Below are 72,089 nucleotides of genomic sequence, written 5' to 3' on the forward strand. Positions count from 1 at the left end.
TGGTAACTACAATCGAACATACGGAAAGTATACGCTATGAACTTTACCTCTGCAAACTCTTCAAAATTTCGTGCAATGGTTTACTACATTTAATGCTGCAATATAACTGCGTTGAAAATCGAAACAAAATTAAGTCATTTATGGGGGGAAGGTATCAGTCAAGAAGATGTGTCAAAATTAAATTTTTGGGCCAAATAGTTTTTGTGAAATCGAATGATAAGTGTGTCAAAGCAGTCGGAACACTATGTGTCTGCACAGGCGAGCAGTGCAGTGGTTACAAAATCGCGCACGGCGTGGAATGCGGGGAGCACGTCTCTGTAGCAGCGAAAGGTTTAATGCGGCCGTGGTGGCTTTACTTCATAAACTGCGCGCTCCCCCTAAACGTAAGTTTGAGAACTACACTGCTACGGCGCTGCTTCTCTTGGCGCGTACAACTGGCAACGCTGCAATCTCCCACGTCTGGGCGGGCATGCGCGAGCCGCAAAGATAAATGAATTGAACTATAACCTCACATACTTCTCTGGCATGTACTGCTCTCTCATGCCAAGAAGGACTGATTATTCCAAACCAATTTGCATTCAGTGGATGCAGAACATTGGCAGCATCATTAATGCATTCTTTTATCAACTCAGAAGTTATAAAGTTGCACTTGACACAGCAAGAGCTGAAAAATCATTTTCTAATGCCAAGTACCAATGGGCTGTCACTGCTGTCATTCAGAAAAGTTGAGATCTGTGCTCCTAAAGTACTACACCAATTAGATGAGACATATACTAAAAGAAAAGTGTAAACCTCTTATGATCCTAGCAATACACCAGATTCATTAGGTGTCATCTGACTGCTCCTTTGACTCAATTAATTTTGCAGCCCATTTAGAGTTCAAAAGTAAGCAGTACTCATCCACGAGAAATGTGTTCCAATTTCATTCTGTATCAAATTTTGTTACTGTGCACAAACAAAAACTGGCACTCCTGTCACTTTTTAAATGTTGTCACATTTCCAGTTGTCTATCACTTTGATTGGCAAAAGTAAGAAACTGAAATTGTGCCTAGCCTCTGAACAGAGAGAGAGAGAGAGAGAGAGAGAGAGAGAGCAAGCACAGGTGCATGCTCGGGTGGGGGGGACTGGACTGAGAGGTTCTATTGATTAAGGGTCATGAGAATTGAGTAGATTGAAGTCCAGGCAGGGGCAAGCTAGAAGGTCTGTGTCTACTACTGAGAACATAAGTAGCTATTTTGTTCAGAATATCAGGAGACAGTTTTGCAAACAGCTCACGGTGCATGTGTTCAGGCATCAGTCTACTTGGAACATTTCCCAGAAGTGGTCTTCACTGGATAGCCTGAAGATATTGTTTTTCTGATGTACTGTAGGCCTTCTAGCATATATCCATTCCAGTTCTTTCTTTAGATAGGTAAATTTCAGAGATCAGTGTTGAAAACAATGAAGATAGTGCGTAGCCTTAAACCAAACAAATTTCTTTATTGCTTTAAACAATGTAGTAAGCAGCCACTTTGTATGACCTTTTATTTGTACCAACATACATTTCAGAATTTAACCCATCTTCAACTGGTGTAATACATACTTAAATCATCAGTTGGCACATCATTACAGAAATTAACTTCAATTTGGGTGCTGCAGCTGCCCCATTCAAAATAACAAATTTGTTTGTCTATTATATTTCAAGAGCTGTATGTCTACAGTACATTACTCTTTAGATGCACTTTCTTTCTGTTCTGCATACTGTTGCTCCTAATTTCTCCATTAAAACTATGGCACAACACATTTTATTTGTATGATGCATAAACACAGGAGCAATGCCATGTTGCCAACTGATAAAAGTGACAATAGATATAATTTTTTGATATAAACAAAGTACACCTTCCTAACAAATACTGAAATTACTGCTGCTGTCTTTTGGCTTATATATTAAATATTTTTAATTTTAAAATTAAACTTAAAAATTGTAGGTAAAATATATGACCACCTGAATTGATGATTTTTAATGAATAAAGACAAGAAAACTGATTGGATGAGATATATGGTATTTTATTCATTATCAGTATTTGGGCTGTGGTTGTATAAGTAAATGATGGAATTTTCATGGAAACATTCTAAATGAGCAGAGTTATCCAACAAAATGTCATTTGAGGATGCACATTTGTGAGATAAGATTCAAATTTCGTAGAGTAGGTTCATTCTTTCACCTAAATTGGCCAGGTGAAGTATTAGTAGGTTGTGTGGTATGTCTGTAACCTGCTGTCACTCTTCAGTTGCACATAAGGAAAGTGTGGATTTGCTTAACCTTTTCTGAAAAACATTATAGTGACATCCACACAGTTACCTTGAACTGTTCATTGGTAACACCTGTCATGAGCAAGATGGTGTAACAGCTGATTTGTACAGGAAATGACAACAGTGTTTTAGTTTTGATGGTGGGAGAGGTAAAAGTTTTGTTTTAACATAGCATACTGTACCATAGTAGATATCATTGTTTGAATCTGTGTTTTTCTGCAAAAACTCAGTTTCTCCACATTAACCCACACTAAATGATTGAACACAACGTTTTATCATTAATATATTACTGCAGATGTGGTCTGCGTATTATCAAAATTTTTTGAATGCTATGTATCGCCATGCAGCGAACTTCTTATTGACGACCAGATGCCTTTGAAATGGGTGCACATAGAAATATATGTCAGAGTCTGCGAATATCACATTGTTCCAGGTCACATAAGTGAACAATGAATGATTTAAAAGTATGACTGTAAATTACAGTGAGGAATCACAGTAGTTTGTAGTGCCTGGAAGGATATTTTCCTTTTATGACTCTTGTTAGCAACATCTTTGTACTCCTCAGAATAGCTTAAGTTTTTTTTGGAAATAACGCCATCACAGTCAGGGTTTTCACTTTGTTTCAAACAAATTTCCATATAAATATCTCTTCAGAAATTCTTCTAGTCCACTGCTGTCTCCTCTGTTTGATAAAGTTTATCTGTGATAAAGTTCCCACATCTTTTTACCTGCTTATAGGTTACCAAAAATTTTTGACATAACTCAATTTACTTTTCAGAAACCAAGAACTTCAATAAATAAGGCAAATCATTTGCTGGCCATTCTTTTTGCAGCTCCACTGCACACAGTCTGTACTTCTCTACTATGAGCAATAAGGGCTGTAACTACACCACACTTGCAACCCCTTGTAGTGCTGGCTACAAATTAGTTTGCCAAGCACCACTTGGCAACATTGGCCTCATGGTCCATAAGGACAAGGTTACAGGCATGAATTCATTCACATGCTGAAGTTGACAAAGCTTAGCTCAGAAAACTTTAAGATATTATAAAAGCTTTTACAAAAATATTGTTTTGGTTGATGGTACGTGACCCCCTTGACACCTCTTTGGATCTGCTCCATTCAGAACCATCTCTACAGGAAATTTATTAATGGGGTTTACATAACTACATCCTTGTCACAGCCTGTGCCTAACAGGTGGGGAGACATCAGTTACATAGACATCAGTCTGTGATAAGAGTCAAAAATTGAAATGGCAGTATGCTGCAATAGTAGAAACTGAAGAAAGGGTCATCTACTCAACACAGTAATTTGTGAGTGTGTGTCATCAGTACCATAATTCCACATTTTGTACATAAATGTTTCTCCTTTAAACTAATTTTTCATGCACCATTCCAAAGCAGTCTAAAGTTCACAAGCTCGCTTACTTTTTCTCATATAACAGGTAACGTATTATTCTAACTCTAATTTACATAATTATTACTTTTACTGATAAACCAGTCAGCAAGTATGTTACATACCGGCAGTTTGAAGGGTGTACAGGTCTTGTATTTTGTGCAGACTGCACCTGCCATAAGCCAAGCAAACTAATACAGCACTCTAAGTCTGTACACTTATAGTCATGATGCCGTGGAGTCCTCTTTTGTAATGTTGTTCTATCTGCTGAAGGATTTTTTTGTGTTTTGAATTAATTTAACGAATGTAGGTCTGGGTTTAGGGTCTTGTTTTGGAAGGTTAGGTAATGGGTTGGTAACAAATGTATGGCCTTTTCTGGCCAATACAACATAGATTGTGTCACATTATGTGAGCTGCTCCATGATGGTAGCTGGGAGACAGAATGCCTTGCCCACAATGTCACTGTTTCTACCATTAATTAGCAATCTGATATCTTGTAAATCCATTCTGGTCATGATCCTTGGCTTTCATTGCTTGTAACAATTTACTTCATATTTTCTAAGGAAACAGTGATACTAAACTAAATGAATGCCCATGTTCTGAAAAAAAAGTGTGGCAACAACACTTCTCTAAATTATTCAGCTGCTTCTGCCTTGCCCAGGTACAGTTACACATAACATAATTGTGTCTTAGTCTGAATCATCCACATGAGGCAAACGTCTAACAATGGAAAATCCAGGATGGAATGTAACAATACCAGAGAAGGAAAGCAGCTACTCACCATATAGCAGAGATGCTAAGTTGCGATATTCACAACAAAACGATTTACACAATTATAGCTTTCAGACACTAAGGCCTTTGTCAGCAGTAGACACACATACACACACACACTCACACACTCATGCAAACACAACTTGCATACACGTCTGCAGTCTCAGAGAAGTGAAACCACACTGCGAGGAGCAGCACTGGTTCATGATGGGAGTGGTGACTGGGTGGTGGTAAGGGGAGAATGTGGTGGGGAGGGGGAGGGATAGTATGGTGGGAGTGGCAGACAGTGATGCGTTTCAGTTTAGACAGAGGGCAGGAGAGAAGGTGCGGAGAGGGTGAGGGGCTAAGTAACATAAAGGAGAGAAATAAAAAGAAATTAAAAGATTGAGTGTGGCAGTGAAATGACGGCTGTGTAGTGCTGGAATGGGAACAGGGAGGAGGCTGAATGGGTGAGGACAGTGACTAATGAAGGTTGAGGCCAGGAGGGTAACGGGAACATAGGATGTATTGCAGGGAAAGTTCCCACCTGCACAGTTAAGAAAAGCTGGTGTTGGTGGGAAGGATCCATATGACACAGGCTGTGAAGCAGTCTTTGAGATGAGGGATATCATGTTTGGCAGCGTGTTCAGCTACAGGGTGGTCCACTTGTTTTTTGGCCACAGTTTGTCGGTGGCCATTCATGTGGGCAGACAGCTTGTTGGTTGACATCCCTACATAGAATGCAGCACAGTGGTTGCAGCTTAGCTTGTAAATCACATGACTGGTTTCACAGGTAGCCCTGCCTATGAAGGGATAGGTGATGTTAGTGACCGGACTGGAGTAGGTGGTGGTAGGAGGATGTATGGGACAGGTCTTGCATCTAGGTCTATTAGAGGGGTATGAGCAGCTGAATTATATTCTGCACCAGGGTTTCGATTACCTCTCGTTGTTCCCTGAAATGAGAAATACCCTACCCACTATCCTTCCCACCCCTCCTACCATGATATTCCACCACCCACAGACAAAATATATTCGTCCATCTGTACACAGACCCTGCTCCCAATCCCTTACCTCATGGTTCATACCCCTGTAATAGACCTACATGCAAGACCTGTCCCATACATCCTCCTATCACCACCTACTCCAGTCCGGTCACTGACATCACCTATCCCATCAAAGGCAGGGCTACCTGTGAAGCCAGTCGTGATTTACAAACTAAGCTGCAACCCCTGTGCTGCATTATATGTAGGCATGACAACCAACATGCTGTCTGTCAACTTGAATGGCCACCGAAAAACTGTGGCCATAAAACAAGTAGACCACCCTGTCGCTGAACACTCTTCCAAACAAGATTTCTCTCATCTCAATGACTGCTTCACAGCCTGTGTTATATGGTTCCTTGCCACCAACACCAGCTTTTCTGAATTGTGTGGTTGGTAACTTTCTCTGCAGTACATCCTATGTTCCTGTAACCCTCCTGGCCTCAATCTTCATTAGTTACTGTCCTCACCCAACCAGTCCCCTCCCTGTTCCCATTCCAGCACTACACAGCTGTCATTTTACCTCCACACACATTCTTTTAATTTCTTTTTATTTCTCTCCTTTGTGCTACTTTGCTTCTCACCCTATCTGCCCCTTCTCTCCTGTCCTCCATCTAAACTGCAACACATCAGTGTCCGCCACCCCCATGATAATATCCCTCGCCCTCCCTGCCCCAGCCTCCTCTTACTCCCACCCAGTCCCCACTCCCATCATGCACTGGTGCTGCTCCTCGCTGTGTGTGTGTGTGTGTGTGTGTGTGTGTGTGTGTGTGTGTGTACTGCTGACAAAAGCCTTAATGGCTGAAAGCTACAGTTGTGTGAATCTTTTTGTTGTGTCTATCGCAACTCAGCATCTCTGCTATATGGTGAGCGGCAACTTTACTTCTCTGGATTTGTTACATAAGGCAAACTGTGGGACTCCCTCACACTGTGGTAACTCTTCTGCTGACATCATCACATAGGTCTCCTTTCCTTCCTATATTAGCAGCACTTCTTGTGTCTTTACCCATACCAATTTTCACATAGCTTTTTACTTCTCTGCAAAGGATGTACCATGAAGTATTGGAGGTGTGCATCTACACTCACTTTTGTGAATCACTCCAAGTATGGAATGAACACAGATGAAGCAAGATTACATCAGTCCACAAGTGGTGGAATAACGAAAATCTTCATTCTGTAAACTCACCTATGTGCTGCAAATCAACTGTTCAGCCACGCTGTAGTTTTTGTGGCTAGGAACTGTTATGGCAGTAACAGCTCAGGACCTAATCATCAGTTATTTGCATGGTGAACTGCTTTTTGTAACATTGCTACTTCACTCAAAGTGTCCCCAACAAGTGTAGTAACCTAGTTATAATCATTCTTTCATCCAAGAAATTTAGTAAAGTCTGCACCCAATCCAATTTGTTATTCACTATGCCACAATCATCCGCAAGGGTGAAGTGAAGGGCTGGATGGAACGGGGGTGGGAGGCAACACTGCTGCCCTCAAGGTATTTGAGGGTACAGATCTTTGCAATACAGCTGAGCTGTGTAACATACAGTAAAAAGAATTCAAAAGATCTCAGTAAAGAGAAACACAGCAAAAAAATTGCATTCCTTGTTATAGGAAATTCTTTGCTACAAAACACTGTTGTGCCAAATTCCACAATAGATATTTGTCCAGAAATCAAGACCCACCAGTTGAAGAAATGCTTTAGCAAAATATATGGCCCACAGGATTGCTCAGCAGAAGCATCTCGAAAGAACTACAAAGTTTTCATACACATAGGTATAAATTCCCGTAGAACTATCTACTTCCATTTATTTGAAAGAGAAACTACTTCTGAAAGCAGAACCCAGAATCTCACTACTCAATGGTGCAAGTCAATGAATCTGCAACCTACATGGCCACAGAACCATTTTAATATCTGGTACAGAGATGAGTGGAGGCTCTGAATCATAGGACCTCAGTCAGTTCTGTCAATAATGTTGCAGATTGTGAGCTCCATCTTCATCTCGCAAGCAAGACTGCAGTCTTTAAGGCTTCAGTTAGCCATCTGAAACCAGAAAGAATCTCTTCTGGTCCAAAGTAACACACATCCTTAGTTGCAACATGATCCAGCCCCCTCAATTGGCTGCACCCTGTGCACTTCATGCCATCTGGGAACAACCTTCCCACATCTGGATTGACTTCTCCTGGTATGCACACAATGAGTACACTGGATTGCTTCCCCTCTTTGGTATCCATATCCAGAAAGGGCCCTAATGTGTGCCTAACACTGGTGCTTGCAACTCCATGTTATCCCACCCCCTGTGAAAGCCAAGAAGCTACCTATGGAGTATGGTGACTGCATCTGACTCTGGGTCTCTGACAAACAAGTTTTGAGTGATGTCTGCAGTTGACAGACTTACTGTACAGGCACTGTGATCGACCCCTGGGACAGTCTTTTGCTACTCGCATCAACTCAGAACCACGTCCTACCCAACCACATGTGAGAGGTCAACCTCAGTGTGGGCAGCACCCAGGGCAGCCACAGTTGTGAACCAATTGGGGGGACAGAGGTCACGTGCTGGACATCCACAGATCCCCATGTATGAACCCCCCTCCCCCCCCCCCACCCCCCCCCCCCATAGCAAGCCCATTTGCAACAGCCTCAAGCTGTGTCACTGAAGCCAAGACTCCTGCAGCTGTGAGTAAAGAGTCATCAACTCACCTGGAACCTGAACACACAGCAGTCAAAGTTCCTATCCACACTATGGATGGTGGTGATACAATCTAGTTAAATATCTTTTGTGTGTGTTTGTGTATATGTTACATGCAGTTCCATGTTTCATTAACTGTCTAAAGAGCGTAGGGGAAATTCAGAATAAGTCACATCTAGAGAGAAGCTGGGTAAACTCGCAGGACAAAACAGTGTACTTTGGTGCACTGCTGCAGTTATGAAATGGGCCACTCAACATGATCCATGTTTATTAAATATCTAGGCATAATGTTGCAAAGCAATATGAAATGGAATTAACACAGGTATGTTAGTAAAGAAGGCAACATTTTGATTTGGATTTATTTGAAGAATTGTAGGAAACTAGTTCATCTGCAAAAGAGACTGAATATACAGTACTTCACATCATGAATGGTTTTCTGTGGAAATCCTAGACTGTTGCCATGTTTTTTGAGATGGAGAAAGCCGATGACACCTGCTGTAGAACTGGTATCCTCTGTACACTCTACACATGTGGTTTCCATGGCCACTTGCCCCATTTCCTTCAGGAATTTTTAAAAGCCCGAGTTTTCAAGGTACTTGTGGATTCTGACTTGACGGACACCTTTATCCTTGAAAATGGTATGTCTCATGGCTCCATCCTGGGCATCGTCCTCTTTGATATCAGCATTAACCCTGTAATGGTCTGTCTCCTGCCAGTCTTCACTGGCATCCTTTTCATTATCGATTTTGCCATCTACTGCAGTTCTGCATGGACTTGTCTCATTGAGTGGTTTTAGTGTTGTTTCAATTGTCTTTACTCATAGAGCATTGACAGTGGCTTTCGTGTTTCCACTGACAAAACCATTTGTATGAATTTCTGGTGTTGCAGTTGGTTTCTTCCACTGTCCTTAAGTCTTGGATCTGTTACTCTTCTGTATGTTAAAACTATGGAATTTCTTGGGCTCATGCTTGATAATAATCTCTCTTGGTCCTCCTACATGTCTTAAGTGGCAGCCCACTGTATTTGATCCCCCAGCGTCCTATGTGTCGTCAATGACAATTTATGGGATGCATATCCAACCACCCTCCTCAATTTGTACCGGTCCCTTGTCCATTCAAAACTAGACTACGGGTGTTTCATTTATGCATCTGTACATCTGTCTCTCTTATGCTATCTCAATGTTATCCATCATCATGGCATGCATTTGGCCACCCCTCAGGGGCTCAGCATTTGTGTGCTGAGTACAGGCTTGGTGATCTGAAGTTCCTTAGCTGGAGACTAGTAAGTACCACCAGCCTTCTATCACCACAGCTCTGGGCATGCTTCTGCGACCACCATGTGGTGCAGTGGAATGTTATGTGTTTTGGAGAATGGGGGTCATGGCTTCACCACCTGGACCATGAGGAAAGTTCATACTTCTATTAAAAAAAAAAAAAACCTTACCCTCAAGATGTGTTACATCCTGATGAGGTGAGTGGCTGTTGAGGTAAAACTAGCAGGCAACCTCTGGGACACCTGCTGCAGCCCAGTTGTATAAGGATTGCTCTAGCATGCAGGCCACTGCCTGTGTCAACAGCTGTTTCCCTAGCATCCCTATGGAATGGTCCCATCAAACTATTACTACTCACAGGGTACGTGTACTGTCAGGTAATACATATACCCACTCATCAAAATAGCTCAGTTGGTCAGTCCTTCAAAAAGAAGTCTCATTATGACGTTAAGAGAGCATTAGTGTGCCATAACACTTCCACTGTAATCAAGCGAACAGGAGGAACCTTTGTGAAGGTCTCCCATTTCTAGATTCATAAGGCATTGGAAGGTATTGCTGGGTTCCAAAAAATGTCAAACAACTTTGTAATGAAACAACTTCTAGTTGAAACTGCTATTTGGAACCAAGTATCTAAGCTTCTGGGATGTAAGGCCTTACCTGACTACCCAGTCAAGTCTGAGTTACAAAACACCCCTAACTTTAGTAGGGGTGTGGTAACCTCCTCTAATATTTTGGAAGTGGAACCCACAGAGTTACATGATGAATGGAAAAATATGGGCATCACGGAAGTGCAGAACTGTAAGAAGAGAGTCAATGGAAAACTGGAAAAATCAGCAACGTCTGTTCTAATGTTTAATACTCCAGAATTAGCAGAACATTCCTTGCAGGCTATATCTGTCTTAAGGTTCACCCATTTGTTCCTGACGCAATGTAATTCTACAAATGTCAACAATTTGGCCATACCTCTATGGGATGTTATGAGCAATTGTGGAGGCTCAGCTCATGAATCAGGCCATTCTTGTACACTTCCTCTGAAATGTCTAAACTTCCCCAGGGGTCACCCAGTGTGGAGCAGAATGTATGAGGTTTACAACGAGGAAAGGAAAATTCAGGAATTGAAAGTCAAGAGATGCATACTCTATGGTGAAGCTAAAAGAGCTTTCAAAGCTACACAACCTCTGGGTCTTTGCTACATCTGTTAATTCAGCCCTTAAGATGCCAGTCACTAAGTGTGATGCCTTCACACTTACTCAGACCAAAGGTTCAGGTATGAGTACATGCATTTGTGGGTGTACCTGTGGGGGAAATTCTCCACATGAAACTGAAGTTGTTCGGAAGCATCAGCAATGGGCTTGCCACCTAAGCCACATACTACTACCCACCATAAGAAGCCAACTAAGCCATCCCTGCAACCCAGGCAACCACCTTCTACCATCAGTAAATAAAAATGTCCTTTGAAAAGTTGTTCCAAATCCAAGAAAGTGTAGTTACACCTTCGGATCAGCAAGCTCCCCTCCTCTCTGATGGGGACAATGCTGTGGAGGATATGGACCTCCAGTCAGAGGAATCAGAGAGCCGTGAACCTGCTAAAGTTCCCCCTGACCTCCAAAATAAATCAATACCTCTGATGGAGAAAGAAAAGGACAACCATCCCTAAACAATGGCTTCCACAGGCACTTCTGTGTTGCAGTGGAATTTAATGGATATCATTCTTGAGTACAATATTATAGAAATGCAGACAATGTAGATGACAATGAAATAGGAGATATGATACTGCGTGAAGAGTTTGACAGGGCACTGAAAGACCTAAGTCAAAACAAGGCCCCGGGAGTAAACAACATCCCATTAGAACTACTGATAGCCTTGGGAGAGCCAGTCATGACAAAACTCTACCATCTGGTGAGCATGATGTCCGAGACAGGCGAAATACCCTCAGACTTCAAGAAGAATATAATAATTCCAATCCCAAAGAAAGCAGGTGTTGACAGATGTGAAAATTACTGAACTATCAGTTTAGTAAGTCACAGCTGCAAAATACTAACATGAATTCTTTACAGATGAATGAAAAAACTGGTAGAAGCTGACCTCAGGGAAGATCTGTTTGGATTCTGTAAAAATATTGTAACACGTGAGGCAATACTGACTCTACGACTTATCTTAGAAGATAGACTAAGGAAAGTCAAACCTACATTTCTAGCATTTGTAGACTTAGAGAAAGCTTTAGACAATGTTGACTGGAATACCCTTTTTCAAAGTCTGAAGGTGGCAGGGGTTAAATACAGGGAGCGAAGGCTATTTACACTTTGTACAGAAACCAGATGGCAGTTATAAGAGTCGAGGGACATGAAAGGGAAGCAGTGGTTGGGAAGGGAGTGAGACAGGGTTGTAGCCTATCCCCGATGTTATTCAACCTGTATATTGAGCAAGCAGTAAAGGAAACAAAAGAAAATTTGGAGTAGGAATTAAAATCCATGGAGAAGAAATAAAAACTTTGCTGTCTCAGACAGAATTACAATGTCATCAGCAAACCTCACAGGACTTGGAAGAGCAGTTGAATGGAATGGACAGTGTCTTGAAAGGAGGATATAAGATTAACATCAACAAAAGCAAAATGAGGATAATGGAATGTAGTCAAATTAAGTCAGGTGATGCTGAGGGAATTAGATTAGGAAATGAGGCACTTAAAGTGGTAAAGGAGTTTTGCTATTTGGGGAGCAAAATAACTGATGGTGGTCGCAGTAGAGAGGATATAAAATGTAGACTGGCAATGGCAAGGAAATCGTTTCTGAAAAGAAATCTGTTAACATCAAGTATAGATTTCAGTGTCAGGAAGGCATTTCTGAAAGTATTTGTATGGAGTGCAGTCATGTATGGAAGTAAAAAATGGACAATAAATAGTTTGGACAAGAAGAGAGTAGAAGCTTTCGAAATGTGGTGCTACAGAAGAATGCTGAAGATTAGATGGGTAGATCACATAACTAATGAGGAGGTGTTGAATAGAATTGGGGAGAAGAGGAGTTTGTGACACAAATTGTCTAGAAGAAGGTATCTATTGGTAGGACATGTTCTGAGGCATCAAGGGATCACCAATTTAGTATTGGAGGGCAGCGTGGAGGGTAAAAATCGTAGAGGGAGAAAATTGTCGAGGGAGACCAAGAGATGAATACACTAAGCAGATTCAGATGGATGTTGGTTGCAATAGGTACTGGGAGATGAAGAAGCTTGCACAGGATAGAGTAGCATGGAGAGCTGCATCAAACCAGGCTCAGGACTGAAGACCACAACAACAACAACAACAACAACAGCGTCGCTCAGATTTGTCAGAATTACAGCCCCTGCTTCAGGATAAACCGTTCTGCATCTGCTTATAAGAAACGCATCTTAAAGTCACCGACACACCTGTATTACAGGGTTACCACTCATACATGAAGGATAATACTACTGGAGAGAGGGCTAAAGGTGGAGTCGCTTTTTCATTGAAAACAGATGCTGCTCCTCTCCTGTCCCCCTTACCATGATCATTCAAGCAATTGCCATGAAAGTTGTTGCACCCTTTAATATCACAGTGTGTTCTCTATACCTTCCACCTAATGATGCATTGGATGTAAAGGCAGCAGTAGAACTCTTCCAGGCACTCCCAATCTCTTTCCTCCTTGTGGGAGACCTCAATGCACACAATGTGCTATGGCCCTTGGCTCCTAATTGCTCCATGGCATGGATGATAGAGCAACCCGTCCATTCTGAGAACTACTGCCTTCTGAATGCAAGTCAGGTGACACACTTTCCCACAGGTATAGGGTCTCTTTCAGCGATTGATCTTGGTTTTTGTTCCCCAGCTATTGCAGACTCAGTTCAGTGGGAAGTGGCTACAGATTTACATTCTAGTGACCACTTACCAGTGTGGATCTGCCTGCCAACTAGGGTGTTGGCTGACAGGAGACCACGTAGATGGATGCTACAAAGGGAAATTGGTTGCTGTGCAGTCAACATGTTATTTCTGAGCAAAAGTATTGTGTACAGGAGATGGTGACCGATATCACTTCTGAGATATTATGTGCTGCCGCAGAGTCCATTCCTGGGTCTAGTAACCATCTCAGACAGTGGCCTCTAACCTGGTGTAATGACGACTGTCGATTGGCAGTTGGGCCAGACAAATAGCTCTGTGGAACTTCAAACACTGTCCAACTACAGAAAACCTTCATGTCTTCAGATCTGCATGAGTACATGCCTCGTGAATGACAAAAGAACAGAAGAGATTCCTGGAGGGAATTCACGACTCCCATTAATCAGTCCACTTCCACTGCACAAATTTGGGAATCAGTATTGCGGATTTCATCAAGGGTAGTACACGTCCCCTTATGACCTTGTTAAGAAATGGCGTCTTTGTGGACACACCAGAAGACATAGTAAACAATTGTTCAGCTGAAACCTAAACTGTTATTATGTTATCCAGACAAGCTTCTGCTTTTCAAGTATTCTGGAGGGCTGCAGAGATGAGGAAGTTCAGTTTCTTCTTGCATAATGAAGAAATCTACAACATACAGTTCTCCATGTTGGAAGTGAATCAGCTTTGTCTGCAGACAGAGACACTCCTCCAGGACCTGATGAGATCCATTATGCCATGTTTCGTCATCTGTGCCCTGAAGTGAAAGGAGAGCTTCTCTCTTGTTTCAATCAGATCAGCTTTGATGGACAGTATAACACAACTTGGAAGGAGGCAATATTAATTCCTTTCTGGAAACCAGGCAAGGACTGTAGCGTCCTAATGAGTCACCAGAGTGTACCCCTTATCACTCCGGATTCGGCGACATATCCTTGTGGCTCGCCAGGTGCTGAAAAAATTCAGTGTCACCTCGGTCATCATATTTAGTTCAGTGGTCCGATGAAACATTGAATGGCTGTTCATGAATTGCCTCCATGCAACCAAGCAAAGGATGGAATGCATTGCCGCTTTGGCATCTACAGAGGCCCAAAATGATTTTTGGCTTTACGCAGTACAAGAAAACTTGGACTCCAGATTATGTTTTTATAACTTTGTTTTTGTCCATTTTAAGTATGTACTACAGTTTAATCATAGTTTATACAAATGGATCCCAGCAAGGGAATGTCCTCGGTTGTTCTGCTGTTTTCCCTGATAGGGTTTTTAAAGTGTGTCTTTCGGAAGAATTTATAAATTATGAATTGGAATTATATGGCATATTGATATCACTGGAGAGGGTTCACAGCCATCATCATACAAGTTTTCTTGTGTGTCCTGACTCATTTAGTGCACTGCAAGCATTTTACTAAATGTATCCAGTCGACCAGCTCTTCAGCTCATCCACAACTCCTTGCGGTGGCTCCAACACTGTGATAAGGAGGTAGCCCTTTGCTGGATACCTGGCCACATCGTGATACAGGACAACAACATGGCTAACAAAGTCACCAAGGAAGCATGTTGGGATTGTGCTGTCCATCAATGTCCCACCTGTTGCATGCCACCATCCCATTTTCTCACAGATGCAGCATGCATCAGTGGGAGACTGAATTGTTGAATGTGACAGAAAACCAACTGCGGTCTCTCAAATCAACCTCAATGGCATGGCAGACTTCATGTCAGCCTCACTGCTGGAAGGTTGGTTGGTTGGTTGGTTGTTTGAGGTGTAAGGGACCAAACAGCAAGGTCATCAGTCCCTTGTTTCAAATATACTCCAGTCTGCTAACGGGACATCTCAGAAAAGTCAGGACAATAAAACGGAAAGAGGGAAAAACGTAAAAGGGCAGTCACGTTGTCATTGATAAAAAATAAATGAGGGAAGTTGGCAAGAGAAACGAACCCAACACTATGCTGAAGCAGCATAGGCAAGACGACCTGCGACTTAAAAGATACAACTGCTATAATGCACAAAGTACATATGGGAATAGAAAGACTAACCAAGCCTTAAAAAAAAGGGCGTAAAAACAGAGTAAAAGGGGAAGAAAAAGAATTCTGGTCAGTGAAGTGAATCGGGAATCTCTGAACACTACCTACAGTGGGAGACACCCAAACACTCACCGCCCTGCCCCAACACCAGAGAGAGATTAAAAACCTTAAAACTGAGAATAAAAACCACTCTCCCAGAGGAAACCGAGAACCAGGGAGACCATCTGGGAATCGTCAGCCAACATCAAAGGTAAAGTGTGAGGGAGTCTGTACTTAACACGCAGAGCCAAAAGAAGGGGGCATTCAACCAAAATGTGGGCTACTGACTGGAAGGCGCCACAACCACATAGCGGGGGTGGCTCATCACGCAAAAGAAAACCATGGGTCAGCCTGGTATGGCCAATGCGGAGACGACACAGTGTGGTTGAGTCCTTTCGGGAGAGGTGAAAGGAAGAATGCCATGGGCCTGGTTTCACCTTAATTGCACGAAGTTTATTAGACAGTGGAGTAGCCTCCCAAGAATTGGCCCATGACTGTGCGAAGTGGGATTTGATGTGAAGCCGTAAATCCGCTGCAGGAGGGGTTACAGAAAATGGGGGGTAAGTAACTGCTCCCCCAGCCAAACGATCAGCAAGCTCATTACCCGGGATACCCACATGGCCAGGGACTCAAAGGAAGTCAATAGAACAAGCAGCACGGTGAGTATCAGCGAGATGGTCATGGATGGCAGAGACCAAGGGATGGCGCGAAAAACACCGGTCAATAGCAAGAAGGCCACTCATCGAGTCTGTACATAACAAAACGCGGTTGTGTTGGGATTGTTTAATAAAGGTAAGGGCCCGGGAAATTGCCATCAATTCCGCAGTAAACACCCCACATGTAGGTGGCAGCAGATGATTTTCCGTTCCAACAGAGGACGTGAAGGCATACCCAACATGATTAGCAGATTTAGAGCCATCAGTGTAAAAAACAACAGTATCCCAAAACTTCCATAAAATTTGGCGGAAAAAGGCACGGAACACCACCGGGGGGATGGAATCTTTCAGACCACGGCTGAGATCCATCCGAATTCGAGGCCGAGGAACTAACCAAGGAGGGTTGGAGGGGAGGGAGCGAGGAAGACAGGACAAAGAAGGAAGCTGAAAATCACGGTAAAGAGATGCAAGGTGCAGCCCAACCGGTAAACCCGCCCGAGGGTGGGAGTTGGGTGGGCGACGTCCTTGGTCTGGGAACAGGATAGAATGGGAAGGATGAGTGGGAGGAGAACGGATAGTAAGGGCATAAGACACCAGAAGCTGGGACCGCCGAACAGAAAGGGGGGGGGGGGGGGGGGGGGATCCCAGCTTCAACCTGGAGACTATCAACAGGGCTAGTAGGGAAGGCACCGGCGGCCAAACGGATACCACGATGGTGGACTGGATCCAGCACGTGCAGTGTGGAAGGAGCAGCTGAACCATAGTCCAAACGAGACAGAACTAGAGCACGATAAAGACGGAGGAGGAGGGTACGGTCCGCACCCCAAGAGGAGTGGGCAAGGAAGCGAAGGACATTGAGTTTACGGAAACATCCTACCTTCAGGAGTCTGATATGGGGCAGCCAAGTGAGCTTGTTGTCGAAAAGAAGACCCAGGAAACGAAACTGTGGAACCACAGGCAATTGTTGTGCAGCAAGATAGAGCTCTGGATCAGGGTGGACCGTAGTACGGCGGCAGAAGTGGACCACCCGCGATTTTAAAGGAGAGAATTGAAACCCGTGTGAGTGGGTCCATGCAGAGGCACGCCATATAGCCACCTGGAGCTGCCGTTCTGCAGATGCCATCGAGGAGGAACTAACCCAAATGCAGAAATCATCCACATACAGGGCAGGAGCGACCAAGGGACCGACAGAGGCCACAAGTCCATCGATAGCAATGAGGAAAAGAAGGACACTCAAGACAGAACCCTGTGGGATGCCCGTCTCCTGCGTCTGTGGAGAACTAAAAGCAGTACCAACTCGAACTCTGAATGACCGATGGATCAGGAACAGGCGGATAAAAATCGGGAGTGGGCCCCGAAGACCCCACTGATGAAGGGTTAGTAAGATGTGATGGCGGCAGGCCATGTCATAGGCCTTGCGAAGGTCAAAAAACACTGCAACCAAATGACGGCGGTGGGAAAAAGCCTGCTGAACTGCGGATTCCAAGCGAAGGAAATGATCGATTGGAGATCTTCCCTCTCGAAAGCCACACTTGTAAGGGGACAATAGATCCCGAGATTCGAGGACCCAAGTGAGCCGACGGGCTACCATACGTTCAAGTAACTTACAAACAACATTGGTCAAACTAATTGGCCGATAGGTGTCAACAGATAGGGGGTTCTTACCAGGCTTAAGGACAGGAACCACAATGCTATCCCTCCACTGAGAAGGGAAGTCACCCTGGAGCCAGATATGGTTAAACACCCGAAGAAGATGTTGCCGTTGTGGAGCACTGAGATGTTGAAGCAGTTGGTTATGAATGGAATCTGGGCCAGAGGCCGTATCATGAGAAGAAGATAGAGTAGAAAGAAATTCCCATTCAGTAAAAGGTTCGTTGTAAGATTCTGGCTCACAAGTGGTGAAACATAAGCTGAGAGCTTCAGCCTGCTGTTTTTGATGAAAGAAAGCAGCTGGATAGGAGGCTGACGCTGATGCCACTGCAAAATGGGTCGCAAGATGTTCTGTGAGAACTAATGGGTCCGTACAAATGCCATCTGGGAGGTGAAGGCCTGGGAGGGTGGACTGCCGATGGCAACCTTGGAGAGAGCGAAGTGTAGCCCATACCCGTGACAGAGGGACAGTGGTACCAAGGGAAGAAACGAATCGTTCCCAACATATCCGCTTGCTCTGTTTGATTAAATAACGGGCTTTAGTGTGAAGGCGTCTAAAGGTAGTAAGGCTGGCTATGGATGGGTGCCTCTTAAAGTGTTGCAAAGCTCAACGGCGATCATGGATGGCAATGGCAATGGCCGTACTCCACCACGGGACTTGCCGGCAACGAAATGGTCCAGATGAGCGCGGGACAGCACTGCTGGAAGGAGGGTCTACTTACCAGCACATTGGACAATGCCCTCTAGCACATGGCTGCCCCCTCCAGTGGGAGGATCCACCACTCTGTGAGGTTTGTGGGATGCCACTTTCAGTTCAGCATATTGTGGCACTTGTGTCCTATATACTGATATTAGGGTAGTCCGCAGTCTCAATGGAGAACTGCCCACCATCCTCGCACATACTGGCTCCAGTGTTATATGGGTGGGCAAGGGGGGAGGGGGAGGGGGAAGACTTTAATGCATTATAAACTTCTCAGCATGTCGAAATAGTCTTTTCTGGTTTTTATCATGTTGAGCTTCTCCGTGTATTTGTTTATATTCAGATTTTCACTTGGCACTCAGCGTCAGAGTGTTGGTGTACGAATGATTTGGGTGTTAATAAAAGACACTGACACATGTAACTGCTATTTATTGGTAGTTTCTTCCTACAATGTGTATTATCTGGGTGTGTACAGGATGCCTACAGCAGCAGCTGGAGTAGCTCACAAGGCACAGTGTGCTGGAAGGAGAATGCTTCATCCACTATATATTTTTTTTTTTGCTCCCAGGGCAGTTTAGTTCCTTCACTTTATCTTTGTGGTTTCTGTAGCCTCACTTCTGCTTTATTCAGAACTTCAGTCTTCATTCAGTTTACTCTGTCCGTATTATGTTATCAGTAGATTGTACATTTCATTCAGTATGTTGTGTAACTCTTTCTCACTTCTTCTGAGAATAGCGATGCCAGCAGCGTATCTCACCATTGATATCCTTCCATCCTGAATCTTAGGCCCACTCACAAACCTCTCTAAGCTCCATCACAGATTTTTCAGTGCACAGATTGAACAGCATGGAAGAAAGCTCACATCCTTGTCTTTAGAGGAGGCCACATGACACTTGAACTTAGTGTGTTTTTATATTTGTTACATGAAGTTTGAATCTCAAATTCAGTTGGCAAAAGCAGTTCAATGCAACTCTCAAAACGTCTGGAGACAATAAAGTTTGAAGTTCTCTGAGCTCCTTTAATAAGTTGAAGTGAGGTCACTTCTTTTTGACAGGTCATGTGACTGTGTAGTAGAATGCTTGCCAACTCTGTGTTTGGCACAAGTTCAATCCCTAGCTCTGCTCAAATTTTAGACAAATTTGCATATTTATTGGATATCCCATGGAGCATAAAATACGTGAAGATGAAAACGAATTTAATTTTTAATGCTTTTCTTTAATTTAAGGAATCTTTTACAACATATCAGTAATTCTTTTATAAAAGATCAGTAATTTCAAAAGTATATTTGGAATGAAATATTTTGTGTGTGATATGTAATTATAATTTGGAGGTGTGCATTTTTGATAAAAATAGCAACTCGATATGATACCTTGCAGATACCTGCTGATTTTTATATTTAAATGGCTTAGTGATTCAAAGTGAATGGAAAAAAGGGAAATAATGAAAAAAATAATGCCTGAAATGAGATGCAAACCAATAATTACCAGCCTTGCACACTGAATTTTTTTCTATTTTTGTGTATTTTAAGTTTACGGAACTGCTAGTAGCACAGGAACCTTTATTTAAAAATTTGCAATAGGTGGGATTTGAACCTGCAACAACTACATGGTAAATGAGCATCCTACTGCATGACCTATTGACAGAAAGGGACCTCACTATACATATTAAAAGCAGTTGGAAAACTTAAAAGTAGATTTTCTTGAGAATTATTGAGAAGTGCATTGAATTATTTTGGGAAATTAATAATGGATTTCAGGACAATACTTATATTAAACATAAAAAATTGCAAAAACTCATTCACCACACTGTTCCCTTGTTAGACCATTTTAATTGGAGCACTTCATTCTTGGTGTTCCATTCTTACTGTTTCTTCTAGGTTGTTGTACATGTTGCCTCCATATGCTAATTGTATGTCATTTTATGACCAATGAGGGGCTTCATCTGCATATCACATATCTGGGGAACTTGCGTGCATGTGTGCCCATAGTGGTGAAGCATGATGTGTCATTCTGAGAATGAGAGGTCCACTTCTCTCCTCTCTGCTGGCCAAAGGAAGATGTTCATGAGTTAAGGTAGTTGGCAAGCAGCAAGCACCGCACTTTCAGGAGGTGTTTCACACTCTGTGTAGATCGGAGTGGTACTGATCCTGTGCTGCCGGTGAGGCAATTCACGAATGGGCACTTCTACATGCTGTGTCGAGTACTTCTGCTCTGTGGTGCTATGGATGAAGTTCATGGAGAAAATGTGACTGCAGTGACATCCACGAAATGCTTGCCATGATACAATAGATGTATATTCTCTTGTCTGACTGGAATAGATGCAGATATTGTCCATCGGTCATCTAAAATTGTATGTTACAAGCAATACACAGAGTTCAAACTATCTTGGTGTCTTACTACAGTGGACACACTGAGCAGCAGAAATCTATTTCAGCATGTTTTGACACAAAAGGGAAAGTAGTGAGCTCAGAAGAGCTGATCCACACAGATAAGCAGAACCTTTTCAGCACATGAAATTTGGCGACTAATATACATACTGCAATTACTTTGAAGAATTAACCTATGAAAATTCTACTGATTGACTAACTGATTTTTACCTATCAGCACCTATCACCAAGAAACTTCTTCTTCTTCTTTTCCTTCAGCTTTTGTCCCGCATTCCTGTGGGATCCGCTACATGGGCCCATTGTCTGCATTTTGCTCTATCACAGGCTGTAATCTGGGTGTCTGGGTGGATGTTCATGTATTTAAGGTCTTTATGAATCGTATCAGCTCAATGTTGCTTAGGTCATCCTTTGAGTCTTCTGCCGATGACTTCAAGTGTCTAACTCACTCTGGCAAGAGAGTCATCACCGGCCTGTGAAAGCTACCCACACCATTGAAGATGACTCTAACGCATCTTGTCTTGGATCAGTGCAACACCAAACTGTTTCCTAATGCTGTTATTGGAAACATGATCTAACTTAGTGTGGCCCACTGTCCACCTTAGCATCTTTGTTTCCATTACACTGAGGTGGCGTTCTGTCTCAAATGTAGTTGGCCAGCACTCACAACCATACAAGGCAACTGGTCAAATGACAGATAATTTAAAATCAAAAATCTATTGCACTTTCATCCTGTGGTTGAAAATGACTCTGGTTGTTGTTTGCCATTTCATCCAGAGTTGTGGTGTTGACCTCTTCGGTGAGGTGGTCATCAACAGGGATCGTGAAACCAAGGTACTTAAACTTACTCACACGAGTCAGATATTCACCATTAATCAAGATCGTTCCCATTTCATGTCCGTCTGATATAATGTACTTGGTTTTCTTCAAATTAAGGCACAAACTGTGTTGCACCACCTGGTCACTCCATTTTTGAGTCTGGCTCTGCAGATCAAGCTTCTTTTCTGCTGCCAGTATCACATCATCAGCATAAAGAAGGGTCCATGATATTGGCAGATGCAGGTCAGCTGTCACGGTGTCCTATCACTGGGAAACATTTCACATAAATATGTTACAATGTGCATCTGGAGGAGAATATTCAACTTAGTTATTAATTACTTACATATTGCCATCACAAAGGCTCTCCTTTAAGGCTAAAGTCATTAGTAGTATGATACATCAAGATGTGTGAATTTCTGTACATAATAGTCTATGTTTTCTCTAATAATTCTCTAATTCTTCACTATCAAAATACTATTTAATTCAATAAAACTTAACAATAGCTACAAATGTGAGCAGATAGGAAGAAAGAAATACAGACAAAAATAATCAAACATAAACAAAAAGTAAAACTCTATTAAGTAGCTTCTTAAATAAATTTCTCAAGGTACTTTCCATTTGTGCTACCTGTGTACATCTTTGAGTTTTGCCTACACTGAGTGGAAAAAATGACTACAATTAAGTCATTTATAATTAACTGTCCTGTTGTTACCTCATTTGGCAGCAGCATTGTTGCCATTGTTGTTACAACCAATAACTGACGTATTCCAGAATGAAATTTTCACTCCACAGTGGAATGTATGCTAATATGAAACTTCCTGGCTGATTTGACCTGTGTGCCAGACTGAGACTCGAACTTGGGGCCTTTGACTTCCTAATATGCCAGAAAGCTTTGTATCAGCACACACACTGCTGTAGAGTGAAAATTTCATTCTGGAAACATCCCCCAGGCTGTGGCTAAGCCATGTCTCCACAGTGTCCTTTCTTCCAGCAGTGCTAGTTCTGCAAAGTCTGCAGGAGAGTTTCTGTGAAGTTTGGAAGGTAGGAGGCAAGGTACTGGCAGAATTAAAGCTGTTCAGGTGGGTCGTGTGTCATGCCTGGGTAGCTCAGTTGGTAGAGCACTTGCCCGCAAAAGGCAAAGGTTCTGAGTTCAGGTCACAGCCCGCCACAGTTTTAATATGATATGAAGTTTCAACTAAAGTATTTATATTAAGGCTGATTTGCAACTGAATATGATATAATTTATGGACATTAGAAAATATTTCACTCATCATGCAGAGAGAGAGAGAGAGAGAGAGAGAGAGAGAGAGAGTGTGTGTGTGTGTGTGTGTGTGTGTGTGTGTGTGTGTGTGTGTATTTTCGAGCACTACTGCCATCCTTTCATAGTACCTCCTTATTCACGTATTGTCTCTCATCCATCTCCTCTATTCTGCAGTTCTTACTAACAACTATATTTATATATGCAGTAACTTCTCAGAACTCATTTAGTTCATTGCTAAAAATAATGTCTGTGAAGGAGAATGTAACAATGTGGTGCATGCCCCCAGCAGCAGGCATGCCCTTGCACGACCTACACAACATCCGGGCACAGCTGGAAGCAGCAGCCACAGATGGTGACAGCAGTGTAGACCTGAATGGTAACATCACCAATGGCATACCCAGGTATCTAGGAGTGGCTCCAGGAGAGCATCCCACAGACAATAGATGCGATGGCCTCCAGGAACCTTGGTGAGGGTGTGGGATGGTGCTGACAGAGTGTGAAAAATTTCCATTCCTTGTCATGCCTACCAACTCCCCTGAAAATCATAATGTCACCAGTGGTACATTAGGATATGGAATAAGTGTGTGTGTGTGTGTGTGTGTGTGTGTGTGTGTGTGTGTGTGTGTGTGTGTGTGTGTGTGTGCGTGTGTGTATGAGTGATTTAGTACACACACACACACACACACACACACACACACACACACACACACACACACACACAGAGAGAGAGAGAGAGAGAGAGAGAGAGAGAGAGAGAGAGAGAGAGAGAGTTGCTACTCATGGGTAGTCTATTCCCACAACATATAATATGAATAATGCCAGATATAATTTGCAACCTTGGAATATATAGTATACGCATTTGTACTTACGCTCTGCTCCGTCACATACAAGTACAGTGCCGATGGGTCAGTACCTAACTGCTCACACCCTAATGTCTTCCATTAACAGTTGTGGATGACTTGTGCAGTTATCATACGGGACACACTTCATAATTCACACATGGGATTTCACCCCTGCAACTGTCACTGTTCGTCCTCTCCTGAATACACTTCTCATCTTCCTTGTCTGGTGTCGATCACAACTGTTTGTAGCCTTTCCACGAGAGACCAAACTGTAACTCTGTGATTTGTGATTTGTGTGCCAATAACAAGAAAATGATGAATTAATCAATAAAAAAAACAAGAGTATCATAAAGGGAATCAAACTGGGTTTTAGGACTAATTATTTCATGTTTCATTGATTTGTATCTGCATTTTGCAAAAGCTTGATGATTACTCTTTTGATATCATCACCTTATTTTCGACAGAACTGTTCCAGTTTCCCATTGTCACAATTTACAATTTATTCTAAAAGGGTTTGAACTTTAGATAAATCCTTCCGACTGCAATATATTTGAAAGTAAGAATATCACCCTGTTCAGAAAATTTCAGGCTGCAACTTTATCAACACAGATTTTAAAAATGTGATCGAATAAAAATGGGATGCTTGAAATCATATCTTCATTAATAACTTTTTAACCATTTAAATTTATGAGATTTTTTTTTCTGAAACAAGAACAGCAGGTCTCTCAAACTGACAAGGTTGTTGGATATTAGGCTTCAATTCTGACCAGTCTATTTTTGGTTAGCAGTAAATTTGATATTGGATTGGGCTGTTTTGTTTAAGGGGAAAAAACAACTGGGGTCATACACGCCCAAGTCAAAACCATAGAACCTGAAGACAGAGAGGAGTCAAAAAATGAATACACATCAATCCCAATCAATGTAAGAGAAGTCAGCTAAAAATAGGGACTTGGAGAAAGGTCTATAAAGTACACCAAAGAGAAACAGAGGTCAACAACTAAAAATTAAATGGCCTTCACCATAAAAACTAAAATGAGGTCGACAACTCGGCAAGTAACTCAGATGGCAAACCCAAGTGGAAGTGTAAACAGTTAAAATAAATGGGAATTCCATCAGGAAATGGCAGACACTTAAAACTTGGGTGCAACAACTGCAATAGATGGCAAAATTGTCGAGAAAAAGGAAGCTGGAGGTGCCCAACAGGATACAGGCCATTATAGGGTTAATGGTGATGGCAAAGAGGATGACACTCGTGATAGAACACTGAGGCACACCAGTTTCCTGGATAAAGGTGTCTGACAAGGCAGAACCCACACGTACCTTGAAAACTTTGTCTTTTAAAAATTCCTGAAGGAGATGGGGCAGGGGGCCACTGGAGCCCCATGTGTAAAGAGTTCAGAGGATACCAGTTCTCCGGTAGTAGTTGTAGGCATTCTCCAAATCAAAAAATATGGCAACAGTCGGGTACTTCCACAGAAAACCATTCATGGCATGGGTGGACAAAGTAAGTAGATTGTCAACTGCAGAACGGCATGCTCGAAGTCCACACTGTGCAGTCATTAGAATGTAAGATTCATGCTCAGCTGGTATGCTGGCTTGAATCTCGCAAATTACTGTCATGGGGCAGTAGTTCGAAGGATGGTTTTTGTCCTTACTGGCCTTAGGTATGAGTATGACAGTGGCTTCACACCAACATCTGGGAAATGCGCCCTCTGCCAGATGTGGTTGTACGTTTGAACGAAAAAGTACTTGCCCACAACAGAAAGGTTCTGCATCATCTACAATGTCTGGCCCTGCGGAGGAGGATTGGGATGAACTGAGAGCATGATCCCCCATAGTAAAGCCGACATTGTGGCACTCACGATTCTGAGAAGAGAAAGGTATTGCCAGGCTGCCTCCACCCATTTCCGATGGAGGAAGGCAGGGTGATAGTGGGAAGATCTCGAAATTTCAGCAAAATGGGGACCCAAGGTATTGGAGATAGTAGCAGGCATTCTCATTGTAGACCCTATTGCTGTTAGGCTGGAACTTGGCAAATGGATCTTGGTCCCAGAGAGCTGTCAGAGGTTGGTCCACACAACAGAGGCAGGGGTAGAACTGTTAAAAGAACTAGTACATGAAATCCAGCTAGCTTTTTTAATATCCCAAAGAACACAACAACACTGCGCATACATCTGATTATAATGAATGCCACTGTACTCATAGGATGACAATTAATAATTCGGAGAGCACGTGTCAGCACATGAATTGCATTGACACATACCTCAGACCACCAATGGACTGGGACAAGGTGTGGTAAAGAGGAGGTGAGAGGAATGGAACATTCTTACAGCAGCCTTAGTAAGCTCCCACTTGGGTGTGCACGTAGGTACGATAAGATTCAGTAATGGATGGCACATGGGAAATGGTTGCCTGAGTAGGTTTCAGAAAGTACAGACCATTCAAGATGATGGGCAAGCTGGGCAGTGCACAAGGATACATTCAAATGGGAATAGGTGTGTGAGGAATCAGAAAGGAATGTGGGTGCTCCAGTCTTTATTTTGTTTTATTTATTTATTTATTTTTGATTATGGTTTTAGGGTGCAAAACAACCATTGTAAAAAAGTACCCATTCTGTGGCTTATTGGAGGATAAAAACAAGAATGTAAATCAAGAGGAATTGGAGTGAAACTGAAGCAGAAGGGGAAACTAAAAACGCAAGGAGACCTGAGAAAAGTGCTATTGAAGGGGGGTTGTTTTTCCTGAAGAGAGCTTCAAATGACTGACGTCATCTCACTAACATTTATAGACTCAAGGACAGGATCGGTGGAGTGCACATCATCTGCTAAAACAGAATATATATCAGGCGACAGCTGTAAACAGGTGCATAGCAGATTAAAGTAGCACTACTGAAGTAAAAGGTATCTCACCATCCATGATTGAGTAGGGACAAAGCAGGAGAGGAGCACCACTCAAAAGATGTCAGTAGCTAAAAAGACAGTGCCCAATCTGGAGTCTAGTTAAAATTACCTCCTCCCAATGACGAGGCTGCAAGGAAGAGGTACAAGAACAGAGAAGAGGTTTAATGTCCCATAATTTATTATCCTGGAGTGCGGACCAGCGTGTGCACTATAAAAGAGCAACACGATGACATAAAATACTCTGTAGATTGGCAAAGGGAACCATGCGAACAGTGGGCCAAGGGAGAGAGACTGCAGCCTTTGCCGCTATATCGGCTGCCTCATTTCCACGTATACCAACATACTCTGGGATCCGGAGGAATGCCACATAGGTGCCCTCCAAGTAGTGCAAGTAGAGGCAGTCCTGAGTCTGGTGGACCACAGGGTGAATGGGATAAAGGGCTTGGAAGTTGAGAAGAGAGCTGAGAAAATCCAAGTATATAATATTCTGTATTCCTAGATGGTGACGAATTTATTGGACAGCATGGTGAACAGCATAAAGCTCTGCAGTAAAAACTGAACACTTGTCGGGAAGCAGAAATCTAATCAGGGTGTCACCAAGAATATAGGCACTCCTGACACCAAATGTGGTCTTGGAGCCGTCATTGTAAATAAACGTGGCATCCTCTATTTGTGTGCCTAGAGCAGCAAATGCCCGATGATAAACTATAGGGGGGGTACTATCATTGGGAAGCTGAAAAAGGTCATGGAGGAGGCAGGTCTGGGGGTGAAGCCAAGGGTGTGTCGTACCCCCATTTCTGTAGAAAATTTTAGGAAATTGGAAGGAGAGTGAATGTAGCAGTTGACAGAAGTGGACTCCCGGTGGTGGTAGTAAAGAGGAAGGGTTGCCTGCATACTCTAAATCCAAGGAGACATCTAAAAAATGGCATAGGTCAGATGAGCAGGTATGGAAGACAAATGACAAGTGCAATGACTCAGAAGGACAGCTCGCCGAGTTGACAGCAGATGTTCAGTAGTCTCAGAGTAAAGGCTCTCCACAGGGCTAGTGTAAAAAGCTCTAGACACTAAATGCAATCCATGGTGGTGGACAGAGTCTAGATGCCAAAGAATAGATGGCTGTGCACAGCCATAAACTATGCTTCCATAGTCCAATTTCGAATGCATTTAGGCATGATAGAGACGAAGGAGGACCACTCGGTCAACTCCCAGGAGATACCACTCAGAACACGGAGGATGTGAGGGATTTCAGACAGCAATCCAAATGATATGACACAGCAGTTTTCTGTCAAACTTAAGTCCCAAGAATTTGGCGATGTCCCCAAATGGAAGGTCAACAGGGCGTAGATGTAGGGAAGGCATATAATACTCCGTACGATGCCAATAATTTACACGGAATGTCTTACTGCGAAAAAATTGGAAGTCGGTTTCAATGCTTCATGAGTAGAGGCGATCGAGACATCCTTGAAGATATTGTTCAAGAAGGCTGATCCATTGAGAGCTGTAGTAAATTGCAAAAGCATCGACAAAGAGGGAGCCCAAGACATCAGGAAGAAGATAATCCATAATTGGATTTATGGCTTTGGCAAACAGTACAACACTTAGCACAGAGCCATGGTGCACCACGTTTTCTTGGAAGAAAGTGCGGTATAGAGAAATGTTCACCTGCACCTTAAATGTGCAATCTGACATAAATTCATGGATGAAAAGGGATGGCCAGCCTCGAAAGCCAGAAGAGCACAGTATGCAGAGGATGCCTGTTTTTCAACAGGTATCATAAACCCTCTGCAGATCTATAAATATTGTTACTGTTTGGTGTTTCCTGAGAAATTCGTTCATGATGTAAGTGATGAGAGCAAAAATATGGTCAATTGCAGAACAATGCTTTCAGGAACAGCATTGGGCAGGTGTTAAAAGGTTTTGGGACCCCAGCCACCAGCCTAAATGGCAATCTACCATATGCTCCAAAATCTTACATACACTACTCGTGAGAGAGATTGGGCGATAGATAGAGGGGAAATGCTTTTACTTTCAAGGTTTTGGAACAGGAATAATGATAGCTTCCAGCCAACTTCTGGGAAAGGTACTGTCAACCTGAAGTCGGTTATAAAGGTGAAGGAGGTAGCACAAACTAGGGTATGATAGGTGCAGCAACATTAGGACATGGATAGCATCCAGTTCCAGAGCAGCGGGGAGGAGGAGAATGCATGTATGAGTTCCGGCGTAGAATAAAAGGCTTTGTAGCTTTCATGATTTTCATATAAAAAAGTAAGAGGTCACTATTCTGCTACCAAATTCTTTGAGAGAAAGGCTGGTGAGTAATTAGAAAAGTTTGAAATATGAGCAAAGTATTGACACAATTAGTTAGAGATTACGACTGTGTCTACTAAGGTATCCTGCGCGACAGTTAGTTGAGAGATCCGGAACTAACTGGATGTTCCAGATAGCTGTCAGAATCTCTCATTGATTTTTGACAGCTGCTTTCATTTCACATAATTTCTGTTTGACAGCAGGACAGAGACTATGTTTAAAATGACTGTGCAAAATTCTCTGCTTTCTCAGCGACTTCCTAACATGTTTATTGAACCAAGGTGGATCCTTTCGCACTCCTATATTTTTTCTAGGCCCATATTTCTCTAGCACATGGTGGACAATACATTTAAATTCTGACCAAAGATGCTCAATATCTTTGTGTCCTGTGGTGAACGCTTGGAGCTGATTATGAAGATATTCATTAATGACACTTTTATTTGCTTTCCCAAAAAAGAAGTCTCTATGCTGTTTCTCTGTTTTTTTTTTGCAACTTCCACTGACATAAAAGCCACAATGAATTTATGGTCATTAATACCTTCTTCTAGATTAACTTCCTCAAAAAGATCAGTTCTGTTTGTTGCAAAGGTATCTAATATGTTCCCGTCTCAAGTTGGTTTTCTAATCAACTGCTCAAGGTTTTATGTTGAGAGGGCACTTAGAATAATTTCACACAAGTCTTTGCCCCTGTGATAAACATGTAATTTTCTGTCAATAGACACCAGATTAAAGTGTCCACCTAAAACTAATGGATAATTTGGATATTTATTTCCTATATGCTCAAGATTTTCCCTGAAATTTTCTGCAACGTTTGTTGTGGATGCTGGTGGTCTATAAAAACATCCTAATACAATAGTCACTCCTTGTCTGATTGACAGCTTTATCCAGGCTATTTCAGTCTGACTCAGTATTGATCTCAACTGCATTTAAACAGCTTTTAACTACAATGAACACACCACCTCCATAGCATCAGTCCTATCCTTCCTAAGCATTGTCCAATCTGAGTTCAAAATTTCACTGCTATTTATGTCTGGATTCACCTAGCTTTCGGTACCTAATACAATATTGGCATTTCTACTGATTATTTCAGAGAGTATTACGGGGATCTTGCTACAGACACTTAAGCAATTTACCAACATTAGATTTCGCATATTTAAATCTTTTGGAATGACCTGTTTATGCCAACTAACAATTTTTACAGTTGGCACTCCTGCATCAGTGTTATGAACTGGTAATTTTTCAGGCCAACGATTTGTTTCCCATGGGACGGAACCAATTCCAAAAACCTCCATGTGCATGCCACAAGTATTGTGCTACATGTGTAGCTGATTCCTGTGTGTAGTGCACCCCTGATCTATCAAGGGGAGTCCTACAATCGTCCACCCCATAGCGTAGGTCAAGGAATCTACAACAATTTTCATCACAGAGGCAACATAGCCTCCGGTTTGATTCTCCACTCCACTCGAAACCGGAGGACTTCAGTCCACCCTGGGTACAATGGTGCAAATCATCAGCTCGGCTTCCACTCTTCGAAAGATGGAGAGCTCCTACACCAATTTAGCTAGCTGTCGAAAGGACCCAAGGATTTCCTCGGAACCCTGATGACTGGCACCATTGGTGCCAACACGTGCAACAATCTGTAGGTGTCTGCACCTCACACACTCGATAGCCACTGGAAGAGGACTTAGCCGCTGGCGCGCGTGTGTATATATTACTTAGCTCCGAGCGGGATAAAATCAAGTTTTTGCTGAGTCACTTCCGGTTTGGAGTGACCTTGAGTGGGACTTAGCTGCTGCAGCTATTGAATCGCTTAAGGTAGCCTTAGCTCCGAGCGGGATAAAATCAAGTTTTTGCTGAGTCACTTCCGGTTTGGATTGACCTTGAGTGGGACTTAGCCGCTGCAGCTATTGAATCGCTTAAGGTAGCCTTTGTGCAGCAGCGAGGGGCCTAGTATTACGAGGCCCTCGCTGCACTAAAATCATTTTTAGGTCTCTAGGGCATTAGGGTAAGTGATTAATTAACCTCAATTAATTAAAAACCTCAAAGTCCTTCTCAGACGCACAGCCGTAGGCCATCCTAGAAAATGGCCTCACGGTAAGTGAGGTCTCCTTCTCAGGGTGAATAAAATACTTAAATAAGTGTTTTAAATAAGTTTTATTAGGGTGGATGTTGTTGCGGGGCTGGTGGGTGGGCATGTAACGTTACGTCGGACTTAGCCGCTGGCGCGCGTGTGTTTATATTACTTAGCTCCGAGCGGGATAAAATCAAGTTTTTGCTGAGTCACTTCCGGTTTGGAGTGACCTTGAGTGGGACTTAGCCGCTGCAGCTATTGAATCGCTTAAGGTAGCCTTAGCTCCGAGCGGGATAAAATCAAGGCTCAGATGGCACACGGAATCTATTAGCAAAGTGCACGGAATTTGGCAGGACCCTGCATCCCCTGTGCAGCCTTCACCTCGAGGCAAGATAGGTAGACACAGTTCGCCATCCACACTGAAGTGAGTGAAGTGAGAGCTGGCCAGCTGGCTCAGTCGCACCTGAGGTTGGCTCAATGACATCCCCCCCTGCACATCTAGTACAGCAGAGGTTGCCCAGGGCACCCCATCCCCACCCACAGCACGAGGTGGCACTACAGACCCTGTCGACTGTGGCCACGAGGTCCACAAAAATGTCGGCTCTCTCGTGCTATCAGTCTGTGAAGTCCAATGCAGAGAAACAGTTGGCAGTGCGTACTACCGACATGGGGGCCGGCCGGGCCGAGGCATCACGTGGCGACACAGTCTAAGAGGATCTTCGAGTCAGCAAAGGAGAAGACCGCACGCCTCTGTTGGACTACTTCAAGCCTCACCAGTTAGCAGAGGAAGACAAGAGTGGTGTTTGGTTGGAGGGAAAAGGAAGTTTTGACGGGAGTTCTCCTCCCGACCTTTCCGGTCTGCCAGTTGTGTAGCAAGCGGCTTTGCCTCTCGAGGCGAGAATCTGATGGTGCGTCGCACAGCCGGACAGGGTGACGGTAATGTTACCTCGACACTGGGCAATTTCACAAACTCAGATTGTATTTGAAGTCGCACTTCTGCATGGCCATGTCCTTCGTGAACAAGGGATAATAAGAACAGAACTAAAAGTGCCAGATGGGAGAACGTAGGGTTTGTGACTAACCAATAACTTGAGCCATTGCATTTGTCCACCTCCTTCTCCCCTCTGTATCAGGCAGCCCCGTGATCATCCCTAACATTTGGCTGGGTGTCAGAAAGATGTTCCGGTGTCGTTGAAATGGTGACACAGATAGCAGTGCATCAGGTTTGGAATGTACAGTCAGACTGTAATAAATTCATAGCCTGCCCTGATCTCAGACTGAAGCACCACTCTATCAAAGGTGAGAATAATAGTGCTTGAGGGCACTAAGGAGGAATCTACCTTTAACCTCATCTGACGGACGGGAATGACACCCTGATCAGAGAGGTAAGACCGGATTTTGACCTCGATCGGACTGTCGAGTGGCCTAGTATAAATAACACCGCTGGAAGAATTCAGAGTTCCGTGGGCCTCGACGTGAACTGGATAGCCGCGGAAAAGTGAGGCAGTGAGCAATTGTCATGCTCGAGAATCAGAAGTAGTCTACAAGAGCCAAGCACCATTCCACAAATGAAAGCAGGATTTTACAGGTTCGGTTAATGGCATTGACACCTTTCTGAATAATACATGGATTTGTCATTGCAGATGCCCAACACTTCAGTATGTGAGACCATGAGGAACCATGTTGCAGCTGGAAGGGTCTTTGAATCTTTAGTCTCATTCCATTTATGTTCTGTAGACGTTGATTTTGAAGACCATTGGCTCACTGCCAGGGAATCGCCACGATTGCCAACATCTCCGTTTGTGCACTCGTCCCGACTGTAGGACCGCTTCAGGAGGGGGTGCACCCCCGAAGTTGACTGACTCCTCATGTCACACCTCCCAAACACCTGACAGATGGATAAATTGGCAATTTGGAAGGTAGCTGCTCAGGCAATCACACCTGTCTGGGCCCGATCTGTACCCAGTGGTATGTACGAACCCTACCTGTCGACCTAGGGCTGGGAATTATGCATTACCCAGTCACCTGTAATAAGTAAGATGTGGGGGGGGGGAGCCAAAGCGGAGAAACAGGAAGAGAAGGGGTGAGGATAATCAGATAGTAGCTGTCGAGGGAAGTTGAGTTCTTCCCAAGATTAAGGACAGGAATAACTATACCGTCTGGCCATTGTGATGGGAAAGCACCCGTGAGCCAAATGTCATTGAAAACCCTGAGGAGATGTTGCCTCTGGGGAACAACCACGTCACGGATTATCTAACTGTGGACAGAATCCAAGTCTTGGGGCCATGTCTCTTTAAGAGGTAAGAGCCTGAAAAAATTCTCATTCACTATAGGGTTCATTATAAGGCTCAACATGGTGCGGGTTGAAACAGATGGGGGTCTGTTAAACATGGCATTTCTGCTGGAGAAATGTAACAGGATAGGAAGAGGACGCCGATGCCACTGTGAAGTGCATCGCGAGGTGTTCTGCGAGGACCGATTGATCATTCCACAGGGCATCTTGGAGGATAAGACCCTGCAGAGTTGACTGACACTGGCGGCTCAGGAGGCTACGGAGCACAGACAAAACCTGCAACGGAGAGAGGTATGTCCCCAGGGAAGAAACAAAGTGCTCCCAGTACTCCTTTTTACTCTGCTTGATAAGGTAATGAGCTTCGTTTTGAAGGCTATGAGAAGAAAAGATGAAAACTGACCAAAAGTGGCACAATACATTTTTAGGACAAGGGATGGATATCAATTTCATTGTGAGTGATAAAGGAATTTATGAGCAAGTTATTGCTTGTTGCAATGAACGAAGAAATCATGTATGATAAGCTACCAACAGTTATTTCGACTCTTTGTAATTAATGGAAAAAATCATCCACTATCAGTTTCTTGTTAGTATTTGGCAACTGTTAGACAGTGGTTGTAGGTGTCATATAAATTGGTTTACCATTATTGGTTTGTCATGGTTTTTGTACTAACAAGGGGAGGCCACCAATTGTGAAATACAGATTCGATTCATACTGCGCATAATAAAAGCTCATGGCCAGAGGTGTAATGTGGCAAAGCACCAAGATGCACTTCTCAGCCATTGTTGAGAAAACGACAGTTAAAAGAAACCGTTGGGATGAAATACTCTCTATGATTAATAATTTTCTACAGCGTCGTGGCGAGTGGTAAGTGCTCGGGTTCGTAATCCAAAGGTAGCCGGATCGAATCTCGTGCCACGCAACTATTATTTGTTTTTTGTAATTCAAATGTGCCGCCCCCCCCCCCCGCCCCCCCCCCCCCCCCCCCACACACACACAGGGTGAGGTATGAGCAGTGGCAACTTGAAATTTGCAGAGGTGGAGGCCTGGTGGGTAACGGGAAGAGAGGATACACTGAAGGGCAAGTTCCCATTTCCGGAGTTCTGACAGGTTGGTGTTAGTGGGAAGTATCCAGATAACCCGGACGGTGTAACACTGTGCCAAGATGTGCTGGCCATGCACCAAGGCATGTTCAGCCGCAGGGCTATCCCCATTACCAACAAACACTGTCTGCCTGTGACCATTCATGCAAATGGACAGTTTGTTGCTGGTCATTCCCACATAGAAAGCTTCACAGTGTAGGCAGGTCAGTTGGTAAATCACGTGGGTGCTTTCACATGTGGCTCTGCCTTTGATTGTGTACACCTTCCGGGTTACAGGACGGGAGTAGGTGGTGGTGGGAGGGTGCATGGGACAGGTTTTTCACTGGGGTTGGTTACAAGCGTAGGAGCCACAGGGTAGGGAAGGTGGTTTGGGGATTTCATAGGGATGAACCAAGAGGTTACGAAGGTTAGGTGGACGGCGGAAAGACATTCTTGATGGAGTGGGGAGGATTTCATGAAGGATGGATCCCATTTTAGGGCAGGATTTGAGGAAGTCATATCCCTGCTGGAGAGCCACATTCAGAGTCTGATCGAGTCGCGGAAAGTATCCTGTCACAAGTGGGGCACTTTTGGGGTTCTTCTGTGGGAGGTTCTGGGTTTGAGGGGATGAGGAAGTGGCTCTGGTAATTTGCTTCTGAACCAGGTCGGGAGGGTAGTTGTGGGATGTGAAAGCTGTTTTCATGTTGTTGGTGTAATGGCAATCAGTTGCAACAATTATGCATATAATAAGTTGTTGAAAGTCGTTTGTTGTGGAAAAATAATACTCGAAATAAAATACAATATCACAAATAATATTAAAGTGGATACAATCTATTGAAAAGTTCGGTATATACTCGCACATAATTAACAATTAGTGACCAGAAGTAGCTGGAGTATCGCACGAACCAGAGTGATAGTTATCACAGAAACATGGAAAACGGAAAACAGCACGACATCGAGCACATCTGATAAACGATGCGTTTTTACAAGAACAATTTTTTTTTTAATTATCTGTTGGGGTACACACCTGATTGACATTATGAAAAACTGTTCTATCATTCGTCAGGTTTGATGCATACCATGTGTATCGTATCATATTGGAAAAACTCGGAGAAGACAATTGGTGGTGGACGACGGATTGGATTTTTGTACAATCATCTCTGGAGTTGATGTCACGGTTTTGCTCGATTAAAAAAGCACAATTTTGAAGGCACTTGATAAAATTTTTTATCTGTCGGTAAAAATACACATCACACGGTTGGACGAGAGGAGTGCACTTTGGAGGAATGACTTTTATAGTGCTTCTTATCATCCTGGAACATCTCATTGTATAGTGCTGGGTTCGTTTGCCCACCCCAATAGTTGATCAGAAGGAGAAATTCTTTCTTTTGTACGTATGGTTGCAAAGCATTACGCAAGAAGTCCATGAACAAACCCTTTGTTAGTTTACTGGATTTGGAGGATGTAATAACAACCTTGGTATACTTCTTGGCGTACTCATCGACTGTCTTCTGTACTCTGATTCCAAATGTACCTGTGGACTCTTGGAGGCACATGAAAACAAGAGGCAAGACTCGCCCAGACATTGTGATTGAATATTGTGCCGTATACGAATGCGTCACCTTGTTCATGTCGTCTCAGGCTACCAGGACAGCCTTTAAACTTTTTCGGCAAGAGTTCTGTTGAACATGGACTGGTACTGGCACACTGACAAACAAAATAAAAAAATATCGTTTATATAAGAAATATCAGATTATCATATTCTATCATCATGTCATATGACATTTGTGAACAGCTCTTTACATAACTGTTTGATCAGTATTAATAATGAAATCTTTGTCAAAGTTAGTTATCAACGTTCGCAGCTGCATCCAAAATGTGTCCGCTGCGGCCAAAATTTCGTCTTGGGTAGCCGTCTCTATCCGGGAAACAAATTTTGTGATTTTCTGTTGCCGAATCCCATGCTTCTTTTTAAATTCGGTGACCCATGTTTTTGAAGCTTTGAAGTTGAAATCTGGGAACTGACTTGCAGCGCCCAAGGCCCACTGCTGCAGGTTTCTGGTAGTAACTTGCTGGAAGTTTTGTCGAGCTTCTACGAAGCAATCATGCACCCATGAATCGATGGTACAATATTTATCAAATTTGCTACCGCCATGTTTCATTTGCTCTTCCCACCTGGATAAATAGCACATATTTGTCAAACAAGAGCACCCCTTTTTTGTGGAGTTTCGAGACTCTAGCCTAGATGTTCTTTGGCCAGATTGACAGCTCTAATTTTGTAATCCAGAGAAATATAGTCGTACCCTTTTTTTTTCTTCTCATCTGGCTTGTATTCGTCTGATGATTCGTTGGCAATGGGACTCGTTTTAACGTCTTCATAGGCATTATTATCGTTGATTTCATTAATGTCTATAAGTTCCTCATCATGAACGAGGTTTTTTTTGGCGAGCATTTGCAGCGTATTCTGGAACATTTCTTCCCTAATTACCATGGCTTCTTCGTTGACTGATGATGACGATTCTGCTGAGATGCGATTCCTGTTATGAAGGAGGCTTTCAAAATACACCAACACATCTTTCAATTGTTGTTTCACCACTTCGCTGTTTATAGAATCTTTTTTGATCACATCACTATCATGCGAAGGGCCCGCATCGCTCTTGAATTGTACCGCTTCCATTTTTCCACTTGTTTAACAGGGTGTACCAAAGCACTCACATACGCACTGATTTTCAACAAAGTTATAAGTTGCGCTAGGGACTGCATGTAGTTAGCTGGCAACTACGCTGTTATGCGGCGCCTCATTTTGGCCCATTCAACACCTGTCCTTCAAGTGTAACAATGGAGTTTACATTTCATACCTGCCACAGCAAATGTGTGTTCATGGGGTCTCTATTCTATTTTGAACGTTTAACTTTCACTATAAATATTCATTTTGGAATATCCGTTAACTACACTCCTGGAAATTGAAATAAGAACACCGTGAATTCATTGTCCCAGGAAGGGGAAACTTTATTGACACATTCCTGGGGTCAGATACATCACATGATCACACTGACAGAACCACAGGCACATAGACACAGGCAACAGAGCATGCACAATGTCGGCACTAGTACAGTGTATATCCACCTTTCACAGCAATGTAGGCTGCTATTCTCCCATGGAGACGATCGTAGAGATGCTGGATGTAGTCCTGTGGAACGGCTTGCCATGCCATTTCCACCTGGCGCCTCAGTTGGACCAGCGTTCGTGCTGGACGTGCAGACCGCGTGAGACGACGCTTCATCCAGTCCCAAATATGCTCAATGGGGGACAGATCCGGAGATCTTGCTGGCCAGGGTAGTTGACTTACACCTTCTAGAGCACGTTGGGTAGCACGGGATACATGCGGACGTGCATTGTCCTGTTGGAACAGCAAGTTCCCTTGCCAGTCTAGGAATGGTAGAACGACGGGTTCGATGACGGTTTGGATGTACCGTGCACTATTCAGTGTCCCCTCGACGATCACCAGTGGTGTACGGCCAGTGTAGGAGATCGCTCCCCACACCATGATGCCGGGTGTTGGCCCTGTGTGCCTCGGTCGTATGCAGTCCTGATTGTGGCGCTCACCTGCACGGCGCCAAACACGCATACGACCATCATTGGCACCAAGGCAGAAGCGACTCTCATCGCTGAAGACGACACGTCTCCATTCGTCCCTCCATTCACGCCTGTCGCAACACCACTGGAGGCGGGCTGCACGATGTTGGGGCGTGAGCGGAAGACGGCCTAATGGTGTGCGGGACCGTAGCCCAGCTTCATGGAGACGGTTGCGAATGGTCCTCGCCAATACCCCAGGAGCAACAGTGTCCCTAATTTGCTGGGAAGTGGCAGTGCGGTCCCCTACGGCACTGCGTAGGATCCTACGGTCTTGGCGTGCATCCGTGCGGGTGCGGTCCGGTCCCAGGTCGACGGGCACGTGCACCTTCCGCCGACCACTGGCGACAACATCGATGTACTGTGGAGACCTCACGCCCCACGTGTTGAGCAATTCGGCGGTATGTCCACCCGGCCTCCCACATGCCCACTATACGCCCTCGCTCAAAGTCCGTCAACTGCACATACGGTTCACGTCCACGCTGTCGCGGCATGCTACCAGTGTTAAAGACTGCGATGGAGCTCCATATGCCACGGCAAACTGGCTGACACTGACGGCGGTGGTGGTGCACAAATGCTGCGCAGCTAGCGCCATTCGACGGCCAACACCGAGGTTCCTGTGTTCCTGATGTGTCCGCTGTGCCATGCGTGTGATCATTGCTTGTACAGTCCTCTCGCAGTGTCCAGAGCAAGTATGGTGGGTCTGAGACACCGGTGTCAATGTGTTCTTTTTTCCATTTCCAGGAGTGTATACGTGGTAAACATTATGAAGACAATTATGAATCCGAGCGCTTACCGCTGCGCCACGACGCTGTAGAAAATTATTAATCGTAGGGAGTATTTCACCGCAACGGTTTCTTTTAACTGTCAATTTTCTCGAGAACAGCTTAGAAGTGCATCTTGGTGCTTTGCCACATTACACCTCTGGCCATGAGCTTTTATTATGCGCAGTATGAATCGAATCTGAATTTCACAATTGGTGGCCTCCCCTTGTAAGATCCGGAGGTTTCATTGTTTTACTGTGGAATTCGTTATGCAAACATTCGCTTACCCTATCTAACATGGATTTGATGGTTCAGTATGTTGGTTTCAGCCACTGTGAGTTTCCTTTTTTTCTGCCATAGAGTCCATGTGAAATATGCAGTATCAGGTTTCAGAGTTGTGTGTGGGTACCTAGTATTCAGGGTTTCATTCATGTAGCACATCATTTTGAAATGCCCCTTTATCTAGAACACACATGTGAAGTCTCTCTTCAGCTGTCTCTGTGTCTAGGAGTTATGGCCTGTTCAAGTTTGAAACTGCTAGGAGGTGGTCAATTCTGCTTTTTGTTGCAGGTGATTCATTGTGTCCCTACTGTGTGTCATGGTGAAATTTTGTTAATGAGAGGTGGATGAAGTATCATAATGATTGATGCGGACTTCTTCAATGCCCAGCATCCTAAGAGAAATGGTATTTCACACAGGACAGTGTCCAAGTTACTTGACAAGCCATGCATTGAACATCCAAGAACAACCACTGATGAAGAGTCGGCAACAGAAATTTTGACACCATTTGTGGATAGTCCAAGTCACAGCATGAACTGGCTCTCAGAAATATGCAGGTGCCATTGGTGTGTTTACAACACATGCAGCTTAAAACTTTGACACCAGATAATCTACAGTCTCAGTACCAGATCTGAGGGTGACCCTCATTGGCGGGTGCAATTCATAGAAGAGGCTTTTGATCAGTGTAATAGGAATCCTAACTTCACTTGACAGGTGTTTTTCAGTGACAAAGTTACTTTTTAGTTACAAGGAGAAGAAAATGTTTTTTACTTGTCAGATGCAAACTCCCTTTTGCATGGACCTCTTGAAAAGTGCTGGTGGTGAAAAATTGATGATTTTATGTGGGATTTGGGACAAAAATCATGGTTCCAGTGTTTATTGGCGGAACCTTGAATGGGGTGAGGTATCTTAATATGTTCCATGGTTATGTGCTTCCAACACTGATGAATCAGAGGGTGATACCCCAACCACCTTCCAATGAGACTGTGTACCTCCCCAATATGCCACTGAAGTCAGACTGTTTTTGGCTAAAACAGTTTGTAGGTCACAGAATACATAGGAGGCATTTTATCAGAAGGCCACCATGGTGCCCTGGTCTCACAGCTGGACCCACAGATCTGGTGATGTGTGCAGCATGACTGGCAATGAAGGTTTGGCACAATGGTGGTCTTATTGAGCACATACTGCAATACCGGCTTTGCCAACTGTCCCAAATTTTAACAGGTCATAACTCCTACACTAATAAAGGTTTCTCAAAACAGATTTCACATGTTTATTTCTGAGAAAGAGACAGTTCAGAATGATGGCACACATAATCCTCTCACCATCTGAAACAAGTAACTGAAATCCAGTATGGTCTCTGTCACCATAGCTGTTGTAAGTTGCACCCCAACATACAGACAACCCGTAATAAATGCCCTGTAGAATACATTGCATGTATTTGTGCTATTTTTAATTTTGTATGTTTATAAATGCACCTTAATAGTAACAATTTTTGACATAGTATTTTTCATTACTTCATGTTCCAGAGGTTTGTAACATCAGATATTTAACTAAAAAGCATGAGAAACGAGAATGCTGTTACTATGAAAAGGTTACTTCCTGTCCTCATCAAATGGTACCAGACTTTGCAAGTCCAAGCATCCCACAGTACCTATGAAGATAGCGATAGGGAAGGCAAATGGTCAGCCATGGATTATTGGGAGCAATTAAGGAAGTGTGGTTCATCTGTAAAGAAGACTGCATATAGCACTCTAGTGTTACCTGCACTTTAGTACTGTTCGAGGGAATGGGATTTGCACAAGGCCAGAATGAAGTAAGACATCAAAGAAATTCAGAGGCAGGGTGCTAGATTTGTTACTAGCAGGTTTCATCAGCATGCAAGTGTTACGGGCATGCTATGGGAACTCAAATGGAAATCCCTGGAGGAAAGAAGACATGCATTTCTAAGAACATGACAGTTAAGAGAATTGGCATTTGAAGCTGAGTGCAGAACTATCCTACTGCTGCCAAAAAACATTTCATATAGGGACTATGACACAATATTTGAGTATTTAGGACAGATTTGGAGAAATATATCATTTGTTTTCCACTCTCTCTATCTTAGACTGGAACAGAAAATGGAACTACTAGCAGTGGTATAATGTACCCTCTACGAAGCACTGTGCAGTGGCTTGTTGAGTATGTAGATGTACCTCCAGCCGTGCAGGTCAGATGGAGTTCTCAATCAATCTATGCTGTTTCTGCAGAAGTTTGAGGAATTAATCTTGCAAATCATACTCACAATTTTTTTTCTTTCAGGAAACCAAATTTAGTATCTATATCAAGCCTACCATTGTCATTTTATTCACAACTAGATCCTGATTTACTTTCTGTGATACATTCATCCACATTCGATTTCGTTTGCAAAAGCACATAAGTGAATGTCAATGTTTTAAGCCAAACCAATTACATGAGATTATTGCATTGGATGAACACTTGGAAATTATATTTTGACAAAATTTTTTCAGAATTTACAAATTCAAAAACTTTATCAAACTACAATAGAACATATTTTTAGCTCTACAGCAAAGTGTATGCTGATATGAAACTTCCTAGCAGGTTAAAACTGTTTGATGAATTGAGTTCTGGACCTTTGCCTTTTGAGGGCAAATATTCTATCAAAATTTAAAAGTTTTATATTTGGGAAAATTACATCAGTATTGTATTTGGTGGTCTGTGTTACATTATCAGTCCACAATACTCCAATAATAAATAAGCAATATCATTTTATGAATTAATATATAAAAATCAGTTACAAGTCAAAAATATGTTGAAATACCTGCTATGCTTCGAACACAAATCTCCATTTTCAAGAAGGAAAATTATTTAAATGTTAAAGAAACTTAGTTGGCAAATATCAGCAAGGTACAAGAACACCTCCTGTTTCAATGTTCATCATCTTCCGTGACTGATGACACGTGGACAGATGAGTCCATGTTTTATGTGATACATTTTAAAAAAATGTTGATGTTACTCACCTTATATCTCTGCAACTGAAGAATGAACAAGTTATCCCAAACAGCTGTAAAGTATTTTACATCACTTAAATAAGTAGATTACTTCACATTTACAAAAGCTGCACCCATGACTCAAAACAAGAAAAACAGTCGAAAATGACCAAAGCAGGTTATGGCAGATTCTAATCTACATTCCTTGGTATGATTCTAAAAATCTTTCACTTGACCAAAGCCCCAGCCAGAAAAGATTTGCTCCAGCTACAACACTCTCCCCACCACTCAGGTGATGAAACATTGTGAAACCATTTTGAAAGCAGACCTAAAAATGACAAATCTTTTTCTAAATGAACCCAAAGGCATTTAGGGTGCAAAACAGTTTGGTTATGCGTTACTGTACAGGTTAAACATGAGAAAGAACACAATTTGGTTTCCATGTGAATAATTTTGAAAATTGACGTTGAAACCTGTGGTAGAGTTTGGAAAGTCAAAACTCTTAATGGTAGGAGAAGGGGGAGGATAATGATTATGATAGGACCAACAGAAAAAAATGCAAGGGAAAAGTTATTAGATTCCCAGATTTTACAAGTTGGAGTAATATTTACTGTCAGCTTGTTAATATTTATCGCATTATCCAGCTATGAGAAGTGCTTTGTAGGAACAATTACATCATATGATTACAAAAATGGCTCCAAGTCATAAATATACCAGTGCACCATAGACATTCCTCACTCTTGAATTTGAAAACTGTCCACCATCACATGGAAAGGGAAGCCAATAAAGAGTACTCAAAACATTAACCTGTGATCCTTACAGGGGCCCCAGTGAATGGACAGAGTTGATTGTTTCCACTGTTTATGCACCCTAATGGAGAGATTTTTAAGTGCTTCAGTCCTCAAACCAAGTTTTGTAACTATGAAGTTTCAGTGTAGTTTTCTGCACTCAAATTTTCTTATTTTCTTTTGTTGCATGTAGTTTAATGTATAGTAATATGCACACACAATTCTTGTAAATTCGTTAGAAACACCAGCAATAACAAGAAACTTTCAGTGATTGCAGCAGTGAATGCTAGAGTCAGCCAGAAGTACAGTTGTGAAAGGATTTCAGATGGCATGGGTACCTATTTCATCGGACTAAAATGCATTCCACTCCAAAGATATTTGCTCAATTTCACAGTTATCCAATGACAACTGAAGTTACAATCAGCCAATGAAACCATTCTGTTATGAGTGGCATATTTTATAGATTATCCTGGCTCACAGGGTATAATTAAATATCAAATGTGTAATGTTTTGGAAAGTTTTTTGCCCAAAGCCATAACTTATGGAAAATGCATTTACCACTGACTGCAAGTGTCAGAATTGTGATGACTCTCAACACACATGAAAACACATGAGTGTACAAAGGACAGGCAAGAAAAGTAGTCAATATAATATGATGTACTGTAATGTTGTGCATGCATCATTAACAATTATCTGTTAGTTTATTTAAGAACATGCTTATGATGGATGCCATTCCTTTGTTAATATTGTGTAAGTTGCTTTGCTGCATGAAAATGCTTACCGTATATCCTGTTTCTTTGTCTAGGCCTATGGCAGGTAAAGGAACACACTTACAGCATATTTTGTTGTATTCATAATGGTTTGTACATTCACAGGAGGAAACTTTGAATGCAATGTAATTAAAAGACTGATTTATGGGGTAGTCTCTTTTCAGCCACACAAACAAATTGCCACATACCAACGTATCTTAGATTACAGGGTATGCTACAGATTATTTACTACCTCAGCCCATATTTCTGTGGGATGGTGGTGGGCACTATCACACACTAGTCATATTTTGCAGGATAAGAGAAAGGCAAAAACAGTTTTTGTAGATACTAGTAATTAACTGTTTTTTCTTTGCATGTAGCTTATTCCATAGCCTATAATCTTTGGTGATGTAATTTTTTTTTCTTCCTCTTGGGAGTCAGTGTGGTATTGACAGTGCATCCCGCTGCCCCCCCCCCCCCCCCCCCCCAAGAAAAAAGGAGGAGCAAGAGAAAGTTCTTAAGTTAAAGAATCAATCTTGTATTCTCATTATGGTGTAAAGTATCTGTTCAGTTATGAGGTAAAGTTATATACTTTAGTTGGAGATTAAATGTGTTATCTTAAGAAAAGGATTTTTTCAGAATCAAGCAGAACTCTTAGAAATGACAATAGGCTGCACGCGTGTCTTGTGATCACCATGGATGGCAATGTGTGCTCCGCAATGTGGTGGCATTCTGCCCCCACATTTGGTATGTAGTTCTTATGGTAGAGCTTTCCATTCATCAGCATTGTCGATAATTGCAGGACAGTTGACTGTGCATGTGGATGCGCTGCAGTATGTCTCCCAAACACATCCAGCCATGCTACATGGGAATTAAAGCAGGGGAATGGGCAAGCTATCCCACTGGTCAAATATCTTCTCACACCTACAGCTCTTGCACCTGTGCTGTTAGATGCAGTCCTGCAGTGTCTTCCATAAAAATGAAGTCAGGGCCAAATGCACTCTTGGAAAGGCAGGGGTATAGAAGGAGTAGTGCCACAAAGACGTTGACCTGTAAGTGAACTGTGTTCAATGATTAGCAGGCAATATGCCCATGCAACAATATCACTGTCGATGCCCTAAAACCTCAACCACCAAATTGATCATGTTCAACAATGTTCCTGTATGCAATATGTGTGACCTCTTGGTGAGAGCACTAATGCATCTCACCAACATTGCCTGACATCATCATTTTGGTAGTCTAGTTGTCATGATGTAAGAGGCACAATGTTGCAAGGGCATACTGCCTTCAAATCTTTGAACACAGTATACTGACCAGACAACACCACTGTGACACAGTACTTCTTCCCAATGTTTGCTTTTTCAGGAGTGCATTCGGCTGTGACTTCATCGACTGACTGCACCGAACAGTGCATGTGGAGATCTTGGAACGCAAGGATATCTGACGAATGGACTATCCTGCATGTTCCCCTGACTTAGGCCCTATCGAACATGTTGGGGAGATGCGTTGCAGCATGGCCACATGCACCAATGAGCATCTAGCTATTGTTAGCTGCACTGGAGGAGGAATGGAACACTGTACACAGGAACTCTTTACCAACCTTGTGCCAAAATGGGTGCACATTGCAGATCATGCATTCTCATTCTTGATCACACACCCTATTAAGAACCATGTTCTGTCTTTTGTAAGCCAGAGGATGTTCATAAATCATGGCCACTTCAGTGTACTTATTTTCTTTGAATGAAAGCATCATTTCTGTTTGTCAGTTTCTCTTTCAGTTGCCTTCTGTACAATACTGAAATAATTATTTGTATGTACAGTTTCTCTGAGGTATGTTATTTGGCTGTTACACCATGCAAAATTTGCTTTGTCCTTATATTTTTCAAGCCAGTGTAATATGAATGTATAGGCCTATGAGCTTCCAGGAACCTGTTGCTGTTTACTGTGGCACGAAGCTATCATGTGGCATGTGTTCTACAATCTGGTGCATGTACAACATGACCACCATCGTGAGATAAGTAAATGGAGACCCATGTTCCTATTGCCATCCCCATGCTTTCAGTGACTTATTTCTCTTACTGATCCACTGCTGCTATCAATCTGCTGTAGTTGTTAACATGAGGTTGTTCTCTAGAAGTTGTGTTGCATTGTAAATCAGGCACAAGGGAGGTGCCAGATTTCTTGCTGTTATTGATTTGTTAAAGATGACACTTTCCTAACAACCAGTGGATGAATGCCAGGGAAAAGCAATGTCAAAGTTAGTCTGTCACACTCCAACGTAAGCCAGCTCAAAAGAAATTTCTGGAATTCTACAAGAAAAACAGCTTCTATCAAAATTTATATTAATTCAAAGTACATGTGTCACCTACTAGGTATTGTATAACACAGTGCTGAGTTGCTATTATTTGAAACAGTTACCACATAACTCTATTATGAACACTTCATTCATGCAATAAAATGTTAATGTTTAGTGGAGATTATTTTACATTGGGTGTGATTCCAGCATCAAACTGTGTGATTAGGCTTGTTAGGAACACTGTTAATGTTAAAAAATATTGTGTTTCATGTTATAATAATGGAATTTGTTGATAACAAAGGCAGCATCTCATGTAGAAATAAAGTAGTTTTAATTATGAAAAATTTAAATTAAAGAACATGAATGTTGTGCCAGTAGGACTGATATCTTGTTAAATTTATGTACTGTAATGTTATTGTGTACCTGGAAGAATCCTGGAGATACTAAAAGGTATCAGATTGATTATATAATGGTAAGATAGAGATTTAGGAACCAGGTTTTAAATTTAAGACATTTCCAGTGGCAGATGTGCATTCTGACCACAATATATTAGTTATGAACTGCAGATTGAAACTGCAGATTGGAACTGAAGAAACTGCAAAAAGGTGGGAATTTAAGGAGATGGGAGCTGGATAAACTGAAAGAACCAGAGGTTGTAGAGAGTTTGAGGGAGAGCATAAGGGAACAATTGACAGGAATGGGGGAAAGAAATACAGTAGAAGAAGAATGGGTAGCTCTGAGGGATGAAGTAGTGAAGGCAGCAGACGATCAAGTAGGTAAAAAGACGAAGGCTAATAGAAATCCTTGGGTAACAAAAGAAATATTGAATTTAATTGATGAAAGGAGATAATATAAAAATGCAGTAAATGAAGCAGGCAAAAAGGAATACAAACGTCTCAAAAATGAGATCGACAGGAAGTGCAAAATGGCTAAGCAGGGATGGCTAGAGGACAAATGTAAGGATGTAGAGGCTTGTCTCACTAGGGGTAAGATAGATACTGCCTACAGGAAAATTAGTGAGACCTTTGGAGAGAAAATAACCACTTGTATGAATATCAAGAGCTCAGATTGCAACCCAGTTCTAAGCAAAGAAGGGAAGGCAGAAAGGTGAAAGGATTATATAGAGGGTTTATACAAGGGCGATGTACTTGAGGACAATATTATGGAAATGGAAGAGGATGTAGATGAAGACGAAATGGGAGATACGACACTGCATGAAGAGTTTGACAGAGCACTGAAAAACCTGAATCGAAACAAGGCCCCGGGAATAGACAACATTCTGTTAGTACTACTGATGGCCTTGAGAGAGCCAGTCATGACAAAACTCTACTATCTGGTGAGCAAGATGTATGAGACAGGCGAAATACCCTCAGACTTCAAGAAGAATATAATAATTCTGATCCCAAAGAAAGCAGGAGTTGACAGATGTGAAAATTACCGAACTATCAGTTTAATAAGTCACAGCTGCAAAATACTAACGCGAATTCTTTACAGACGAATGGAAAATCTGGTAGAAGCGGACCTCGGGGAAGATCAGTTTGGATTCCGTAGAAATGTTGGAACACGTGAGGCAATACTAACCTTACGACTTATCTTAGAAGAAAGATTAAGAAAAGGTAAACTTACGTTTCTAGCATTTGTAGACTTAGAGAAAGCTTTTGACAATGTTAACTGGAATACTCTCTTTCAAATTCTGAAAGTGGCAGCGGTAAAATACAGGGAGCGAAAAGCTATTTTCAATTTGTACAGAAACCAGATGGCAGTTATAAGAGTCGAGGGGCATGAAAGGGAAGCAGTGGTTGGGAAAGGAGTGAGACAGGTTTGTAGCCTCTCCCCAATGTTGTTCAATCTGTATATTGAGCAAGCAGTAAAGGAAACAAAAGAAAAATTTGGAGTAGGTATTAAAATTCATGGAGAAGAAGTAAAAACTTTGAGGTTCGCCGATGACATTGTAATTCTGTAAGAGACAGCAAAGGACTTGGAAGAGCAGTTGAACGGAATGGACAGTGTCTTGAAAGGAGGATATAAGATGAACATCAACAAAAGCAAAATGAGGATAATGGAATGTAGTCGAATTAAATCGGGTGATGCTGAGCAAATTACGTTAGGAAATTAGGTAGGAAATGAGACACTTAAAGTAGTAAAGGAGTTTTGCTATCTGGGAAGCAAAATAACTGATGATGGTCGAAGTAGGGAGGATATAAAATGTAGACTGGCAATGGCAAGGAAAGCATTTCTAAAGAAGAGAAATTTGTTAACATCGAGTATAGATTTATGTGTCAGGAAGTCATTTATGAAAGTATGTGTATGGAGTGTAGCCATGTATGGAAGTGAAACATGGACAATAACTAGTTTGGACAAGAAGAGAAGAGAAGCTTTCGAAATGTGGTGCTACAGAAGAATGCTGAAGATAAGGTGGGTAGATCACGTAACTAATGAGGAGGTATTGAATAGGATTGGGGAGAAGAGAAGTTTGTGGCACAACTTGACTAAAAGAAAGGATCGGTTGGTAGGACATGTTTTGAGGCACCAAAAGATCGCAAATTTAGCTTTGGAGGTCAGCGTGGAGGGTAAAAATCATAGAGGGAGACCAAGAGATGAACACACTAAGCAGATTCAGAAGGATGTAGGTTGCAGTAGGTACTGGGAGATGATGAAGCTTGCACAGGATAGAGTAGCATGGAGAGGTGCATCAACCCAGTCTCAGGACTGAAGACCACAACAACAACAATGTTATTGTATGAACAATTATCCATACAATAAATGTGATGTCTCATAAATGTTGTAAAATTAAATTTTGTTGTTGATAAAGATACATTCAAGCTGTTGGTTGACTGTTCAGTTTGTGCTAAATAAATATATCTGAATGAAGTAAGGAGGTCCATAGAGGAAGAATCATCCTACAGATGAAAATCAGGTGGTGCCTTGGTAATACTTGATTTGAGTGTTTTGGCAAATGTGTGGAATCATGTTCCACTGATAAGATGCATCCCATGAAAACATTTTCAAAAAACAACGATAAGCCCATTCTGTATTACAAATTGATCAGTCTTCATATGCTTTCGGTATATTGAGATATAAAACTAATAATATCATCATTCCTGATAAAGCATTAGCAACACATTATTTTTGCAAAGAGTATAATTTTTCACTATAGAACAAGTTTATGAAAGATGCACACCTTCACTTTAAAAACCCAACTACTGTTCTTATTGGTAAAGAGTATACAATACGCTTTACATATTCCCATATTAAAAACCTAGATGTGAGTTCAGGAACCACACTAATGAGGAAGTTGATTTCTACTCCTGTTTACTCTAAAAATGAAAGCAATACAATTTTTGAATTGGGGACTGAACAAACTATAGTGTCTTGAATGATGAGAGTGATTAAATTAGTTAAAGCTAGGAATTTGGAATAATAAAGATAGTTAAAAAGTGAAGGAGTATTAGGAGCCTGAATCTCTGTGTGTTACACTCAGTTGTGCAGTTCAGTGCTATGATACTGTGGCATAATTGGTCGGTGGAGTGCCGAGTATAGTAACACAGGATAATGCTGTGTCAACAGCCAGTTCACCATACAGGAGAAGACATGACAAGAAGCAGCTCACTGCAAGCCAGGGCACCAACATCGAGGCAGTAATTGGATCAGATAGGCCAGCTGAGCAACACCAGAATATTCCCCTGACCTACTGGGAAAGAAAAACAGCAGACCAGCAAGAAAGCCACATTTAAGGACCGGCAGCCCGCTCATCAACATCATCTGTCTTGAGGTGTTTGAGTGACACAGAGCCGTGTTACTTACCACCACCACCAGTTCAGAGTTTTAACTGCAATCACAATCATTGTAATAGTCACTGTCATAATGCAGGTAGTTTCCCAGGAGCTGCCAGAGTGACTCCACTGCCATAACTATCCAGCCTTAATTATCTTAGGACACTGTCTTTGGAGCCATTGCTTGGGGTGCTTTGTGATAATGCACTGTCGGCATTATCCTGGATGCTGCTGGCTTGAACACCATGACTGGGGCAGGGCCAGGGACACTGGCCCATTCACACCAGAGTGTCGGTGCTGGGGATGTCTACTGAGACAGGGCACTGATCTGTCCTGCCACACCCCCCCAGTTGCCAGCATGACTGAGTCCCACAGTGAGTTGTTCCAGCTGCAGCAAAATGTCCTGGAAGGCTGGAGTGCCACTGGCAACGCAGCAGATTCAAGTTATGCCAATGCAATTACAGATGCAGCAGCTGGCGCGTTTGTGAACATCCACCAGTCACCTCTGTCACCACCAAAAATATTACGAATGGAAGCAACCCTCGCCTAGAGTGCCCACAACCAATATATTGCTGTTTATTAATAAATGTTGCTATTTTGACACCAGGAGACATCCATGGACACATTCCCATCATCTTCCTCACACCCATCAGAAAAACCAGCAGTGGAGTTCAGTGCCCAATTACACTAGTATAGATGTGGCCATTGACAAAGCACCTTACACTAAGTATCTAATAAACATATGTCTTGGAACTGCTGTGAGCATTTGCTACACAAGGAATGTTAGTTTTTGTCAAACTATACTGAAAATATTGCATCTAGGAATTACTGTAACTTCAGACAGTGATTGCATTTGCTACTGTGGTACTGTGTCATAGGAGAGAGGGGTAGGCTGGTTGATGAGCAAATTTACTTGCATAGAAGCATTTGATGTGCGTAGTATTTTCTGGTGGTAATAAATATGGAAAAAAGTCATGTTAGTATAAAACTGTATAGTGTGCATCATTTGCACAATATCTGTAAATCAGTTTACAGCTTTTCTACAAGACTGATCAAGAGTCAGAGGGCTTAACAGATAATGCAGGTACACACTAGTCATACCTGTGGAACACTTGGGGGTACCTAAATCAGCATAATCCACATATCAGTTCCTAGTAGGGAAACAATCAGTGATTTAAAAAAAAACTGTTAGGGATGCAGATGTGGAAGGAGCTATATGTAAGCACAACTCTGAAACATGCACAGAAATTTATAACACACTATGTACAAAGGAACATACTGTTGGGATAAGATGAATGCAACTCTATACAATGGTGTAGAAGAAACTGGATATGCAAGACATTTTCCCCATGCTTTATTCTCCTGGAAACATCATTCACCTTCCTAAGTCTAACAACTGTGGCTTGTGTGTGTGTGTGTGTGTGTGTGTGTGTGTGTGTGTGTGTGTGTGTGTGTGTGTGTGTGTGTGCACCAAGTAACATATCTTGAACATGTTTGCATGGACTGAGGTTTGACAAGCAATGAGAACTTCTATACAATTAATGTAGGTAGTTCACATACTTTGAAATTGTGTGGGTTGGCAACTGCAGATTTACTTTGTGAGAAATAGCATATAATGAATGGCCTGTCTTATTGTAGACATAACCAACAAGCATCTTTCATGGTAAGATAATTTTCTGAAACTGGACATTATTGAGACACATCTGTCTGTTTAGACTATTCACTGCTAGCAGTTTTCATGCACAGTACCTACATAACACATCAATTTGTCATCTGCATTAGAAGGATTTTACTTAGCCTATACTGCTACAAAATTTGAACAATACACTTATTTGTAATTGTTTCCAAGTATAATAATTTAAAAAATGCTTAAAAATCCTTCTCAGACATTTCTGAGATTGAACATACAGTAATTTCAAGCCAAAAATTTATAAACTACGAGCTTTCGCTTATGGAAGAAATTGTCTGACAATCTCAACATGTAATTCACAGCCAACTATGTTTAGAGAAAATAACGACATCAGATTTAGGTAACAGAACGTTACAAAAGTACTTTTGCAATTAGAGCTACATAATGAGCTCAGATTATCTGCATTAATTGCCACCAGATAATGTCCCCACAACACAGACATATTACAAAACTGTACACTGCAATGTGTAAAAGTTTCCATTTAAGTAGCAGGGTACTTTTGAAAGAATAATATGACCATACTAAAAATCACATGTGGCATGAGATCATTCTTTGTAGTCTAAAAAGGCACATCAAGCTTTTGGAATTTGGTAGGGGTCAATTGTTATTTCTAAAGCATTTTTTAAATTGCAGGATCCTCAGCCACTGTGAAACTGTGTGTCATCAGTTTCTGACTTTCGCTAATCACAGGTCACACATTATACCAAGCTTTCTATTTCAACTGACAAGACAACTGTACATTACATGATATTTCTAGGGGAGCCACGTGGGATCAACCAAATTTAACAGTGAAGGGCTAATTCCAACTGCAAGATTTCACACAGTTGTAGGCTTACACCTTCTGACACATATTAATCATCTTCATTTTGGATTCCCTGGGGATTTTAGTCCTACATATGAATCGGACTTCAAGTGGTCCCTCACTCCCACCATAAAATACTGACACCTCGATTATTTGAAAGCAGTTATCATCCTTGGGTCTCCTCTACCTGCACTAGCCACCAACACAATTGTGCAACCATTTACCAATTACAATAACATGACAACAACAAAAACTGAAGACAGGCAGTGACTCATCTGTGGGTAACTGATTTGTTGTGCACAGGCACACACAAAGATTTGATATCCCAAGATTTTTAGCTACAGATATTTTTGTAGCATGTGTGTTCTAGTGGAGATTTACACGTGCACACCGAGATAGAAACATGAAGCTACCTGTTTTATGTGGCATGAGCAGGAACAGAATCACAGGTTGCAAGAAGGCAGCACAAAATCATCGAAGCTGACTGTGCCCAAGTACTGTAACAATGGAAAATGGTACTGAAATGCAGGAGGATCTGCAGTGAATTGACGCATGGTGCAGGGTATGGCAATTCAGTCTCAATGTAGACAACTTTAATGAGCTACGAATACATTTATCTACAAAATAGCAGGTCAGCAAGTGGAAGCAGTTAATTCCATAAATTATCTGGGAGTACGCATTAGGAGTGATTTAAAATGGAATGATCATATAAAGTTGATCGTTGGTAAAGCAGATGCCAGACTGAGATTCATTGGAAGAATCCTAAGGAAATGCAATCTGAAAACAAAGGTAGTAGGTTACAGTATGCTTGTTCGCCCACTGCTTGAATACTGCTCAGCTGTGTGGGATCCGTACCAGATAGGGTTGATAGAAGAGATAGAGAAGATCCAACGGAGAGCAGTGCGCTTCGTTACAGGATCATTTAGTAATCGCAAAAGCGTTTTGGAGATGATAGATAAACTCCAGTGGAAGACTCTGCAGGAGAGATGCTCAGTAGCTCGGTACGGGCTTTTTTTAAAGTTTCGAGAACATACCTTCACTGAAGAGTCAAGCAGTATATTGCTCCCTCCTACGTATATCTTGCAAAGAGACCATGAGTATAAAATCAGAGAGATTAGAGCCCACACAGAAGCATACTGACAATCCTTCTCTCCACGAACAATACGAGACTGGAATAGAAGCGAGAACCGATAGAGGTACTCAGGGTACCCTCCGCCACACACCGTCAGGTGGCTTGCTGAGTATGGATGTAGATGGATGTAGATGTAGATGTAGATGTAGAAATTAATCTTTCTTTTTCTTACATCAAACCTCATAATAGATATCTGTAGGTGTGATCCATAAAAAACAACAATCTACACACTTCAAAAGATTCAGGCGGTCCTAAAGAAGGTAACACATAAGAGCAGAAGTAAAGTTATCTGGAGCAGAATGGCACTGAATGTGGAACAGTTATTATAGACTTACTGATTGTACTTTGTGACATGTAATTAATACACTGACCGCTTAGAAGTTGCTGCCTTCACTTAGTTACAACTGCAGGACACTCTTGGGCCTAAAGCGGGAAACCTCACTAATCTAAACTCTTACAGCCCTGAACTGTTATCCTTTACAGAAACATCTTCTTTCGTACACCATATCCAAGGTTAGAGATTTTGTTAGTGGTCAGATTTATATGGAAGACTGAAACACAGTGGTGTTTATACATGATAGCACTGCTACTGAAATGCCCCACAACTCTAACAAGGAAACACAAAATTACAGTAGTAACTCCTTTGTTGCCATAGTGCTATATCAAATCTTTATAAATGTTTTGCTACATCAAAACATAGCATTCCCCACCATTTATGCTGACATCCACACATTTTCGCCATTTCATGTAGTGTCCACATATATTTTTATGTTTTTTGCAAGTGTCCATATTATTTTAGTGTTGGGAATTAGGATCTTTTGATTTTCGCTATCATCTGATAAACTACTTATACGTTTTTCACTTCAGCTATTGAATTACATCGACATGGACTAATGTGGATGAATCTATCTAATCTTTGTTTGATAGAAATACTAAAATTTATGATGAAGTGTTTTGACCACTTTTCATATATAAAAAAGAAATCGTGGCCACTTACGATAGAAAATGTCAACAAAGCCATGAAAGTTTTGAATCTCGTATCATATAGTTTGTCCCAAGTCTGACTAGTAGCTGGCTGCTCTAAATTTTTTGTCTGTGATATTACTGAGCTGCAAGCTTACCTGGCTACCATATCTAAGACCTGAATTATGATTCCTCATCTGAAATTTCAAATGCATTCATGTATGTTGTGGGAAACAGAACATGCTACTGTGTCCTCATTCCACAATCTTGCCTGCCATCCCATCTTTATTATGTATATGTACTACCTGTACCTACTAGACCTCTATACTAAAATACATTTTTCTAGATAATAAACTATAACTTTTTGTTGCTGATCTCTTCAGTTCACCAGGCACACTAGAGATCTGTGTCCAAGTGAATCTGGCAGCCCACATCTCACTCCAGCTGACTTACAACCTGTGTTCAGCTTTTTGTGGCAGCACAGTGCTCCTAAACTTTAGCTTCATATGAGTGCCTGTGCATATAGTGGGTGATTTGAATGTGCACAGCAGCAGAGGACCGTAACTGGAAAGCAAACTCTTGAGCATGAGGTAATGTCACCTAAATCTCTTCTTCCACCCAGACTGGGTGGAGCTCACCTTCAGAGCCACAGTTTGGAGGTTTCACACTTTGACAGAGTAGATGTTTGTGGATAATCCATTTTACTCTCTTTTACAGGTAAGGAAAATAGCAATAGCCATTGATTTTCTCAGCACATTTAACCACTTCAGGATCCCCAGTGCTTAATGGATGTACAAGATTAGGTTCTCCAGGCTGTCCTCTGGAATGCAATTACACCAGTTATACTGGGTAAAACAACAACAAAATAATACATTATTGTGAAGCACATAGTATCTAACTAGTGTCTTAGGTGGGTCAAGTGCAGATTGTATTCTGATTTCTCTCCACCTAGGATTCCTGTCTTGGAGATGACACACATTGCTGCTGACATGAAACACAGACAATAAGTGTTATCATGCACCAGAAAGACATTATATTTAGAACTTCATCCCTCACAGAAAAAGTTACTGGATATTTCTTCAGGTAAACATGGTAATGTGTCAGTTACTACATTGTTCTGTTCCATGACAAACTATTTTTAAATTGTATTACTGAAGTGAACCACTTCTGCATACACTAATTTGCAACTGAGAAGAAAGCTTAAAGGTTGGCAACCACAATATACTTTGGTGTAATTATCAACAAAATAGTGGTGGAATTTCCTGAAAGGGTAAATAATTGTGACAACTTCATATTCAATGGCTGTGTAGGCCCTTTAGGAAAGGGTAGTGTACAGACACGTCATCTACCATCTAAACAACTAATTTGGAAGAGAGAAGCTCCCAACCTGGTAAATGAAGCATCAGTTGACAAGCAAAAATCCTGGGACATTCATATGGTACACCAACTGTTTATTTGCTAGTGCATCTTTGATCTTATTAAAAGCAGACTGGATTACTTCAGACCCAATCTAAGGGATCAGTCTGCGTACAAAATTTTGTAATTGTTCTGCATATAAAAACTGGTTTGGAACAAAATGACAATGTTCATTGGCTAAATCTGAAGATACTTTTAACTGCACCTGTTTGGTATACTGGGAAGTTATGAACTCTTTGTATTTTTGTTTTGTCAATTACGATATATTGAGGCATAATAATGTGCCAGAAGAAATTTATTCATTCTCTCTCTCTCTCTCTCTCTCTCTCTCTCTCTCTCTCTCTCTCTCTCTCTCTGTCTCTCTGTCTCTCTGTCTAGAAAATTTGTTGTTTTTTTTTTTTCATATTGCCTTTAACATCATATTGCTGAAAGTATTCTAAAACATTCTATACCAATGACATGTGCACTTCCAAAATTTGTGTGGCATTCATCAAATCACCCACATATAAAGTAATTCTTTGTAGTAATTCTGGGCCTAACACATCATGTAATGTTATTATAAACACACCAACACTCGTGTTTAGAGTAACTGATGTCATTCTAAACGGGTAGGTATGACATGCAGAAATAAAAGCAGTGTACATTACAGGAGCTCTGTTTAGACTTATCTGTCGATACGACATACCCAAATTGATGGAAACGAGGTACTTGATCCTTGGCTCCACTGTACTTGTTGAACTAAAATTTCTGCTCAAATTCTCACACGATTATTATTTTATTAATTGCCCTCATGTCCAATACCAGCCTAGTGCTTCTCCTAGTCTTACCTACAGCCAACAGGGGGTTGCAGTGCTGTCTTTTTGATGGCTTCCAATCCATCATTGAATGGTTCATGTGGTAGAATGTTGTCTCAATGACATAGTCTACTTTATGCTCAAAATCTCTCATTTATGCACAGTATGGAACACTGCTAGGGAATGAAATTCTCATTTTCATCTTGTAGTTGACTGCAACGAATTTTGTGATAGATACTCAGAGTTACACAATAGTTTTTACAAAAATTGCATGAGAACAATGATATAGTAGTCCTCTCCTGTAGCAAATGCCAGAAGCAGTGAACTAAAAAAAATGTGTTAACAGATGTAACAGTATGCAATGTCTGATCTCTGGTGTCTCAGATCATGTAAAATATTGTTGTATGGATGATGCAATATGTGCTGCAATCCATCAAGACATATTTGGATTTTCCAGTAGTAAATATGAAGGTACGAGTGATTAATGGAGACTGGATATAAGTATGGAGTGTGGGTGCCTTTAAAGAAGCACTATAACATTACAGATTAGGTATCTGAATGAAGATTGTTAATTGGAAGCCATATGGAAATTCACAAGAAGAAAGAAGCAGCTTTGGATTGCATCTTATCTGATAAATACCAATAGCATTGGCCAAGCTACAATTAAGCAACTTTTGCATCCCCCCAAAAATAATTTTTGGTACTAGTCAACTTGTACTTACCCAGCACTGCATTGTAACATATGTGTCACACCACTTGTATTTGGTTACATGAGTAATGAACCTAAGAAGTAAAATGAAAGGGTCACAGCCCACAGAATCTTTAATGCCATGCGTTTGCTATGTAATCACAGTGTCACACCGCAACACTCCCAGCAATGTCTGATGTTCCAGTTGTTAGCAAGACTTTCTGCTGGAATAGCCCTACCTAACTAAGCTAGATTCTCCTCTCTGGAGGGTACCTGTCTACATACAGACAGGTTAGTGTATGTAACGGACACAGGTCTCCACTCTGCAGCACCAGAAATACAACCTGGAGCCTGAACTCCCATGCTGCAGTCACTACAGACCCTTCTGTTAGCAGAGCTACCATAGCTCCAGGTCACATAGCAATACAGGGGATATACAGTGCACTGTGCAGTCCAAATGGAAAAAGCCTGTCAGTAGGAAGACAAAGAGTTAATGATTATCGAGTTTTCCCAGTTACTGTAGCACAGTGCCTTAAATATAGGCCATGTCTTTTAGTTACAGACCCCGCTTCATATGAAAACAGAGGTCTACTACTGAAGGAGAGCTTTTGTGCCTAACCATTGCTTCCTATAGCTGGGGCATCTTTCAAGGTTGTAAAAGTTGTGCAGTAATCTTGCATGCATTAAGTGTTGTGGGCACCCTTTAACTGTCTGAAACTCCTTGGGTCTTTCCTGCCAAGTAAAAGCAATACCATCATGACAATTATAGGAAATGCAGCTCCTTCTGGCAAGGGATAGCTAATTACAATATCAGACAATTAACGTTAACAGGTGACACATCTTGCCGATCTTCACTCATACCTCACATTCACTGGAGGGTAGCAAGTTTCCATCTGATGTGCACAACTACTCTGGAGTAGTTATCTATGGAGTTCGTGGGGAAATCTTCATTGTTGCACAGTTTCTGATTATCATATGACATTGAGCAGTATTTGTATATTTTCAGTGATGAGGATTTCATAATCATGGAAATGAGCTAATTCTCTTGGTGATTTATTCACTGACCTGATGTGGCACTGGACAAATACACAACATGACATTGAACCACTTCTGCAGCTGCAAAGGTCTAAAAAATCCTCTAGTTCATACACCCCAAGAAATCAGCATTTTGGAACTAAGTATGTTGATTGCGGTGTTAAGAATATCTCACATGAAAGAACCTAGTGGCAGTCTTTTATATGCAAGTATTAGGTGAACAGAGTGTCTTTGGAATTCATACATCAAGAGCTTTCATACACAACTAAAGCATTTGGCATAACACTATGATGTGTATTGTATCTGTATGTAAGCTCTCAGGAGCTGTGTACAATGTAATATAAAACTATGTTCATATGTGATCTTGCTTTCGTGTCCAGCATTACTATATCATTATTACTCATAACCAGGCTCCAGCCAGAACATAACGTCAGCCAAGAGGTTCACCTGGCCAGCATCTTCAGGTGATTAATCCGGCACACTAACTCGTTCAAACAGAAATTAAAGCATATAGCAGCTCCTGTGTACACTATCTAGGTCTACTACACTTGCACCACTCTAACTGTCCACCAGTGCTAAGCATGACAGTGCACCGGCAGTGAAAACTTGCAGAAATCGAATACCAAACACTTATTAAAAAACAAACAGAACAGGATACCCCTGTAATTCTGTTTATAATGGACATAAGGGGTATCACTTAAGAGAGATCTGAAATCCTGTTTTGTTTGTCATTAAAAACTACTGTCTTTGTTTTGGGCATCAATTTTTAGCAAATTCAAGTTCTCACAGCTTTAAGTATCTTTTCCTCAGGAACTATTTGCATTACAGAGTGAACTGGGTGGTGTTTTACTTGTGACAATTGAAGAGAGCAGTTTTTCTCACTTTCCTTAGGAAAGTGAATAAGGAAGTGAATGGAAGTTTTAATCAGATTTTGTCATCTTTTTTGGTGCAATGATTACAAATTTTAAGAATGTCCTATTTACTTAACTGCTTATCATGTTTTGTTTACTTCGCAATAATTTTTCTGTTCTCACCCACAAACTGTGTTTGAGTAACTGAGAATGAAAGTGATCTCAGCTTGTAGAATAGTGGTTTTCAGTAAACATCAAACTCTCTATTCCAAAAGTTTGAGCCATGCACATTATAATTAGTATGAATGATTGTATGAATGTAACATGCAATTGTACACAGCTTGAAACAAAATGGAGAGAAAGTGAATTTCGGCGTTTTCAAAATGGGCATCTTCACTAGCCTGTGTCATTAATTTATAACATGGAAGTAATATCACATGTGACGGTGAATTTTGGGTTCAAGTTTAGTAAACCCAAAGAAATCACTTTCCAGTCAGATCACTATTCTCTGGAAGACAAGAAAAAAAGGAAAAAGCCAGTGAGTGCAGAAGTTATGTCACAACACACATTCACTTTTCTCAGTAATCACATCCCTCCACGACTGATGCAGCAGTGAAAAACACTCCTTTCCAGAAGCTCTAAATTCGGCAAATGAGAAGTTGCAGGATTTACTAGTGGGCCAACTCAAGTCAATACAAATATTCCAGGTGTCTTTCAATCAGATTGACAAATTTGATGAGCTGCTCACTGAATTACAACAACCACTATAAACTATTAACAATGATGCAGATGATGATTTACAGTTATTGCATACTGCAAATAGGAATTAATTTCTCTCCCTACAGTAGACAGATTGAGGTAACTTCTAAACTTTGCACACAAGCAGACAATTCAATTCATATCCAGGAAAGGAGAATCTGAAGGTTTGTTGAACAGAAAATATAAACATGAACATTTGAAAGCTGAATGTAGAGCAATATTGAAAATAATAAAATACTAGAATCTAAGAAGTTAGTGTAACATCCTTACACCTCTCACTGAAAGTTCTTCATCTGACCACCCTATGTTAGTGTGCTGAGTATGTAAGATAGCACTGGGCTCCAAATGTCAAATACATCCAACTGTGGGATGTAGTGTACTGTATCACATTGATCTTTAGCCGCATGTATACCATTATTGAGACACAGTGCAGTTGCAACTGTGTAGAAGTGCAGAATCCAAAATGAGAGGATTATTTTAATACCAGTAATGGTAGACTTGGCATTCAGAATAAATATTACTGTACTAACAAAGACCTGTTGGAGCATTAAAAAAAAAAAAAAAAAGAAAAAAATTAAAAAAAAAAAAATTAAAAAAATCACTGCCCCTGGAATTAGTCAGTTTTTAGTTTTGTTATTCCACATAATGACTGACCAACTCTGAAAATTTAAAATGCCCTCATAATCTGAAACTGCACATTAGGAAATATATTATAAGTTTAAAACAGAAAGAAACAAGTATTAGATTTAGGCACTGTGAACTTGTCTTTAAGAAGTGTAACTGACAGCATGCTGCTACCTGGGGTCTGTTGATCCAGTATTTGGGAATGTGACCTCTTAATGGAATCCAATTAACTTTTAGCACATAAGTGGAAAAAGTTTAGGTAAGGTTTGTTGTTGTACTTGAAGTCAAATATTTAACACACTAACTCACTGTGAAGTAATCAAACTCATTTTAAAGTAATTGGACTGTTAAAGTTACTTCACACATGGGAGTTTGATTGTTTAATGGATCTGTAGTTTACTGGTACATTTGTACCTTTTCATCCATGTGCTACAAAATTTCCACAAGTAAATTAGACACGTTTGGAAATCCACTGCATTAACCTGTTTGTATTCAAGATATCTACATGATAACCATGCAAGCATGTTCTAAATTTCTAAGAAACTGTTGTCATGATATGTCTATAAAGTTGTTTGTTCATAACAACAACATTTGTCAATATAGTAGAAATAGTAACGTCAAGTAAGCATTAATCAAGTCAATATTCTGTCATTCATAGGTATTTATTTTTTAATTATTGTACAACAAGTTTCAGAGCTACATCTCCATTTTCACTGACTGTGTGAATGTAATGAGCATTACATTTGTTTCAATTTTTCACCTTACATCTAATGATACAATTGTATAGTTAACTTCCTTCAATTTAACATCAGCTGGGATGATGGCAGAGTGCAAAAGAGATGGAGAATTATGTATACTAACATTACATACATCAGACCACAGAACTTCCTCTGTCTTGTGCATTGTTGAAATAGTTCCACATTTAGACTTACATTCTGAAACTATTTTTGAGATGTCTATGACTATACTACATACTAATAATACATATTTAACTAATATTACAGTGAAGTGATGTAGATTATAATCGATTTACAATTATTTCCATTCACATAATTGAAGAAATAAAATAAGACATTAAAAGATTATTTGGAGAACTATACACTAGCCATTTTAGTTTAAGTACTAACACACTGAGCATAAATTTTACATTCTAATTTAAATACAGAGTGACTTTATACTCAGTGCTGTTTGCTATTTGCTGCTTCTGTTGCTATATGAGCAACAGAACAGGTCGAGGGGAAGGGGGTTTGGAGAGGGGGAAAAGTGTGTCTCACTGACATAAGAGCTGCTGATCATTAAACAGGCACTGTCATTACCACATCCTGTTGAGGTGCGGACTGCTGCTTGCATCTTGACTATATTTCTTTTCAGCTGACTGCTTTCTGATTAGGTGTAAGTAATAGTCCAATGGTACTAAATATTACTATCAGCTGAAAACTCATCAGAATACCTTGATGTGCCACATCTACTAAAGTGAAATGTGCCAGAGAATATACTACCTGTAGTTTGGGACTAACTGCCATTTACAACCTCAGCATCTATAATGCTGATGGCCGTCAGGGAAGGTGAGACTTGTACAGTACTGGTGAAGCATGTTGTTGGCCAGGTGGTCCTCTTGAATTGCCAATTCCACCAAGGCTGTTGCCCTACATGCAGTTGATGTCCTTTGCCCCAAGTGAAGTACTGCAGGTCCACATCTGGCTGGAACTCTTCATATGATGGCAAAGATGGAGAATGATCATAAGCAACAAACAGTCACTGTCTTCATAGTAATAGTCATGGACAGTAGGAACAGTGCACACATCAGTGAGCTCCAGGACAGAGACCTTCAGACATCGTACTACTTGAGAGGCCGTGCACTGAAGAGAGACTGCCTTGGGAAGAAGTAACTTTTGGCAGTGTTCCATCACAGCATAGTGTAATCATTTTCACTTTGGTCTCCTCTTCAGATCTGGCAGCCACAATTATGTTGTTCATCTGCTGCACACTCTCATTGGTATTACAGAACAGGAGTCTGCTCTGTCTCATCTGTATTTATTCAGTAACCATCGAGTTCACCTCATTGATATACACCACTCCAGTATTGTCCATGTAGTAGTGGCAGCAATGTGAGATTATGTGTTTCCAAAACACCTCATAACGCCTTTCAGTGGAATCACAACCAAACCCAGCAACCCTTCTTCCAAGGGTGCTTCCTTATTCAGTAGGCTCATGTTTCCATACCACTTACTTCATGCAAAGAACATCTCCAACTGTGGTCACATTTTGTTACAAAACCAGAGCTTAATCAGAGTGATATCATATGAACACTGCTCTCTACACATCCACAATAACCCTTTCCGACCTCACCGCCTCTTACTTTGCATTCGTATTTGAGGATGATTATTTTCAGGTGTGTGAGGACATCTACATGGGTATGTTACCAGCCTTAAACAAATAACCTGCAGCTTGGAGGACCAGGCTTAGTATTATGTGATTGCTCTACAAGGAATGCTGGCTTCACAACACCTGAGCATGCCCTCCTCCCCCCTTCCACATAATGATTAGAGAAAGAATATGAAAGACACCGCCCGGCTTCACAACCTAATACCATTGGGGTCGAAAAATCAAGAGTTGGCCAAGGGAGGCTGACAGGAAAGGTGATAGTAGTCTGATAAATAAGTGGAATCAATGTCAGAATTAGGTAACAGCTTAGTCAGTCATGTGGTGGCATTTTCAAAGACTGTCAGAGAGTGCCTGATGAAAAAGGAGCATTGTTGTATGAAGGACAGAGTATTTCCATGGATTGTGAAATTTTGTACATGATAGTTGCAGTCTAACTACAATTTTATATCAGTGCACAGAAAAGGAATCAAGTTGTTACTTATACAGTAATGACACTGTTACTGAATAAATATAACTTTTAGAACAAAACCATTACAGACACTTCTTACAGGTTATCTTTTATTGCACATGGGAGGTTGTGTACATCTACACAACAAAAGCTACATTCAGGCTACAACTTAGCTATCAGTACCAGCTCTCTGAGTCAAATAATTAGCTGTTATTCTTGAAACAAAGTTACTTTATCCCATCATAATATAAACAGTAAGTTATTTCTAACAAGCAAATTGTGCGACAATTTTTGTCTCTACCATTTAACAAAGCATGCCCAATACAGATACATTTTTACAACAGTCTTCATTACAGTGCTTGAAAAAGTTACATTAACTTAAGAATTTCAGTAAGATTAATATGATATATCTGCTTCCTTTAAAGGAGAGCAAATTCCAATGACATTAATCATACAAATGACAGTGACACCAAACTTATGCATTACAAATATCAAAGAGTTTCTCTTTCACAGTCAGTACTCCAAGCACACCACAAATTCCATTTTCACAAAGTACTTTGCACTGATGTTCACATGAATTTCCCAGTGTTATTGAAAAGTAAATAAATATGAAAAATTATCTAATTTTACACCAACTCTTCAGCACACTGTCAGACTGCAACAGTATTAACATACAAATTTCACACAAGGAAATTTATGTACCAAATGAAAAATTTAACTGCAAAATCTAAAGTTTCTGTAACAGTTACTTCCACAATCAGGAGAGGGTGGTATGTCTGGAGAAGTTAAGAAATGAGGAGGAACTCAATCCAAGCCCACAATCTGAGTCACCCCTTGAGGAGATGGTGAGCATACAAAATGATCAGATGGTAGACAAAGATACTTTTGTGTTTAAGTCTTCACACAAAGACATTCATGTGCACTTAGAGTCTCCCTAAAATTGTTAGATAACTATTGTCTTTGAGAAATGCATGACACTGCTGCTTCCTGAAACTTTTAACACCTGCGTTCTGTCATTGACCATCCTCACAGTTCCATATAATTGACAAAACTGAAAATAAAGCAATGTAACAATGAAATAGTGTATTATAGTTGAAGTGTACTTTTAATATTTGCAGAAAAATATTTTGTCAATTGTCATACATTTCTCCACATAGGAAAAAAAAAATGGTCCCAATCAAAATGTAAGGAATGCAAACATACATATCCAGTGCTTCAGACTATACACTGTCTGTCAGGTACACATGTTTCATTTAAGAAGCCAACAAGGTAATACAAAGTAGATCATACAGATAAAGAGCATATATGTGGATAGCGTAGAGTGACAGTAAATGATAATTTTCAATGTACGTACTTCAAAATTTTTAAACTATTTACCCCATGATCAAACTGTATGTTCAGAGTGCATATACTGTATGTGTATATGCCACACAAGTATAATAAAAGAAACAGTGCACAAACCGCAATTTAAGTAAATGGCATACGTATCAAATGTCATGAGGAGTTTCATTATTAAGCCTACTTGAGTTCAATTTAATGAAATCATCAAGAAATATAGTAACACATTTATGTACTATATTTCTGAAGTTTATATCACTAAGATGAGATTGGAATACATGAGTGATTAAATAATCATATTAAATAATGTATCATCTGGAAGTATATAGAAAATCACATTGAATAGCAAGACAACACATCAAAATAACCTGAGAGCTTCATAATGTAATCACACACTTGGTTTACTACTTTACTTAAGGGGCAGGGAGATCAATATGAATAGACCACTGGCACTCTAGGTACCTGCATGTTATTTTTCCACATGCACGAAAACTAAAAGGAAATGGAAATATTCACAATTCAAGCATAATCATGGAAACAAAACATTTAGAGCAAAATACAGTACATAATGCCCACCAATTGATGAGGAAGTACTCATAGAGCGTGAAGGATTGGGAAAGCTTTGAAAGCACTAGCGGAGTAATATGTTTTTCTGTACTTATACATCACGTTCAGATTACACTGAACCCATCATTACAATTATTAACACAAATCTACACTCAAACCACAATGTTGAGTAATTAAGTAAAAACTGTCATGTGATATAACAAAAGAACAGGAGTCCTAACACTACATGACTGTGTACTGATAGAACAAACGTTTATACTGTATACAATAAAAGCTATGAGTGGTCAGAAGTCTGAAATTCACAAAATCAGGAATGTAATCTAATTTTGTTGGCCCTTGTTAACTTCAAAGGCATATGATGGGATTAGAAGACAAGCAATATGGTGGCCAAAGTGTGTGCTAAAACATAGCTTAAATTGGTAATGTAATTCTCAAGGGACTAAATGTATTACAACTCAAGTACATGTTTAAAATACACTGAAAGGAGGCAAAATATAAACCACAGAAGAACCTTCCATCTGGAGAAGCAGTAATAGCAAATCAACATTAAACAGTGAACCTATGATATCTTAAGAAACCAAACACTCAAGTTTTTAAATTATTTGTAAAGCAATAAGATGTTTGCAGCAGTTTAAATGTGTTAAATATCTGAATTTCAAGTAAAAAAGAAAAAAAAATAGATAACATTTGAACTTATGTTTGAGGTCACCAAGTTTTCTTAGTATGAAACACTGCATTAATATAATCCGTGTAATTTGCCAGTCATGAGCTACACTGACTGAAAACACTATCATGTCCATATTACAGTCAAACTGTGTTAAACCTTTGACCTAACATTATACCTTGTTAATGAGTAGATCAAAACAGGTATTTAATTATTGACTGAATATAAAAATATATATAAAATGTTGAAATTCAAATTCTTGTTGCCCCTGGAAGCTGTTACATAGCCACCATGCATCTGGTGCTGGGTATCATGAACCAGGTTAGTCATTAGGTTGTATTGATGGAATACTGTTTGGGAATACAATAAATACTGACCTATATCCATTATTCTCTCTGATTTAGGCTAATGATGTACATGCAGTTGTGAACAGTGCAGAGCAGTGGTTTCCAACCCATGATAAGTGGACTGCAGTGTGGCAATGGTCACCAGCTACTTGAAGTCAAATATTTAACACAATAATTCATTTTTAAAGTAATCAGACTCTTGACGCTGTGTTATGCAAGCATGTTTGATTCTTTAAGGGATCAGATTACTTGGATTAGTGGCCTTTAACAATATTAGTTCAAGTCCTTACATCTACAGCATGAAATTTTACAAGCTAATTTAGACACAGAGTAGCTCTCTCTCTCTCTCTCTCTCTCTCTCTCTCTCTCTCTCTGGCTATGAGTAATAAGTATTCAAACCAACATTACTCGCTGACTTCTCATAAAAATCTGGGAAACAACTTACACATTTGAGGTGCCTGGCAACTGCTGGTATCTTGCACTGTATTTCTTGTAAGCTGTCTGCTTTCTAGTAAGTCTAAAGCAGTAGTCCATTAATACTTAATAATGTGCCATGAGTAACTACTCGGTTGAAGAGTGCTAGAGAATGCATGTGTGTAGTTAGACACCCAAAACTTCTATTCATTACCCTGGCTATTATAATGCTGAAGGGCATGTTAGCAAATCTGAGACACACACAGTACTGCATCAAGCACGCTACTTGGCAGGTAGAGCTTCTTATCTGTCACATTTCTATCACACTGTTATGGAAGGAAGTTGCCCTATAGGCAGTTGACATCTTTTCCCCAAGTGAAGGAGAGCAGGTATACATCTGGTTGAAACTCTTCATATTCCTGCTTGCAGGGATGCAGAACAATCTTGAGTGACAAACAGTTGTCATTCTCCAAGTAGTAGACACCAATATAAAAATGAGGATTGGTGCTAACATCAGTGAGGTCTAGGATGACAGACCTTTGAATATGGTACCATTTGAGATGGTCTGTGGAAGATTTTGTGGACAGATCAAGCACACTTCCATCTGACAAGATATGTCAATACACAGAACTATCAAATATGGGCATAGTAAATCCACACTCAAATCAACCAATTCCCCTTCATCCTAAAAAGGTCATTGTGTGGTGTGGGGCTACAGCATCATTTACAAAGAGAAATGCTTTTGATCCTGTTACTTGTACCATCACTGCTAAGTGCTGTCAGTCTCTTTTGCACAACCACATCATTACAGCTCTCCAACAGCTTGTATGTGTGGTTGGGATTATTTTTAAGCAAGATGGCGCACCTCCACACATTGCAAATCCAGTTAAGCAGTTGCTGAAGCGTCATTTTGGAAAAGCTAGAATAATCAGCTGCCATTTCCCTACATCTTGGCCATCCTGATCATTTGATCTTAATCCATGTTACTTCTGGCTGTGGGGCTACCTCAGGGACGTTGTGTTCAGTGTTCTGATTGCAAACTTAGCTGCACTGAGGTCATGTATTGTGCAAAACATTCTGAACATGACCCCAGAAACACTTTGATCAGTTGTGGAACATGCTGTTTTTTGATTTCAACTTGTTGCGAAAAACAGTGGGCAGGATATTGAACATATTTTGAGCCAATGGGACAGAAATTAATAATCTGATCTGATTTGATCTTGATTGATTCTTTTTATGCGGTTTTTGGCCTCAGGACAATTAAAAATCAAATTTTGTCATTCAATGTGATATGAACCTGTTGTGGTTGGTGGGCTTACATTACTAATGGTATCACACCTTTACACCCATATACACTGAGTAGCACAGTTTTTTTAATATGAAACACACATCTTAAGCATTGTTGTACAATTCATTTCTGTTTTGTGGTTGAAAACTATTAAATTATGATGCTTGCAGTGCTATTGCTACATTTTGTAACTATTTATTTTTCATCTGCCATACGATTTCCCCATCTCTGATAATATTCCATTGCAGTTTGATGTCATTCGTACCAGTGGTGTTATTTCTACAATGATTTGAAAATTTAACTTTGAATATAATCACCCTATATATGCATAATCACAGTAAACAGCAAGTCAACACATCAAAGTACCACGGGAGCTTCATAATGTCAGCACACAACAATTACATTATTACTCTACTAAGGAGGAAGGAGTTCAGTATGAATAGTCCACTGATACACTAGATAATTCTGAGTCAGCACGTGATTATTCCATAGGCACAATAACTGTAAACAGAAATATTCTAAATTCAACAACAATAGCTTAAACAAAAATTTAATTTAATACATCATATAAACTACTGAGCAAGCTATAACATAGATTGAGAAAATGTGAAAGTTTCAAAAGGACAAGAATCATAATATGTTTGTCTGTACCTATAAAATATGGTTCAGATAAGACTGAAATCATCCTTACAACTATCAATAGAAATGTGTGCTCAAATCACTATGTTATGTATTTAACCAAAAACTTACATCTGATATAACAAAAAAATAAGAGTCCTGTCATCTTGACTGTGTAAAAACTGTACTAATTTTGTGCAGTATACAATGAAAGCCATGGATAATCAAAAAGCTGATTGAAGTTAACAAAGCCTGACACAAACAGATTACATTCCTGCTTTTCTGTCAAAGGCATATTATCGGATTAGAAGACAAGCAATATGGTGGCTAAAGTGTTTGCTAAAATCCAGCTTAAATTGATACTATAATTACCATGTAACATTGTATTAAGGCTCAAGCAGATAAAAATATTATGATAGATGTCCTAGTATAATCCAAAGAACAAACCTCAGCCAAGACAAGTAGCTATAGCAATTTGACACTAAACAGCAAACCTCCAGTTCCTTAAGGAATGAAACTCCCACATTTTTAAATTATTTCTAAAGCAATCAGAAGTTTCTAGCTATTTTAAGATCTAAATATCTGACAGATGTGTGCATGAAAAAATTTGGAGAAGGTTAAAACCTACAGTTAAAGTCGGAAGTCATGAAGTACTCTCAGTATGGAATACTGCACGAATGTAGTCTGGGTAAGTTGCACATCACAAGCTACAGTGCCTCATTGCATCTACTCAAGGTATTACATCTACAATCCGCAAATCACTGCGAGGTGCATGACAGAGGCTACTTTCCACTGTACCAGTTATTAGGCATTCCTTCCTGTTCAGTTCATGTATGGAGTGCAGTAAGAGTGAATGACTGAAAGCCTCTGTGGTGACTACCACACACGTTGATTGCAGCTGATGCATAAAATTTACGCCAACCACAGAGATTAATCTCCACAGTTCACATGGGAGTCACAGAGGAGAGAGCTGTTGACTGCGATTCTCAAACCTACCTTTTTTCTCTTTGTTGTCGATTCTCTTTTATGTATTCTCTTACTTGACAACCTGTTATATATGAAAGAAATAAAAAGAGATACTTGAGTTCACACTCCATTAGTTTCCAATTTCTAACTGTGTTTGCGTGGGTACACACCTACTTACGCAACACTGGTGACCCCGACTGCAAAACAAACAGCAGATATGGATATGGACACGCCAGCAGTGTCAAGACTAGCGGTTCACTTACCACCCTTTTGGCCACACAACCCTATGCTGTGGTTCACACAGCTGGAAGCGAGTTTCATGTATGCGGGAATAACTGCAGAAACAACTAAGTTTCCCCTCGTAGTAAGCCAACTCGATCATCGTTACACAACTGAAGTTCAGGATATCATAACAGCTCCTCCAACAGAGGATGCATATGAATGGTTAAAGACTGAACTGATATGTTGCTTAGCCATTTCTCAAGAAGATAGAATCCGGCAAGTATTGACGCAAGAAGAAATTGGTGACAGGAAACCTTTACTGTTCCTGCACCATCTCCGCAGCACGGAGGACCCTGGCATGATTCCAGATAGCATTCTGCATACCCTGTGGAGTTCCCACCTGCCGCCACAGGTAAAAGCAGTCATCGGCACGCAGAACGAGACGTCACTGGACACAATAGCAGAACTCGCCGACTGCATACTGGAAGCGATCACACCAAACACACAGGTCAGTGTCGTAGACATAACTGTCAGCGCAGCAGCTGCACCTACTATGGTGTCTTGGGCAGATTACAATGCACTAACGGCCAAGGTCAATCTCCTATGCACACAGCTCTCGAAACTAATGTCGAATGGCATCATTGTCAATCAGAGAAGCCGTAGCCGATGACGACATGGAATTCGTTTCGCATCGCAATCTACAACCGAGAACAGACAGACCATTTGTTGGTATCATTGTCAGTATGGAGAGCAAGCACGTAAGTGCATTAGCCCACGTTCTTTCTCCAAATGCTTGTTCACCCACTGCTTGAAAACTGCTCAGCAGTGTGGGATCCGTACCAGATAGGGTTGATAGAAGAGAGAGAGAAGATGCAACGGAGAGCAGCGCGCTTCATTACAGGATCATTTAGTAATCGCAAAAGCGTTACAGAGATGATAGATAAACTCCAGTGGAAGACTCTGCAGGAGAGACGCTCAGTGGCTTGGTACAGGCTTTTGTTGAAGTTTTGAGAACATACCTTCACTGAAGAGTGAAGCAGTATATTGCTCCCTCCTACGTATATCTCGCAAAGAGACCATGAGGGTAAAATCAGAGAGATTAGAGCCCACACAGAGGCATACCGACAATCCTCCTTTCCATGAACAATATGGGACTGGAATGTAAGGGAGAACTGATAAAAGTACTCAAGGTACCCTCCGCCACACACCGTCAGGTGGCTTGTGGAGTATGGATGTAGATGTAGATGCAGAAATTGGAGCGGAAAGTGGCAGTAGATGCTACCTCCTATCTTCCTGCATCTTGACGCCTTTTTATAACAGATGGTGCGCCAGGCAGGAAATTTTTAATCAACACTGGTTCAGATCTCAGTATACTATCAAGTCCTTGCATTGTTACCGGCCGTGCACAACATTTAACTTATCCACTGCCAACAATTCACAGATTTCAACATATGGATTACAACAAGAGAATCTGAACTTGGGACTCCCTAGAGATTTTAAATGGAATTTCACAGTAGCAGATGTCGCAGAAGCAATACTAGGAGCTGATTTTTTATCACACTTCAGACTTTTGCCAGACTTGGCCAATGCTTGCCTGATAGACAGTCTCACCAAACTATCAATGGCTTGTTATTATCGTGACACAGACTGTACCAGTATTAAGTTAGTTCAAACGGCAGACACAGAGTACCGTGCAGTCCCTAGCAGATTTTCCTGAATTAATGAAACCACCTGGAGCACTGCACAAAGTGTTGCATGATACAGTACACTACATAAAAATCACAGACTGTGTCATGTCAACCTAGGACACTACCACCAGAATGCCTCGCTATAGCTACAGCGGAATTCGAGCTAATGCGTAAAGGAGGAATTATACGCCCGTCATCCAGTCCATGGGCGTCAGCCTTACACCTCGTACCAAAAAAAGGTGGAGCCTGGCGTCCGTGTGGCGACTACAGAGCACTGAACGCCATAACTATTCCGGATTGTTATCCTGTACCTTTGTTAAGGGACTACAATCACGCGCTGCATGGTGCCACAGTCTTTAGTGTGCTAGACTGCGCAAAGGGCTATACACAAATTCCTGTAGCGCCAGAAGGGGTACCAAACACTGCCATAACAACACCCTTTGGATTGTTTGAAAGTAATTTCATGACGTTTGGTCTGGGAAATGCTGCACAGACATGGCAACGTTTTCTGGATTCTGTATTACGAGGATTGACCTTCTGTTTTGCCTACCTGGATGACGTTCTCATATATTCTGCAAACAATTTACAGCACAAGCAGCATTTAAAAGAAGTACACCTATGCTTAGAGAAGTTTGGAATAGTGTTAAATACAGCGAAATGCCTGTTTTGCCAAACTGAAGTGGAATTTCTAGGTCATCGCATATCCGCTACAGGTTCAGCACCCTTACCCAGAAAAGCTGAGGCTATTCTACACATGCCCAAGCCTATTATGATCAAAGAATTAAG

This window comes from Schistocerca serialis, chromosome 4 (assembly GCF_023864345.2).
Source record: "Schistocerca serialis cubense isolate TAMUIC-IGC-003099 chromosome 4, iqSchSeri2.2, whole genome shotgun sequence".
Classification (NCBI taxonomy): domain Eukaryota; kingdom Metazoa; phylum Arthropoda; class Insecta; order Orthoptera; family Acrididae; genus Schistocerca; species Schistocerca serialis.